Raw genomic sequence first — 70,057 nt, forward strand, 5'->3', positions numbered from 1 at the left:
TTCAAAAACTCGAGTAAACCTTTCGATTTCATTATGTGGGCAAGAACAGCCTGTGGTGGCTTCGCTGGTTCTTTCACCTGCCATCAGGAGGAAGAAAGGTGGGAAACAGCATTGTCTGTTGGGTCCCTTGTGCTGCGGGGCTGTGGGTGGCCAGGACCCCTAAAGGCAGTGGTAATAAAAAATGCGTCTTCCGCGTTTCCATGACACGTGCCCAAGACCCTCCACGGACTTTGCCTCTCAAACCGTTCTCCGTGGATCGTTTTGTGCACCTTCAGACTTCACCTTTTCCACACATCTCTGCACCTTCGTTCTGCATCCAAGGAGCTTTAGTATACAGAGTAAACGCCCTTACCTGATTAAATAATAAACCAGAGAAAGGCATTCCCAGAGCCAGGAGGAACTCTAGCCGCCCACCTAGTTGGGCTCTAACTTTCTCATTCGACAGCAGTGGAAGACACAAACCTAGAAAGTAAATTAAAAGAAAGACGCGCCCAACGTGGGGCTCGAACCCACGACCCTGAGATTAAGAGTCTCATGCTCTACCGACTGAGCTAGCCGGGCATCTGCAATAAAAGTCTCCGAGGGACTATAGGATGAAATGAAGCATAAAAAAATGGAAGTATATCAGCAAGACACCCATGAAAAACACACATGGTGTCAAAACAAGCCAAAGGAAAATCATTTGGGAAAAAAATGAAAAAGGATCCCAAGGAAAATTTATAGAAAATATTCCTTTATTAACTTTTGGTCGAGAATATGTATATTTTCAGAAAACAACTCTGAGACCATGTGAATTCCGGCAACAGAGAGGAACCGACAGGACTACTCCAACTATGAAGACGGGAGAGAAGCAGTCCAGAGATGGAAGATGATGACGACACTTTGCCATAATAGTAGTCAGCAGCTGTGTATACCTGCAGGTTGCCCAGGACCAAACCAGAGAGGGTTGGACCTGCATTGCCACCATTTGCCCACCATCCAGAACTGAAATATCATTGCTGACATGTACACACAAGGAACTGTTTGACATTGAAATTAGGTCTCAAAAGAACTGGTGGCCCAGAAAGAAACTCTCTACAGACTGATTCATATGCTTTTCAGCATAACGATTATTGCTTGTCTCATTTTTGATTCTTATAAGTATATTTCCAGTAGGACATGATCTCACTCATCTAGGGGAAATGGTGAACAACATAGACTGATGAACAAGAACAGACCCAGAGATAAGGAGCCATGGGTCAGACTGTTGGACTCAAAGGGAGGGTGGGGAAAACAGGGAGAGATAAACCAAAAGACTTATGTGCATACATATGACCCTAATCAGTGGTCGAAAACAATAGGGGGAGGGGTGGAGGCATGAGTGGGAAGGGTGGGGGATTGGAATGGGGGGTTGAAGACAAGTATGTGATGCCTTAATAAAGAAATTTAAAAAAAAAATGTTGGAAGTAAATTAAAAGAATGACGCGCCCAACGTGGGGCTCGAACCCACGACCCTGAGATTAAGAGTCTCATGCTCTACCGACTGAGCTAGCCGGGCACTCGCAGAGGACAGTGTAAATGTATGAAACTACTAAGATCCTTTTGTGAGAGACATTGAATATAAGATTCTGATTCTTGTTTGACTTGCTTTTGTTTTATAGGTAAGATAACATGAAATTCAAATAACGTAAGCTTCCAATGAAATTACTAGCATGCGTTACATGCAGTTTGTCCACATCTTCCCCCCATTCTCACTAACCAGTATTGGCAGATCATAAAATGTAATGATGGAAAATAGCAACAAAAGCCTCGGGCTCGTCCGGGATTTGAACCCGGGACCTCTCGCACCCTAAGCGAGAATCATACCCCTAGACCAACGAGCCGCACGTGTCCTGCGCCCTCCAGAATACATTAAATATATAGTGAATTTCTATTTTTTTGTTTTTAGTCTTTCACGTATACATGAATACAACTATAACCCATATTTTCTTTTGCTCCCCCTCTCCGTCCCTCGCTCCTCTTTTTCCCCCCTCCTATTTTGAAAACGCTGCTCTCAGAACTTCCGGGGCTTCCCGCAACCCAACTCTCTCAAGATCGTATAAAGCCTTATTTCTCAGAAGCCCTTGACCCGTCCTTTGTAACAAACCGTGGCGTTTTCAGGAACGAGCGCCTGTGCCGGTTGTCCGGGGCGAGGTCCCACAGGCCCATTTGACCAGCCCTTTAGGCTCCTTCAGCTGTCAGCGCGGGGCTGGCTTGGCTCCGCGCGCGTTCCCAAGCCCACGTGCAGCTGCTGATTCGGTCTCAGCATTTCCCACGGAAAATAGTGAAAACAGGTGGGAAGTTTCTCAGCAGGATGTGAAGCTGTGGGGTCGTAATAAGTCAAGGAAATGGGCTGCACGGGACAACAGGGAGATGCATAACGGAGGCGCTAAAAGTCTGTTTTGTTGAAAAATGAAGCCGATTTGACAGGCGTCACATAAGGAAACGACCGAGCAGAGTGACAAGTCGGTGGCCGAGGGCGAGGTGGATCCTGGAAAAGGGCTCAGGGCGGGGCCCTCTGATGATCCACCGGAGGGAAACCCTTCCCTGAGCGTGGGCGACACTGAGACCCGCCTGCGCACTCGGGCCTCTCGTGCCAGCCGCTCAAGACACAATCTGTGTCCGAGTATTTCGAGGAGAGTGCTTGGCCGGGAACACGGCGACACTCTTTTATTTCTGATGAATTTAATAACTGCTTAGGTGTCCTGCGGCTTTCCCGCTGATCCAGAGCAAAAGCGGGGGGCAGCAGGCGAGCTTGTGCTTAATTTTTTCTGGAAAAAAAGACCCCAGTGTCTGAAACATCGTCAGCTTAGCTGCTTAACCGTGGCAGTGGCAAGATAAAAAGCAACTGGCCCGTACGGGGATCGAACCCGCGACCTTGGCGTTATTAGCACCACGCTCTAACCAACTGAGCTAACCGGCCAACTGATGGTTTGTCTTTTGAAAAGTCAGCCTAAGGGACTTCAAGGTTTCACGTTGCTTGCTTTGCTGTGAATGCAGTGCGGCCCAGCGGCTGAACTCTCCTTGTTCGTGGCGCGACGCAGCAGCCAGGGGAAAACAACAGGTTCCCTTCCCTTTCTGTGTTCGCAGGACAGGATGATTTCTGTCCTAAAGGCCAGCCAGACACCAAAGGCGGCCGTTTAATGTAATGAGTCCTGGGCAATTGTCCAGGTTGCTCCTCTTCGGCCTCTCAAATGGGTTGTGTTTTCGTCTCTTTCAATTTCAGATGAAGATACCCGCAAAAGACTTTTTAGCAATTTAATTTCCTTTTCTACATAAACAGTTCTCGTAAGAGAACGCTGTAAGAAATTTATGAAGAGGAGGATACAGCATAGAATCATTGGACATTTAAATAAATGTGACTCCTGATGGTTAAATATAAAAGAAAGCTGGAGATGCCGGGGATCGAACCCGGGGCCTCATACATGCGAAGCATGCGCTCTACCACTGAGCTACATCCCCAACCCTGTTTGTGTGCCATTTATTGTTCTCCCCAACTTTTAAAATTTCATTTTTTCCCCCTCAGCAATTCTTAGATTTTTCTAAATGTTAAAGCTAAATGATTCTTCATTTATTCATAAAAGCCTTGAAATGGTTTATGAGACATTTATCAGAATTCCAAGTGGAGGAAACCTCGCAATCATAGACTTTCGTCAGCGTTTAACACACAGGGGTAGAGGGAAGTGCCTGAAATCTGACCAGGAAAAGGAGAGGGGGGCTCTCTCTAAACGCTTACTTCTTTTCTTTAACCTTTTCTCCAAAGACAGTTGAGGCCCAGCACGAAATCAAACCGTTTCTTTTGTTCCTTTTTAGGTGTCCAAAGTGCCATGAAAAAAGTGATTGAATCAACCGTTAAAGCACAACATCGGATCGGCTTCCCTTTGAAAGTTCTCTGCTGGGGTCCAAGGGTAGAATATTTTAGCTATTTCTCTGGGTAACCCACGAACTGGCAGTCCTTGATGCACTGAATTCAATCAGTCCAGTAAGAATCTATAAACACTATGTATACATCCATTTTATATATAAACATATATCATATATATGATAAAGATAGAATTTGGGGGACATTATTATTAATGTAAAAGGGTTGACTTCGGTCTTACAGAAAATCCTCGTTGTAGCTAAGTTTCTGTGCTTAATAATATTAAGAAGCATTTTCAGAACGGCTAGCTCTGAACAGGAATCACAGATAAAAATTCTAAAATGGCTTTCTCCTTCGAGTTTATCGTTGTATTAAATATAGTCAGATTGAGCCTCCTTCCTGTAAGGGCCCGGATAGCTCAGTCGGTAGAGCATCAGACTTTTAATCTGAGGGTCCAGGGTTCAAGTCCCTGTTCGGGCGTCCTTGTTTTTCTCATCTATTTAATACAATTTTATTCCAGTAAATAGTAGAAAAGTTTTCTCAAACCACAGGTTCATGTCTGTAAAAAATGAGAGGGAATCCTGAGTTCCACATTGGAATAATATGGTAGGGCCTGTTCGGAAAATAAGTGCTTTTTGCTTCTCACGTTGGCCTTTTACTTTTAGGTAAATATATCTGAATTTGTGGGCTGAATTATAATTTAACTTTGTCTCAGCTCAGTACTTCATGTGATTAACTCCATCATGTCACTTAAAAGAAATCTGAACAGGCGCAAAAAATAAGAATAAAATTACCAATATCTGCATTGTGTGTGTGTGTGTGGCGGGGGGGGGGGGGGGGGGGGGGGGGGAGGGGGGGGGGAAAGGGGGAGGAGAGACTTTCCATGTCCTAGCCACTGTATTGAGCATTTTTGCTGGGTTTTAGTTGGGGACTGGTGAACTTGGATGGAAAAAAAAAAAAAAATCTTAAAAATCTCTAACCTTTAACTGAAATTGAGCATATTCTTCACGTATGAATGTAAGCAACAAATTACAGTAGGAAGAGAGGTAGCTGTGGCTTTGTCGCCAAGAAAAATAGCAGATATTTTCCTGTTACAATACAGTTGTTACCAACATCTCCTACTTAAGTATCTAAGACTACAATTGTCTCGGACTTTCCCCCCCTCCCCCGTGGGAGTCTGTGCGGTCAGTTTCCTTCCCCTTCCCCGCATGGGAGTCTGTACTTGCTCTTCAATAAATCCCCACCTTCGCTGTACAAAAAGAAAAAAGGAAAAAAAAAACAAAACAGTTGTCAAGAGAGTCTTCCTGTTTAATATTCAATGCATTGAATTAATGAAGAAGCACAGATATGACTATGTTGCAAATCATTTCAACTGTGTGGTAACTATCAATATTTCGTGGTACACTTGGTTTTCTTTGTCGCCTATGTTTCGGGTTTTAAATAATCCGGAGAAGGGCTCAGGGCCTCCATCAGGCACTAAGGGGGAAGCAGCCCCGCGTGAGCCCCCCTCCTGGTGCTGGCCGTCCCCTTCCGCCGAACTTCCCTCCAGGGGCCCGGGACGGAGCCCAGGCCTGGTCTGCGAGGGGCCGGCCGGCAGCCCCGGAGGGAACCTCCGCTCCCGCCGCCGACCGCCGGGGAGTCACAATCCGGCTGGGCCAGCGGGCGGGGCAACCGAGAAGCGGCCCTCCGAACGGCCTAGAGGGGACCCGGAAGTGAGCCCGCGCGGTGCGGCCGTGTCCTCCGGAAGTTCCGGTAGTGCTTCCGGTCGTCACTCCTGTGACGGGGTCGGGGAGCCATTGGAGGGTCTTGGAGAGGAGGGGTGTTTCTCTGGCGTGGTCGCCGTGACCGCAGTGGAGAACGGGACGGATTCAGGGAAATGGGTCCCTCCGTGTCCTTCCCAGCTCTCCCAGGACAGTGCTTCCGTTTTTGAGAGTTATAAATGTGATTGTGAGAACTCTGGGCTCCAAATTCCCAAATGTGTATAAACTAGGACGTTAGTTTATGGCTTTTCAGATAGGAATGTAAGTGCCTAATGGGTGGGAAAAGTGGTTTAAAGGCGGGTGTACGTTTTCCTAATTTGCCCTTTCCCACTTCAGGACTCTGTCTAAAAAATTAGCGTCCTTGTACAGAAACAATGTTCCTTCTAGTTTTATGTTGAAGACATGCTACCGCTCTGAGTTCCATGGCCACTTCCCCCTGCGATGTATTGTCCTTTCATCACTACCCTTCTTTATTGCAAATTACAACTGCTTCGCTTGCACAATATTTTCATTACTTGCATTTGAAGTGAAATGGGGATAGTAATATTATTGAATTCATAGTCATGGAAATAAGACCCTAGGTACTTCCAGCAGAATATGGGTAACAATCCATAAAATTCTACAACTTCCACACACACAAATTGTACAACTCCCAAAATCCTCTCAAAGAGTCAATCAAATCTTCCATTGCTGCTTTGAACAGGAAAAGTTTTCAGAAGGGAGAGATATTTTATATGAGGCATGTAAGAGCTGTTCACAGGTCAACTCTGACATGGAGAAAAACTGTAAAAGCTGCAGGATTCTCCATGGCACGACCCACAACCTAGAAACAGAAGCACTGGCTCTTTTGAGCTAAACCATCTCGTCTCATCACCAGAAAGCCTGAGCATGGCTACCCAACATGGCCGACGTTAGGGTGCCAAGGCCACATCCTGAGCAGTGGATTCAGAAAGTCGGCTCTACTCAGTGGCATCAGTAAAGCAGACAGGATGCTGGGCTTCCCCACACTGTACGTCTTATGAGCCAAAGCGGCTGCTGCGTGAATGGAACCAAGAATGATCTTCAAACACCAGGACAGAAAATCCCATTTTCCCCATTTCTATCCAGCTGCTAAACACTCTATTCGTGGTCTTTGGCCTTCCCACAAAAGACAACAACAAAGTGTCTTCATGTTAACATGAAAAGAACAACCACCCTGCATTTTTTAATAAAAATTTTATTTTAAAAAATAGTATTTCAAATAGTAGAACATTAGAAGCACAGAGCTATGAGAAAAGTCCACTTCGCGCAGCATCCCCGGTGCCTCCCGCTCTCTGTGACTGGACTTTCGAAGGGCTGCTCCCCTCCTGGTCAGCATCTGCCTTCCCCGTCCTGCCTTTGGGTTTTCTACATGGACAATCATGGATTATTCTGTTTGTGCAAACAATCTCAGTCCCCCTCAAAGTCACACGGCCCCCTCCTCTCTCTGCTCTCACTTATGGCAAGAGAGGGCCTCGGGCTGGAGGAAAGGCCTGGAAGAAGGTTAGTGATGTCATGCTTAGGAAAGTGAGCATGAAGTACGGCTTCTATGTATATGAAAGCCTAAGCCACCATTACCACTAAGTGGAGCCACGGGTCACTGTGACGTGCGCTGACTACCAGGGGGCAGAAGCTCAGAGCAGACAAGCCCATGGGTGGTGGCCAGAGCCTCTCCAGCCCCTGCCTCAGTGCAGAGGATGTCCCCCTCAGACTTAGGCCCGCTCCTCCACATCCCCCAGGGCTCAGGCCGGGCTGAGGGGACCCCCCCCCGCCCCCCGCGGTGCATGAATGTGTGTACAGGCCTTAGTGTGATATAAAAGTACAAGTAAAGCATGTGCAGGGCGCAGGGAGCTACATGGGCAAGAGGACATGGTGTCAGCTACCCGCCCCCCCCTCCATTTCCCCCAAGGAAATGTGGGCAAGGCCGGAGCCTGGTTTCCATTGGGGTGCGGAGGTGCGGACCCCAGTGACACTGCCCTCCACCTGGCCCCGGGTCCCAGGGCACCGCGCGGTCACGGAGCCCTGCGAGCTATCATGGCAGCGGCGCCTGGACGTGTCCCCTCCGAGCGCCCCGTGCCCTCCCCGCGTGTCGGGGGGACGCGCAGACCACCCGCCCCCCCCCGCCCCCCGGGCTGCGTTTCTGCCCGAATCTCCTGTTAACCGGCCCCGGGACTCGGCTGCCTCGCCCTTTGGGCTCCCGGCTCCTCTGGCTTCGGGGGCCGCTTTGCATTCACGGAGTTTAGGAAACGGGGGGCTGGGGGGTGGGGGACCCCCGGGAAGGAGGGACAGGACCGGGCCTCCCGAGCGCTGAGCCGCGGGCGTCGAACACCAGTCGGCTGCCTCACTGCGGTCCCCGGATGCCATGGTACCTTGCCCCCCACCCGCCTGGCCCCGGGTCTGCAAACAGAAACACCTCCGTCCATCGGAGCCGCGGGCGGCCCCGCTTCCTCTGGCGAACGGGGGCCCCGGAGGGGCACGAGCTGGGCCCGAGGGGAGCGGAGGCGGCGCCGGCGGCCGGTGTAGCCGGAACCCGCACCCACGGAGGGCGCCCCCCTCCCCGCCGCCCCCGCACGTCACAGACGCCCCTCCAGCGGGGCCGAGGGCCGGGGCGAGCGCGGTGACCTCAGAACCCCGGTCTGAGCGCGACCCCGCGCGACCTCTCCCCCAGCCCGTCCCCAGGTCAGACGTCAAAGGCGCGGGTCCCGCCCGAAACGAGCGCGGCGACCCCTCAGGTCGCGGCAGCTGGTCGATCCCTAAACTTGGGGGCGGGTCTTCCCGCTTTTGACCGGGCGCAGCCCGGGGAACCAAGGGGTTCCACCGGTGACTCCTCGAACCCAGGGCCGAGGGACCGCCCGCCGGCCCTCCCCGCAGGGGCTGCGATGAGGCCGCAGCCCCCGCCGCCCTCGGTCGCGCGGAGCGTGGGACCCGGGGCGCCGGGCGGCTCCGCGCTCACCGAGTGTCCGGACAGAACCCTCGCAGGACCCGAGGCCGGGAGGCGGCAGGGAGGCCGCGAGCCGGGATGCGCTTCCGGGGCCCGGGCGGCGGCGGCCTCCGGACTCCGCACTCCCGTCAGCACCGCAGCCCGGGGCGAGCCAGACAGGAAAAGGAGGCACGTGTTTATGAGGTGGTAATCATTTTTTAAAAACTAAAACAGGCTTTTAATGATTAGTTACATGGTGAGAAAAAAGACTTGTTTCCGCCCGGTTTCGAACCGGGGACCTTTCGCGTGTGAGGCGAACGTGATAACCACTACACTACGGAAACGCGGTGACAGCAGCCTTCCAGGGGTTGCCATTCGTCCCACAAACTCTGCCCTTCGACTCCGCGCTAGCGGCGCTGTGTGCGCATGCGCAGGCGCCTGTTGTGTCCCTAGCTCTGCCTTGTGCGCATGCGCGGGCGCCTTGGCGTGCCTGTCATTTTTTTACTGGAAATGCCCGGATGGGGGAGCACAAAATTAGAGGGTCTCCAATATTAGCCAGGAACCTATCACGGTTGCTTCTCAAAATGAATTTGTGCATTTTAACTGCTTTCCCTTTGCCTAAAGTTCCTTCCAACCACCCATCTTTTTCCGGAGTGACTGGTGGGGCGGGCGCGGGGAGTGGGGGGTGGGAGAAGGGGGTGAGGCTTGGGGGAGACGCCATAGGAGTGGGCCGCGCGTTGTGGGGGCCGCCGACTGCGGGACCTTTCTCCTTCATCTCCCAGACTCCTCAGTAGTCGGCGGAGGAAGGAGTAAAATGAGATAGCGCCCACCGAGCCAGCCAGGAGTCGAACCTGGAATCTTCTGATCCGTAGTCAGACGCGTTATCCATTGCGCCACTGGCCCTCGCACAAAGTTAAGGGCGGCGGCTCATCTTCATCAAAACCAGCCCGCGGGGCACCCGTCGAAGCTGGGTGTGTGTGTGTGTGTGTGTGTGTGTGTGTGTGCGCGCTGGTCCCCGAGGGTCCGAACCCTCCCCTCTCAGGCCCTTCTGAGGGTAACCTCCCTCCCGGGAGGGGATTTATAACCTGATAGAGCACTGGAATTAACCTGAAAAATAACCATAGCGATAAAGTCAAAACTACTGAAACACAATTGTGATCTGTTGCAAATGGGAGAAAACGCAGAGTTTCAGTTATTACTTGTTATGTGATCAGAATTATATGCCCGCCACAGCCCGGCCAAAGCCCCACCAGCTGGGACCGCTGCTTATCAATACGTTAGCTTCAAGCACTGGAACGACATGACTGCTCCTCTTACAACAGTAAAGAAACGGGTGCTCATTTCATGGCCTTCCGATCGAACTGTGGGTTGAGTTCATCGCCTTTCAATCTCAACAAAAACAAGACATCTAGCAGAGTCCTGCTGCCCCCGTCACGGATGCAGGCGGAAGTAAGGCCTTAGAGTGTGACCGAGAAAGCCCTCCGATTGGTACCGTTTAGAAATACAGGTCTCAGCGTTGTCGCCATGACAACAGACACGAAGCAAGGCAGCCGCTCAGAATCGCAGGTCTCCGTTGGGGAGAGACTCCCACAGCTATGGCGACAGTTTGTAAACGGCTCAGTTTCACTACAGCTGTTCGTTCAGATTTCCGTTACCAGGCAGAGGATAAGCTGGGAACCGCTACACACACACACACAGGCCCCAGTGGGAAAGTACAAACTCCAGGGAAGGCTCTCAATTTGACATCTTATCAAAAGAGAGCCTTTGGACAAGTTTTAGGACAAGGAAGTGGCTCTTCCTGTGGCTTCAGAGAGGGAAGCCACAGGAAGAGCTCTTTCATTTCTTTCCAAATCCAGGTTTTCATGGGGAAGCCTGTGTTTTTAAGGTGCAGCTCTAGAACTGTATAAGTTAACTTTATAAGCTATTATACAAGCAGGCAGGTGGAACCCAAATCTACGGAAAGACTTTGGGTAAGGAATGACTGGAACTTGAACTGAAAACCGTGAGGTAGAGAACATAGAGCTTGCTTCCCCAACGGACCTGTTCTTGGGGCTAGATCTGTTCTGGTGTCCAAGTGTCCCAGGACCGGAGGAGGCGTGTCTCCGCGTGAAGGCGGCTGATCCCCTCCCCCTGATCCCCGCCCCTTAATCCTCTCCCCTTAGTCCCCTCCCCTGCTCCCTTCCCCTGCTCCCCTCCCCTGCTCCCCTCCCCTGGCCCTCTGTTCCCGCGCCCACGCCGGGAGGGCTCAGACTGAACCCTCGCAGGCCGAGGCTCATCTTTAGGGTCTTGGGAAGCATTTGGGTTGCTCCTGGCCCAGGCGGAGAGAGAAGTAAATAAATGCGCCCAATAAAATCAAAAGTCTTCCTCTTTCCTCATCGATTTGGACGCGAGCCGGCGTGCTGGCTCCGTGGCTTAGCTGGTTAAAGCGCCTGTCTAGTAAACAGGAGATCCTGGGTTCGAATCCCAGCGGGGCCTTTTTTTCCCCCCCTTTTCGGGTGTGGCTTTCGCCCTTTCAACAAGGGAATGGGTGATCAAAGTGAAATCTTAAGGGTACATTTTCTCTATGGGGGCTCACAAAAGTGTTTTACACGGGTCTGAGGATGGACTTTCTTATTATTTACAAAAATAGCACGAAGATGAATTTGTTGCTCTTTTGAAGAAAATGTCCATCCTTCCTGTTTTTATATTTTTGTTCCACAGATTATCTTTTCATGGAGTACAAAATGAACCAGGGAAAGCAGAAGGCAAAGTCACTGCATTTCAACTAAAAACTGTAATACCTCTGCTCACTCCTCTTTCACACGAACGCCCTTTCACACTCTGCAGGCAACGTTTTTAGAAAAGAATGACTGACACGTGTGCTGTGGAGAAGGCTGCAAACACCTCTGAAATCCCACCTGATATGTAACACGTGTAAGGGGCTGGGTGTCTTGTTGCATGTTCTGAGTTTATCTCGCTGCACGCTGAAGATGGGCAGGCTTTTCTGAAAGGATGTTACACTGCAATAAATCATTTTCAAAAGAAGCGGGGGGGGGGGGGGGGGGGGAGAAAGGATGAGTAGTTTCTGTGTCTAGTAGACCCCGAAAAGGGAGCACTTGACCCGAGGTTTCCACCACAGCCACTTCTGTAAACACACCTGAGAGGTTTCTGAAATCTCAGGATCGCTCATTCTGCCCCAAGTGACAAAGACAGACGCTGTCAAAGCATTTGGCAAGGTGGCATGTCTTCTCTGTTAGAAGATTCAGAAATTACCAACTCAATGTCCCCCAGGCACTGGCCCCTGTGCCAACTGGAGAGGGCTGCCCAGGGGCATCTGATAAGGTCTGCTTCTGGGTGCTTGGTGCCAGAGGCTAGGGCTGGGGAGAGGAAGGACACAGGTGTTCCCTCAGAGCCTGTCACCTGCTCAGTCCCAGCCCGGTGACCGTTTTCCTTGAAGGGAAAAAGGAAGTGGGGTGAGGGGTGAGGTTGTGGCGCTGATTAAAATCTGTAACCGGTTTTCTTTCTACTCTCAGCCAGGGGTTCCTGTGGCAGCCCCATCTGTTCTGGCTGAGGTTTCACATACACATTTCAGGGTACACACCAAACCAGCAAAGCAACTGCCTGAGGTTTCCAACTTGTTATTTTTTTTTAAGTTAGTTTTTTTCTTTCTTTGACTTTCTAAAAGCATAATTTGAACACGAATGAACACTTTTAAAGTAGGAATCAATCATGTTCTTTTCCCAGCCGTAGAGTGTGGGTGGGGGGCACGCGGTGGGCAGTGTGGGGTGAATAGTGTTTGAGGCAGGACAAGGACAGGACTTGAGACTCACACTATCCCTTTGGGTGGCAGAGCTGGCTGGTCAGAGCCTCTGGGACGTGGCTGTGCCTGGTCCTTGCCTGGGGCCTTCAACAGTGGTTTCCACCCAGGTTTCCACCCAGATCACCAGGTCTGTTTGTTTGCTTGTTTCCCGGTTCCAAGGCATTACCATGAAAAGTTTTCCAAACATTTCCTCCTCTTGGAAAAGCATTTTTAAAATTCACAGACATAGCTTCCTCACTTGCACCAGAATTACCTTTTTTAGTGGTGAACATGGAGTCAGCACCCACACAGGGGCTGAGGGTGGGCAGCCAGTGGGCACCGGGCCTTTGTGTGAGTCCCTGGGTTCTCCTGAGATAGCAGCTCCTGGGCTGCCTGCCAGGTGAGCCCATCCACTGCTGTCAGACTCCAATGGGTCCCAGGAAAATAGAACCACAATGTCAGTAAGCAACATGTCTTCTTTCCTCAGGGGTGTGTCTGTGCGTGTGTGAATTTATTGATTTCAGAGAGGAAGGGAGAGGGGGAGAAAGAGAAACATCAATGATGACACAGAATCATCCATCAACTGCCTCCTGCAGGCCCCACACGGGATTGATCTCATAACCCAGGCATGTGTCCTGAAGGGGAATGGAACCGTGACCTCCTGGTTCATAGGTTGCCGCTCAACCACTGAGCCATACTTGCTGGGCCTTTCCTCTGTTTTTGTCCTGGGTGCACTCGTTGCAATAAAGAAAGGAAGGTGCAGCAATCAGACAGACTTGTTTATTAGGTTAAGACCACGGGCGACGTTGATCCTGAACGCGAGAAAGTACAATCCGAGTAGGAGATCTGAGTGCGGACAAGTGTGCAGTCTGTTGACCAGAGGTGCCTCGGGCATAAGGAAAGTCGAAAACAGACAGGAGCAATCGGGCTCACTGTGCTGGGCAGGGACACCAATCAGGGGACCCAAGGAGGAGGGTGTGGGGAGAGAGCGCACAGGCCACGGTTTGGAAATAGGGAGCTGTTGATGCTCAGGGAAGAGGTGTTTGAGGGGGGTTACACAGGACATTGGGATGATGGCTGAGGGGGCACAAGGCTGAGATAGTGGCTGATGAAGTGATGATATCCCTGAGGGGATGATTTCTGGAACAGCCTCTGAACAGGAGCGAGTCCAGATCATGAGGAGGAGGAGAAGGAGAAACTGTGGGGCCCACAATGTGAGGGTGGAATGACCCCCAGGCAAGAGAGCAGCAGGCCGGTGCGGAGAGGAACGGGGTCTGAGACACTGCTGTGCACACAGCTGTCTAACATCCTCCTCTCTGTCCACCTCCTGTCCAACACCCTGGCTCTGCTCCTAGCATCTCTCCTCCACTTCTCCTTCCAATCGCTCAGACTCCACAGTGGCAGGGCCCATTTCCCCCCCACCATGTAGGACAAGCTTAGGTATTTGGGATACAGGCCCTGACTCTGTAGGGGCAAGCCAGGAGGTCATCCCTGGTCTAGGGTCACCTCACTTTCCTTCATCCCAGTGTCCCCTCCAGGTTCCTTGATGGGGTGTTAGCCTCAGGTCTTCAGTTCCTAGAATCCTTTGGGGTTTCTGCTTGCCTGTTCCTCCACACACCCCTCATCTGGACACCAGGATAGTTGTCATCACCCCATGACCATCTAACCTGACCCCATCTCGACCCCTGGGCTGTCTGTTGAGTTTATTTCAAGTCCTTCCCTTTAGGATGTGGCCTCCAAAGTAGGAGAACAGATATCGTTGAAGCGTCACTGACTATGGGTACAGAAACAGATTAGAAAGGTCCTACACCCCACGCTCTCCAGCAGCAGCCACACAAGCTGCCCAAGAAGCCACGGGAGCTGGGTGAGGCCTCAGGGGGCGGGGTAGCAGAGAGGGGTGAGAGCAAAGGGAAGCAGCTAAGCTGGGCTCAGCCTTAAGGTGCCCCCTGGTTGGCCTGGGTAGAGATGAGTTTGGAATGAAGTGTGTCTGTGTCCCCAGAGGCGGTGGCCTCCCCTAAGGGGGACAGTGGGATCTCCTTGGCAGGGTCCTTGGCCTCAGCCTCCACCGTGACTTCCTCCAGCCCACCCGTGACCGGGCAGATCGTCAGGGGCTTTTTGCCAGAGGACCAGAGGCAGAAGAAGGGCCGGAGGGGGCCAGAGAAAGAGGCCTTGGAGAAAGTGTAGATGTGGGACCCGTCCATCATGTTGTAGAAGGCCACGTCTCCTGAATCATAGTCTAGGAAGATCCCCACCCGACGGGGAGGTCCTGCCAGGGGGAGAGGGGTCCGGAGCGGGGTGAGGGCCCAGTATCCGTTTCCATACAGCTCCACTGCCCAGAACCCATTCTTGGGAGTCATGGGGTCAAATCCTTTCTTCATCACATCCTCTCTGCACACCCCGATGGCCCAGTCAGTCCTATCCCCCACCTCCACCTCCCAGTAATGCCTCCCGGAGGTGAAGGCCTCCCGCCCCAGCACACAAGGCCAGGAGTCAAAGCGCTCGGGTTTCTCAGGCAGTTTCTGACGTGCATCTTCCAGCCGCACAGACTTGGAATCCTCGTGCAGAAAGAGGTGGGGGTGGGCGGTGTCCGGGTCCAGAGTCACATCAACTAGACACGGAGAGGAAGCGAGTCTGAGCAGGTGTGAATGTGAGAGGCTGCAAGCCCTGCTCTCCCTTCTCCAAAGAGATAGGAACACACACACACACACACACACACACACACACACACACACACTGAGAATTCCAAGGAGAGCTGAGCTGTTTGGCCTGCTCAGCTGCCTCTATTCCCTTCTTTACTCGACAGCCACAGGTGATGTACAAGCTGATTGTCCCCAGGGCCTAACACCCAGTGTCAAATAGGCTTGTCTATCCATTTCCCACTCAGGCCACCGTGTGCCTCAAGGAAAAGTTGATGCCATCTGCCACCTTTCCACTCTCTCTATCCTCATCTCTAAAAGCTGTTGGTGCTTTGGTTTCCAACTATTGTAGGACTTTGAGTCCCTGGGGGTTGAAGCCTCGGAGCCCTTGAGAGGTTGAGAGTCACTGACCTGCATGCAGTGCAGCCTTCTTCCACTCTGCAATGAGACACAGAGAGAGAGACAGTCACTGAAAGGTTTTATAGGAGAGAGTGAGAGATAGAGATGAGAGAGAGAGAGAGAGAGAGAGAGAGAGAGAGAGAGAGAGAGGGAGAGAGAGAGAGAATCTTGAGGGTGGAAATAATGACAAGAAGACAACTTACTGAGCTCCTTCAGGAGTTTCTCTGGAAAACAAACAGAAATAACAAATGACCTTCTATAGTGGACATGATGGAGGGGATGGGGGACAAAACTGGTGTGAGAAACGAACAAAGGAGTAACTGTTACATCGTGACTACTCAATTACTGAAACATGATCAATAGTGAAGAACAGGAATTGTGTTGTTTTCTGAGAACTATGCAGGAAGTTCCTATTGACTTGGATCATATCTGTAGTCGTTACTGGGAAACCGAGGTAAAAGTGAGGATAGAGCCTCAGGGTGGGTAGTGAGCAAACTTCAGGTCTAATACCTGTTAGAACTGGTTCTGACCCAGCCTGCACCCAAACCTCTGTCCTTGCTCAGACTGAGTATCAGTGACTCCAGGAGCCCTATAACCCCCTCTGACTTTCAGAATTCCAGAGTCTGATATCTCCCACTGGCAGTTATCCTACAGGACTTGGATTCAACCTCACTCAGATGCACTCCCGACAAGCAGCCTGGGTTCTATGATTTACCTGTAGAGCTGAATTCACCCTTCCTCCGTCTGGACCTCTCCTTGTATAGTCTCCAGGTGAAAAACATGAACCCAATGGTGAGAACTCCTAGGACCACTGAGGTGACAGCCACAGCCACCACCCAGGGAATCAGCCTTGGGAAGAAAGGAGCTGAAACAAAGGACATTTGTTGAGAAACACTGAGCAAGTCTGGTTCCAAAGGGACTCAGAAGAGGACATGACCTGGACCTCTCCCTCCCATTCCTTTCGAGGTGAAAACAGTCCCTCCAATGCCATTCAGGCTTGTCAGGGGGGTGGAAAATATCTTAGGTTGGAAAAAGCAGAGGAAGAGACGAATTCATGTTGTTATGGAATTCCTCCTTAATGATCAATGGAGGACCTGAGCCAAGAGGACAGGGAAGTAACCCAGGAAGGGGAAGTATCACCTCTGGGTGCAACAGCACAGACTCGGTGACCCAGGGAGAAGGAAGTTCCTGCCTGGACCAGAGGCAGTGGGTGGGGGACAGTGAGAAGACTCGCTTTCCCGAGGACCCTGGGCAGAGCTCTCGCCTGGGATGAGGAGAAAGGGGCAAGGGCGGAAACACAACAGTCTTAGTTTTCCTGTTTGGTCAAGGAGAGAGTCTCGGGATCAGGAAGGCCTGCAGGGACAAAGCTTCTCTGTCCAAGGTGCATCTCCTAAGCAAATCTGGATTTTCTGCAAGGTCTTAGTACAGTTTATGCCTTCAGAATATTTTCAAAATATATTTCTATTGATTTCAGGGATGAAAAGAGAGAGAGAAAGAGAGAGAGAGAGAGAGAGAGAGAGAGAGAGAGAGAGAGAGAGAGAGGAGAGAGAGAGAAACATCAATGATGAGAGAGAATCATCAATCAGCTGCCTCCTGCACACTCCACACTGGGGATTGAGCCTGAAACCCGGCCTGTGTCCTGACTGATCATCCAACCGCAACCTCCTGGTTCATAGGTCGACGATGCTCACCCACTGAGCCATGTCGGCGGGGCTAGAACCTTTACTCTAAGTGAAGTTGGTGGGGCTCCCTGAGAGTGGGCGGGGGTGGGTGGATTTTAGGTGAAGAAAGTAGGCCGCTCTGCCAGGAGGTCACGCTTCACATAGGGACCCCGTGTTGGGTTCACTGACCTGGTATGGAGATGTCTGCTTCCTTCTCCTGGCCAAGGAGGACGTTCTGGATGCAGCAGGACACGTTCTTCACGGCGGGGTCCCTGATGGCCACGGAGGCCGCCACGGTGAACAGGCCTTCTCCGTCAGGATGCCTGGACTCTGACGTGGAGGAGAACGTCTCTCCCGTGGGTGTCCTCCACTGCACCTGGGGCTCCGGGTACCACCCCACCGAGGTGCACTCCAGCCGGGTCTCCCCGTTGTCTTGAACGTCCACATGGATGTGAGGGTCAGAGCCCAGCGCTGCAGAGAGAGAAGCTGGTCTTACTCCTTCAGGGGACACCCCCTGGGAGCCTTACAACCACATGGCTGCATAGATTGAGAAAGAAGAGCATACAGGGATGGGAGTGAGGGAGACTCCTCTCCATACTGCATTACATAAGGAGACAAGGTGTCAGTATAAAGCATTTCATAACCTCATCAGAAAGGGGTGCCAGCCCAGTGGGCATGGTTCATAGGTCAGCCAGACACCAGACAGACAGTCAACCTATGAACCAGGAGGTCAGAGTTCCATTCCAGGTCTGGGTACCTGCCCAGATTGCGAGCTGATCAATGATTCTCTCTCAGCATTGACCTTTCTCTCCCTCCTTCTCCCTCCCTTCTGAAATCGATAAAAATATATGTAAAGAGAGGCGCACGCCTCCCGGGAGTCAGGGAGAAGGGCACTCACCGGCCACCCGCAGGCGCATGCGGGCCTCTCCCTGGCCTGGGCCGTCCTCCCGCCGGAAGGAGCAGCGGTACTCGCCGTCGTCCGAGGCCTGGACCCCGCGGATCCGGAGTGCCACACGGCCCTGGGCCAGGCCGTCCAGCACCAGCGCCACTCGGCCCCGGTACCGGGCCAGCTGCTCGGCGTCCTGCGTGCTCTCGGCGCGGTGCACCAGCACGGCCAGGGCCTCCGGCTCCCGCAGCCACCGCATCTCCAGGGGCACGGCGCTCAGGTTCGCAGGCAGGTGGCAGGGCAGCTCCGCGTCCATGCCCACCAGCGCCAGGACGGGCTCCGCCGGCCCCACCACATCAAAGGGAGCTGCGGGGAACCAGACAGTTAGACACCAGACAGCCGGACACCGGGACAGCCAGACACCGGACAGCCAGACACCAGACAGCCAGACACTGGACAGCCAGACACCAGACAGTTAGACACCAGACAGTTAGACATCAGACAGTTAGACACCGGGGCAGTTAAACACTCCCCGCCCCAGGACAGCATCCCCATGCTCATTCCTGGAGCAGTCCACCCCACGGCACCCGCCTGGCCCAGGGGAGCCTCCAGGGAGAACCGATGGGGTCATTTCTGTCCACCCTGCAGCCAGGGACAGCGGGGAGACCCACCTGCGCCCGGCCCGGGATCTGCATGCAGCCCGTGCAGCTGCAGAAGCAGGAGGGTGAGCAGGCACCCCCCGAGGCAGGGGCTGGGGAAGGCAGCCATCGGCCTCATCTGCCGCAGTCTGTGGGAGCTTCGGCCTGGAAGACAAAGTGCAGTTCTTTCCCCCTTGGAGGGCACTAGGCCTTGCACAACCCCTTCTCCCCCCCAGCCAGTCATGGGCCTGCCCGCCCATCACCCTAAGTTCGACCAAGCCCGTTTATAAGAACCCAATGGGCCCCCCAACCCCAAGGAGACAGGAGACTGGCGCTAGGAGACATGGTGCCCATGAAGGGGCGAATCTTGGAACCATTGTTCTGCAAAACCCTCGTCTTTCAAAGACAGGGGTTTGGCATTTGCTTCCAGCAATGATGACAGAGATAACCCGACAGAGGGGTGCTGGGAATGAAGGGGGACAAGAGGAGAGGTGGGAGAAGGACAGGGAGGGTGCTGAGAGCTGAGGGTGGGTAGTGCAGAGGGGAGAGGACATGCCTCCTGGATCTTAGATCCTGGGCACTGACCTGGCTCCTTGGAGGAAAGGGCACCTGCCAGGCTCTGCCACCAAGTGAGGAGGCTGGGCATGCCCCGGGGCTGAGTTAAAGCCACAGAGGAGGAAGGGGCAGTGCCCTCAGGAGTGCCCTCCCCCTCCCATTCCCTACGTGTTTAGTTCAGAGAACAGGGTCTGCGCTGATGCTGATACGCTGGGCGGAGTGAACAGAAAGGGGGCAAGAAAACGCTGGGATGAGACGGGCAGCTTCTGTTCTTTTCTCTCTAAAATGGGAATCTATACTAATAAAAGGGTAATATGCTAATTAGACTGGGTAGACCAGATGTCTTCTGGACCTCCTTTAAAGCCATGGTGGTGGGACTGAGGCAGAGGCAGTTAAGGGTGATCAGGCTGGCAGGCAGAAGCAATTAGGGGGCGATCAGGCTAGCAGGTAGAGGTGGTTAGGGATGATCAGGCTGGCAGGGGAGAGCAGTTAGGGCTGATCATGCCAGCAGGGGACAGTGATTAGGAGTGATCAGGCCAGCAGGGTAGAGCAGTTAGGGGCATCAGGCAGGCAGGCAGAGGGGTTAGGGGCAATCAGGCAGGCAGGCAGGTGAATGGTTAGGAGCCAACAGTCCTGGATTGCGAGAGGGATGTCGGACTGCTGGCAGTAGGACATCCCCTGAGGGGTCCCAGATTTAAGAGGGTGCAGGCCAGGCTGAAGGAGCCCCCCTTCTTCCCCCCCCCCATGCATGAATTCCACACACACACATGCATCCACCCATGCCGTGCATGAATTTTGTGCACTGGGCCTGTAGTATTGTTAATAATAACCTCATCCAGAGAGGTATCAGAGGATTAAACGAGGTTAAGCATGTAGAGCACAAAGCATACAGTAGGGACTTAAAGGAGGGTGAATTTTATTTTTTTATTATTTACGTGGGCTGAGAATTCAAGGTAGACTGTCCATTCCTGTGTGTGGTTCCGTTTTCAGGGCCCCAGGGTCGCCTCCCTGGGAGCACCTCATGTGGCCTGCAATTCCTATTTGAGGGTGAACCTCTTGTATGGGAAAAAATAAAAATATGGGAAAACATTTTTATAAAAAAGCAGAAACCACCCATAATGTCACCAACTAATGACAACCTCCACTCACATGTTAGGTCTTTCCTCCCAGGGTTTACATGTGCATGTGCATCAAAAAACAGAACTGATGAGGTTTTTGCATAATTTGAATTATTATAACTTGATTAACAGTTATGTGATACCATATTATAGGTTCTAACAGTTCCCAAGATTGTGGGCAACTTGTTTTGTTTTGTTTTTTGCCTACTATACCCAGTACACATTACACAGAGGCTTTGTCCTTATCTTGGGTGACTTCCTGATATGCTTTCAGATAAATTCCAAGAAATGTAGTCGTTGGGTCCAAGGGCATGAACAGGCTGCCCAAGTTCCTTCCTGGAATGCTGAACCTCTCTCACTGTCAACTGATCCTCCTCCTCACCTAACCCTGCCTGCACCGCAGAAGTGGATCAAGCTTCAATCTTATTTATTTATTTATTATTTTTATTGCTTTCAGAGAGGGAGAGGGACACACAGAGAAAAACATCAATGATGAGAGAGAACCATGGATTGGCTGCCTCCTGCATGCCCCACACTGGGGATGAAGCCTGCAACCCTGGCATGTACCCTGATCAGGGAATTGAACTGTGACCTCCTGGTTCATAGGTTGACACTCAACCACTGAGCCATGCTGGCCAGGCTTACCATGCATTTATATAATAGTGAGGCTGGTCACTTTTCATATTATCTACTCAATATTTTGGAGAAGTGAGCTTTATAGGCCAATCACTCATTTGTTTCCTCAGATGTCAGCTCTGGATTATATTAGTGGCAAAAATTACCACAGTTTAGTCCTGGACTTCTAATTGGGACTATGATGAAGACCAAAAAATAATTGACCCACCGGACTGCTAGGAGAATGACTTTCCAAATGCAAATCTGATTATTTCACATTTTGCTTAAAAAATCCCTACATATGCCCAGCTGGTATGGCTCAGTGATTGACCATTGAACTATGAACCAGGAGGCTAGGGTTTGATTCCCTGGTCAGTGCACATGCTCAGGTGGTGGGCTCGATCCTCAGTGTGGGGCATGCAGGAAGCAGCTGGGATCAACGGCTCTCATAATTGAAGTTTCTGTCCTTCTCTCCATTTCCCTTCCTCTCTCTGAAATCAATAAAACATATGTATTTTTAAATGCCTACACATCTCCCTAGTGACCCCAGCACCAAGTTCAGGCACCTTAATACGCTTTCAGATAAATTCCAAGAAATGTAGTCATTGGGTCCAAGGGCATGAACAGGCTGCCTAAGTTCCTTTCTGGAATACTGAACCTCTCTCACCATCAATGGATTCTCCTCCTCACCTAACGCTGCCTGCACCGAAAATGCTGAAAATGGGCAAGAAAATGCTGTAGGATCGAATGTTCTCCTGCTTCCTTCCTCTCCTCTGTTTTCTCTAACTGCCTACACACCCACAGGAGGGGTTTGGGTGGAGATGTGGTTGTCTCAGCCAGCAACAGCCTGCCAGATCTTAAGATCATAGAGTTGTCTCTCTCTCCCAGTGGCCGACTTTCCATGAATTGTGCCCTGAAGAGCGGTCTGGCTCAGGGTTTTGGGCTTGTCTTCTTTGCATGTGCCTCACCAAGCTAAGACAAGGACTGGGTGAAGGCATCATGGAGGGCACTGTGTTCTGTGGCTTGTTACTGAGCATTGGATCTGGCGCTCTTCTCGGGGCACACACTGCTGGCACGCTGGTAATAATCAGATCGGACCCATGGATGGGTTGGCATGGTAGCAATGGCATCAATGCCCATTGACCAAGCCCGTGCTGAATGTATGTGCACTGTGCACCTCGGAGTCTGTGTAGGTGAAGTGCCGGCAGGGCAGTGAGGAGGCCTGGGTGGCATGGTGACGGGTTTCTGTGTGGAAGAGGGACACTCGGGGGTAGGAGAGGCAAAAAGACCCTGGGGCCAGGCTGAGTGGGAACGCTGCTGCAATGGAGAATTCCCAGAATAAAGTGAAAGGGAGATAGGACCTCAGAGAAGCCAGGCAAGTGAGGTTGGAATGAGCTTGCAGGGAGAAACCAAGGAGTCCGACGCATCTGAGCTTCCCCAAGAACCTACCCCTCTGCAGCCCCTCCCTGCCACCTGGTGGGGTGAGCCCTCCAGGCAGGGCTACATTCACGGGGTTCTAGAAAAATGGGGGGCTACAAAGCTTAGGGACTTTTAGGGGTGGGCCAGGAATTCATTCACCTTGCTTTCCTCTTGTGGGGCACCCAGGAGGCAGCCGATCAATGATTCTCCTCATTGGTGTTTCTACCTCCCTCTCCCTCTCTGAAATCCATAAAAATATATGAAAAAGAAAAACAAACAAACACCAAAAACACATGGAAGTCATGCTGAAATGAAACCAGCTAAGCACTGTGTGGTTTCATTTTCGGCGTGGGGAATTCACTTTGTTAGAATTTCCTTCTTCCTTTTCCGGGCATCAAGGGGCCCTTCTCCTTGAAAACCCCCTTCCCAGTGGATTTAATGGCTCCAGCGCATGAGTTGCAGGGAGCGGCTCCCACTTTCCCCGTTTGTTGCTCCTGGGAAGCCTCCCTTCCAACCCTGGTCTTTATTTGACCTGAGGCCGGGCTCACCCACTGAGGACAGCCTTTCCTGCCGGGGTATCTTTTGGAAACAATTAGTGGCAAGTATTTCATTGGGATCTGCCCAAGATTGCGCACCTTCTCAGGTGTGTAGATGTGGGGATCCAGTCTCCTAAAGCCAGACATCAGGTTTGCAAAACAGTGCACAATGCCACGCACATTACTAGCGTTTATTTTGCTCTGCAAACAAGTCATCTTGCACAAAAATGTGTTATTGTTGTTAGCCATAACCTGTTTATACTGTCAGATAAATACAGACGGAAAAACGTATCTTTGAAGCGTTTCAGTCCAGTATAATATATACTCGCAGTTGTAAGCAGAAGCGAGCAGAAGCCCTCTGGGGCCTCGATAACATTCCGTGAATAAAGACATCCTGGGACCACGGAGCCAGAGACCAGCGGCCTGGCCCCCGAACCCGGGCCTCGCGAGGAACCCGATCACTGCTCACTTGTGCAGCCGGGGCCTTAAGCCTCCGGCCACTCTCAGGGATAAGTGCCGCCGCCCGGGTTTTGGCCTGGACACCTGAGCCAGGCCCAGTCCCCGGGGAGCCTCGTCTTTCACACTCTGTCCTCCTTTTTCATCCTTTTAGCCCGGGCGCTTCGCTGTGTAGGCTGCAAACCCGGGCCGGCCGGGCTGGGCCTGCAGGTGCTGGGACCCTGGGCCCTCTGGAGGGGCTCAGCCACAGAGGGCCAGGGCCCCTGCAGCCCCCGGTCCCTCTCCCTCACCCCTGACCTCCAGGGTGGCTGTCAGAGCTCAGCTCCCGGAGCACCTGCTGGCCTCACCCCGGCCCGCGGTGCGGTGTCTGGTGACCACTCAGGCTCGATGCTCCCTTGTCACCTGACGCCAGGCCAGGACTGTCTCTCTCCTGGGCTGGAGCTGCGTGGGGCTGACCTGGCCCCTGCCCCGTGCTGGCCGGCAAGGGAGCAGCTGCTGCAGCCGCTGCCTCCCGGGGCGCCGGGCCTGGGCTGCGAGGGTGCGGGGGCCTCCGAGGGGGTTCTCTCTCCGGGGTGAGCAGAGCGGGCGCTGGCGGGAGGGGCGGCCGGGGCTCCCCTACTCCCCCGGGACCTCCTGGCTGCGCGGGGCCCCGGGCCGGTGGAGCACCAGGCCGCCCTCCGGCACCGGCAGGCCCCGCGCGCCCGTGAATGCGGGGCAGACTGCCAGGGCGCCGTCGTCCGAGGCCACCCGGACGAAGGGCCGCAGCGGCCCCGCGAAGGGCGCGCGCGGGCAGCTGTAGAGGTGCGAGCGGTCCCGCGCGTCGTAGAAGGTCACGTCGCCGGCCTCGTGGTCCAGGAACACGGCCACGCGGCGGAGGCGCTGGCGCACGGGCAGCACGCACTCCGGCGAGGCCAGCGCCCGGCAGCGGCCCTCGAAGCTCTCGAGCGCCCAGAAGCCGTGCTGCGGGGCCAGCGGCGCCACTCCGCGCCGCACCGCGCCCTCGGCGCACACGCCCACGGACCAGGCACGCACGTCCCCCACGTCCACCTCCCAGCAGTGCCGCCCGGGGCCCAGGCGCGGCGCGCCCAGCACGCACGGCCGGCAGTCGAACCGGGCGGGGGAGTCCGGCAGGCGCTGCCGCCCGGGGCCCCGCCGCACGCTGCGCCGGTCCGCCGACAGGAACAGCTCGGGGTGCGCCGTGTCCGGGTCCAGCACCACGTCGGCTGCGGAGGAAGCGCCGGTTAGGCGCGGGGTCCCCGCGAGGCCCCAGAAGCGGGGGGGCCCGGCCCTCGCTGGGGTGGGATCCCCATGAAGGATCCCATCCCGGCCCCATCCAGGCCCCATCCCGGCCCCATCCCGGCCTCATCCAGGCCCCATCCCGGCCCCATCCCAGCCCCATCCCAGGCTCCATCCAGGCCCATCCCGGGCCCCATCCCAGGCCCCGGGGTGGGAACCTCCAACCTGTTCCCACCTGCACGGATGGACAGCTGGGCTTCAGCGCAAGAGCTGCCAGAGCGGGTCCCCCTCCCCACATCCTGGGGTTCCCGCCCCCCTTTTCTCCTCAAGACCTATGACCTCCAGACTCTCTAGCAGGAAACGTTCCTATTGGCTTCCTCCGGCAGAGACCCCGGCCCGCCCCCTGGGAGCCTTAGGGCCGCCTTCTCCCCGACACCCGCCGGCGCTTAGACCTCCTGACAGACACGGGCTCCCTCAAAGGGCAACAGGAGGACAAGGCCCCTAAGCCACTGCCCCGGGAGGCTGCCCGGCCAGGGGAGGGGTTCCCAGCGAGCTGTGCCTCACGCCTGGGCCCAGGGGCCTCTCTGGCCCAGGAGGAGCGCCCCCCACCCTTCGTGTCTGAGCCCGCCGCCTCCATTGTGCTACAATGCCTCCCTCCCTCCCCGTCTTGGTGGCCCAATGGTGACACTTCTGAGATTCACCTAAAAAGGGAAGGTCCAGCCCTGGCGGGGGTTGGGCTCAGTGGGCAGAGCTCGGCCTTCGGACTGAAGGGTCCCAGGTTTATCCTGGTCAAGGGTGGGTACTTGGCTCAGGCTGGACCCCAGGCCCTGGTTGGGGCGTGCATGGGGAGGCCCCCAGTGATGTGTCTCCCCCACATCTATGTGCCTCTCCCTCTCTCCCTTTCACACTCCCTACTGGTCAGTAGGAAAATATCCTCAGGTGAGGATTAACCATCAACCAGTCAGTCAATAAGGAAAGGGCCAAGCACCTGGAATCTACTAAAACCTGGCCTCTTTGATGCCTCTGAGCAGAAGATGCTGAATCACACAGGAGCTCACCAGGGAGGCAGATGGATGCTTGCCCTGGCCTGCTCCCCGTGGGCTGCGTACAGCACCGGGGCTCCTGGGCAGGAAGGCATGTCCTGAGGCAGCTCCTGGCAGCCCCCTGCCTGCCTCACCCACAGCTCCCCAGGCAGCCTGCACCTCCCCCGGTTATAACTGTTTCAGCCAGGAGTGTCCTCGCTCACGTTAATCAAGGGCCTGAAGAGTCACGACCGCGGAAACATCACCTCTGGGGAGGTCCGCTCTGCGTGCCTGGCCTCCGCGGTCAGGGTGAGTGACACCAAAGAGTGGGGGCGGGAGAGTGGCTCCCCTCCCGCTCCTGCTGGAGGCAGGAGAGCCATTTCCTCGGATGTTAGTGTTCACCCCGAGGACCGGGTCCAAGCCTCGGAGACACACGAGTCCCTCCCAGAACTGGTTTTTGAAGCAGCTGCAGGCACGCTGACCGAGACGGAGGAACAGGTGGTTTCCTCAGTGCACAGTCAGGCGGGCTCAGGGGTTCAGCGTCCGCCCTTGAACCAGAAGGTCCCAGTTCGATTCCCGGTCAGGGCACATGCCCGGGTTGTGGGCTCGATCCCCAGTGGGGGAGTGGGTGTGCAGGAGGCAGCCAGTCCAAGATTCTCTCTCACTGTTGATGTTTCTATCTCTCTCTCCCTCTCCCTTCCTCTCTGTGAAATGAATAAAAACATTTTTTTTTTAAACAATAAGGGTGGGAAGAAAGCAAAGAGTTGACCCCAGCCCCGGAGTTCCCTGTGGGAAGAGCTGGGATGCCTCCCTGGGTGGGGGTGGGATGCTGCGAGTGAGCTGACCCCAGCCCAGGCCCCCACGCCCTGTGGCCCCTGGTTCCCCTCAGCGTACACGTCCCTTTGGCTGGCTGGTCGGGGAGGCTCAGGAGGTGAGGGATGGCCGGTGCTCACCCGCGTGCAGGAGGCCTCTTCTCCATCCTGCAAGGGGACAGACAGTGAGCTTTCCCGGTGATGGGCGACCGTGGCCAGCAGGAAGCTTGCGGCGCACAGGGCCACGTGGGAAATGCTGGACTTACGCAATTCTTCTTGAAGTTGCTCTGAAAAAACAAACAGAAGCACAGGAACGTCCTCAACACGAGCAGCTCTGTGCCGTGAGCCGTGGATAAACAAAGGCCTGGCTCTTTCTACGAACCCCCCATCCCCCTTTCCCCACCCCCGCCCCACCTCTCAGAAGTGCCAGGTCCCAGAAAGGAGGTAGGACCAGGTGGCTGGACTGTCTTGGCTCAGTGAGGTTTGCTTTCTTTCAGCAACAGGATGCTCTCTGCAGCCAGGTGGGTGGATGCAACATCTGAGGAAAGCGAAAGGGAGCTGTGTGTGTGTGTGTGTGTGTGTGTGTGTGACAGGAGACACACTCCCGAGCCCTGACACAGAACTGTTTGTTCTCTGTCCCCCAGGTGACCTGCCCTTTTATTGCTCCACTTAAAAAAAAAAAAAGTATTTTATTGATTTACAGACAGGAAGAGAGAGGGATAGAGAGTTAGAAACATCGATCAGCTGCCTCTTACACTCCCCCCGCCCCGCCCCCAATGATGTGCCTGAAACCAAGGTACATGCCCTTGACCGGAATTGAACCTGGGACCCTTCAGTCCGCAGGCTGACACTCTATCCACTGAGCCAAACCGGTTTCGGCTACTCCTTCATTTTTGTTAGATATTCTTCCTCTCTTTTCCCACACGCTCTTTTCCCCGGTCCTTACGTGCCATTTCTTTCTCTTTATTTTTAAGATCTTTTTCCAGGGCTAGAGCTTCTTTTCTCCTGCGGACTTTCCTGGTGAGACAGATGCTGCCGAGGATGATGATGAGGAGGAGCAGAGCAGGCAGGGCCACAGCCAGGGCCTCCATCCAGGGGAAGGGAGATGCGCTGGGGATCAAAGGTTCTGGAAGGGGGCCCAGAGAGGTCCCAGTGAGTGCGGCCAGGGCTGTTCCAGGGAGAGAACCACCACAGGGATGAACGTCAGATTTACCCTCAGAGAAGAGACTCCCACGCCTGGGTCTGTAGAGTATCCGGTGTCCCCCTTGTGATGTGGGGAGAGGCCTCAGCTCAGCTGCTGCCCAGCTCTTCAGGGCCCACACCCTCCCTCTGCAGCCCCCTCCCCAACCCCCTCCCCCACCCCCTACCCTCAGCCCCCCTACTCCCCACCCTTTCCCCCTTACCCCCCACCCTCCAACCCCTACTCCCCACTGCAGCCCCCTACCCTCAGCCCCCCCTACCCGCACCCCCTCTATCCCCCACCCCACCCCCTACCCCCTACTGCAGCCCCCTCCCCACTCCCCACCCAGCCCCCCCTACCCTCAGCCCCCCCTACTCCCCACCCCCTTTTTCCCCACCACCTACCCCCTACCCCCCACTGCAGCCCCCTCCCCTCTCCCCACCCCCCATTTCTTACCCCCAGCTCCCCCTACCCCCCACCCCCATCTCCCACCCCCTACCCTCAGTCCCCTATCCCCCACCCCCTCTTCCTCCCACCCCCCACCCCCTACCCCCTACTGCAGCCCCCTCCCCACTCCCCACCCAGCCCCCCCTACCCTCAGCCCCCCCTACTCCCCACCCCCTTTTTCCCCACCACCTACCCCCTACCCCCCACTGCAGCCCCCTCCCCTCTCCCCACCCCCCATTTCTTATCCCCAGCTCCCCCTACCCCCCACCCCCCATCTCCCACCCCCTACCCTCAGTCCCCCACCCCCTACCCCCTCTTCCTCCCACCCCCCACCCCCTACCCTCCACTGCAGCCCACTCCCCACCCCCACCCCCTACCCCCTACCCCCAACCCCTCCACCCCCCCACCCCCACCTCGCTGGGGCTCCGCTCTGTCTGCTGAGGACGCTGCCCACTGCCCTCCGGGCGGGGCCCCCAGAGGGCAGGGAGCTAACCTGGAATGAAGATCACAGAGTCCTTCTCCTGGCCCAGCAGCGTGTTGTTGACGGAGCAGGACATGTTCCTCACGGAGCTGTCCATGACGATCACGGCCAGGGTGACCCTGAAGAGGCCGTCAGCATCCTGGGCGTAAGCCTCCTCCAGGGCGGGTGTGACCTCGCCGTACGGGTCCCTCCACACGGCGTGCGGCTCGGGGTACCAGCCTTCCGACGTGCATTCCAGCCGGATGCCCCCCTCCTCGTGGTCCTGCATCTCGATGAGGGGCGTGGAGCCCAGGCCTGGGGCAAATAAAGACTCTACAGTCTGATTCTGAAGCGTGTTCTCGGTAAAGACGCTCAGATCGCTAAGGAGCATCAGCATCATCTGTGTGGCTTAGGAAGCTCGGAACAGGGCGTCTCAGAGGGAGGGCAGGAGAGGGCGGTGGGTGGGAGGTGATCAACCAAGGACCTTGTATGCATATGTGCATGGCCCGTGGACACAGAGAGTAGGTGGTGGGGCCTGGGGTGGGGAGGGGGGGCCTGGAGGGGGTCAATGAGGGAAAGGGGATATATGCAACATTTTCAACAATAAAGGTTTTTAAAAGCGTTAGGGATTAAACATTCTCTCTGCTCAAGGATCCCCTGTGTTCTCTGTGCTGCTCAGGACTCCATGCCCCCAGCTCAGCAGGGCAAAGCCACTGGTTGGGCCCTGGGGAAGGACGGGGCCGTCCTCCGAGGTTGGAGGGCAAAGTCCTACCGGTGGCTCAGTGACTGAGCATCGACCTATGGACCAGGAAGGAGGCCATGGTTTGATTCCCAGTCAGGGCACAGGCCCGGGTTGTATATGGGGGGCCGTGCAGGAGGCAGCCAATCCATGATTCTCCCTCATCATTGATGCTTCTTTCTCTCCCTCTCCCTTCCTCTCTGACATCAATAAAAATATATTTTAAAATATATTGTGCTCGCTTCGGCAGCACATATACTAAAAATATATTTTAAAATATATATATTAAGAACAAAACAAAACAAAGCAAAACAAACAAAAAAAAACCTGATGGGCTGCCAGGGGTCCAAGGTCCAGCTCTTAGGAGCGACAGGACGCACCTGCCACCACCAGGCGCACGGCGGCCTGGTCGTAGGACCGGCCTCGCTGGAAGTAGCAGCGGTAGGCGCCGTCGTCGTGGGCTGTGACGTTGTGAATGACGAGGGCCACCCTCCCCTGGCCGATGTCCTCGCTCACAAAGGTGGTCCGTCCGCGGTACTGCGCCATCTGCTCCTCGGGCCGCTCACGCCCGTCCACGTACACCAGCACGGCCGGGGAGAGCCGGCCCCGGCACCACCGCACCTCCATGTCCTCGGCGCTCTTCTCTGGGGACAGGCGGCAGCTGAGCACAGCGCGCTCCCCCACCAGGGCCAGGATGGGCTCCTCGGGCCCCACGACCGTGAACTGGGCTGCCGACAGAGGCCCAGGCTCAGGCGGAGCCCCGGCCCCTGGACCTACAGCCTGGTAGGGAGAGCAGCTGAATCAATCGGGAAAGGAATCCTATTATTTTAAGTCATAGGACACACGTACTTATGTGCATAGGGGGTAAGGTTCTCACATGTGAACAGCGGTTAAGTTTTTCCTAAGTTTCCCTTCCAAGCCCTGTGCCATGTGATTGGGGAGGTGACTCAGCTGTGAGTCCAGCGAGCAGAACCCATACTCAAGGTCACCAGGAGCCAAAATGCCATCTGATCAGCACCATCTCATCGTCTGGGGACTAAGGACAATAACGGGCGGCTGAGGCCCCAGGCCTGCACACAGTGCCCCAGCCCCTCCCCCTTTACACTCCTGTCCCTGCACCTGCTGGAAGACAGCACTTGATGCTTGTAAGCGCCCTGTCTGCTTGGTGGGCTGGCCTTCTCAGTGAACGCCTTATAGACCTCAACCTGCCTTCGTGATTGGACACAGCAACAGGGGGCCCAGCCAGCCTGGGGTGTCCCGGTAACAAAAGGAAGTGGCTCTTCTCGGGGACAGCTATTCCTGGGCTGAGGGGTCTGGGGCCATCACTGTGGCTGGTCGGAGCTAGAGACGCCTAGTGGTACCTACTGAGGCGGCTAACGCTTGGTGAACACACGGAGCACCTGCAGACCTCGTGCTTAGGGGTGTCTAGGCCCCCAGTCCAGCCTGGCCTAGGGGAGGTTGGGACTGGAACTGTCCAATAGGGTAGCCACCAGCCAGTCCCAACTGAAACATGCTGTCAGTGTGAAATGCACATAGCCCTGGCCAGTGTGGCTCAGTGGATAGAGCGTCCACCAGCCCTATAGGGTCCCAGGTTCAATTCCAACCAAGGGCAGGTCCCTTGGTTGCAGGCTCCTTCCCGGTCCTGATTGGGGCACGTGCAAGAAGCAACCAATCAATGAGTTTCTCTCACAGGGATGACGTTTCTGTCTTTTCCTCCCTCTTCTTCTCTCCCTAAAAATCAATGGAAAAATACCCTCCTGTGAGGATTAACAACAACGAACATTGGAATGAGGCCCGGCTGGCGCAGCCAGTTGTGGGGAAGCACGGGACTTGGTTGGAAGGTCCATAAGGAGGGTTCTCCGAAAGGCCGGGGCCTCTGAGGGGACCTTGCCGAAGGCGGCAGCGCTCCCGTGACTTTTCCAAAAACGCCCGAGCCCGAGGTGTTTTGCCGGAACCTCTCTGTTTAGTCTTTAAAGATCTGACCTTGTAGGAGCAGGTGCTTTCTCAGGGATACTCACCGGCTGATCGAGCCGATAGGTGAATTTTAGTTCAAGCTGTTGTGACAATAAAAACCAAGAGGTGGGTGAGCAGGGCTGCTTGTTGGCGACAGCCAAGTAGTGCCTTAGCCTCTCTCCATAGAAACATGTGTTAGAGCCTCTGTCCATCTGTCTCTCAGGGTGTCCAGGCCTGGCAGCCAATCAACGATTCTCTCTCATCATTGATGTCTCTCTCGCTCTCTCTCTCCTTTCCTCTCTGATAAAGTTTGAATTATATTTTGGCTACTTGGGGGTTATGTGCCTTTCAACTGGGGATGCTGGTGTGTACGAAGGTGTGAGTACACACAGAGGGAAGTGTGGCAGCGCCCCACCTGAGACAGCCCCACCTGAGACAGCCCCACCTGAGATGGGCCCCACCTGAAACAGCCCCACCTGAGACAGCCCCACCTGAGACAGCTCCACCTGAGACAGCCCCACCTGAGACCAGCGTCCACCTGAGACCAGTGTCCACCTGAGACAGCCCCACCTGAGACAGCCCCACCTGAGACAGCCCCACCTGAGACAGCGTTTACCTGAGACAGCCCCACCTGAGACCGCCCCACCTGAGACCAGTGCCCACCTGAGACCAGTGCCCACCTGAGACAGCCCCACCTGAGACAGCGTTTACCTGAGACAGCCCCACCTGAGACAGCCCCACCTGAGACAGCGTTTACCTGAGACAGCCCCACCTGAGACAGCCCCACCTGAGACGGCCCCACCTGAGACCAGTGCCCACCTGAGACAGCCCCACCTGAGACAGCCCCACCTGAGACAGCGTTTACCTGAGACAGCCCCACCTGAGACAGCCCCACCTGAGACAGCGTTTACCTGAGACAGCCCCACCTGAGACAGCCCCACCTGAGACAGCCCCACCTGAGACGGCCCCACCTGAGACCAGTGCCCACCTGAGACAGACCCACCTGAGACAGCCCCACCTGAGACAGCGTTTACCTGAGACAGCCCCACCTGAGACAGCCCCACCTGAGACAGCGTTTACCTGAGACAGCCCCACCTGAGACAGCCCCACCTGAGACGGCCCCACCTGAGACCAGTGCCCACCTGAGACAGTCCCACCTGAGACAGCCCCACCTGAGACAGCCCCACCTGAGACAGCGTTTACCTGAGACAGCGTTTACCTGAGACAGCCCCACCTGAGACAGCCCCACCTGAGACAGCGTTTACCTGAGACAGCCCCCACCTGAGACCAGCGTCCACCTGAGACAGACCCACCTGAGACAGCCCCACCTGAGACAGCGTCCACCTGAGACATCACCCACCTGAGACATCACCCACCTGAAGCGGCCCCACTGAGATGGCCCCCACCTGAGACAGCCCCACCTGAGACGGCCCCTACCTGAGACCAGCGCAGACAGACTTTGGAGGCCAAGGAGTGGGAAGAAGAGCAGGGGGTCCGGCAGGGAGACACGCAGGGAAGCCGCAGGCTCCATTGCGCCCAGGACCAGTCACTGGGGAGGCCGGGGTGCAGGCCGGGGCACAGACCTGGGGAGCGGGCAGAGGCCTGGCACCGCAGTCCTCATCAGCAAACACCCTTTGACTCGTGTTGGTGCCATCAGAGCCCCCACCTGTGTCCTGGGCACCCCTTCCTCTCCGGTTCAGTGTTCAGGGTCTTCCCCACAGACAGACTCCGAACGTTCCATGGCCTGAGCCAGTGAACCTCTGTCCCCCGCTGGCTCACTCTCAGCCGGAGCTCAGTTTTCACAGGGTCACCTGATAGCTTTTGGTCTCCTTCTCCCCCCTCCTTCCCTCTCCTCCCCTCCTCCTTCACCTCCTCCTCTCCCCTCCTCCCTCTCCCTGTCCCCCTCCTTCCCCCTCTTCCTCCTCCTCCTCCCTTCCCCCTCCACCCTCCCTTCTCCTCCTCGACCTCTCCCCTCCTCCCTCTCCCTGTACCCTTTCTCCTCCTCCTCCTCCCCCTCCTCTCCCTCTCCTTCCCTCTCCTCCCCCTCCCCCTTATCCCACCCCCTCCGCTGTGTGCCCCGAGGTGAGGCCGCCCGAAGACCGCCCCCCCCCAAAGCCCCTCTCAGGGACCCGCCCCGCACCGGGCTCCCTCTCGCCCCGCGGAGCCCTCAGGCACCTGTAGAACTGAGGGACTGACTGTTCCCTCTGTCACCTGCCCACGGGCTCAGACAGGACCAGGAGCAAACCGTCCCACGGTGGGGAGGAAAACTCCCCCTCTTCCCCCAACAGGGGCGGGGAGGGGGGCTGAGGGACTGGGGGGCTGGGGGGCTGGGGGGCTGGGAGGCTGGAGGATGGAGGCTGGGGGGCTGGGGGCCTGGGGGGCTGGGTGACCTCCTGGTTCAGGGGCTGCTGCTCAGCCGGAGCCGGCCTTTCCTTTGGAGAAAAATGGAGTTTGTGCCTCAGTCTTGCCAGGCCCTGTGGACTGTGGCGTTACTGCTGTGAAGATAGAGGCCCAGGTACACGTGTGTGTGGTTGTGGTTGGAAGTGGACAGGGGCTGAGGTGAATGTAAGCACCCCTTCCCCAAGCCCAGGAATCTCTGCAGAGTAGCTAGCTGGGCTGGTGGGGGGCTGGGGGCTGGTGGGCGGCTGGCAGGTGGGGGACTCAGGGAAGGTTGCGGGGAGAGAACAGAGCCAGCAGCTGCCATGGAGGCCTGTGCCTCTGAAACCACGGAGTGAGACAGGAGGCTGGGAGGAGGAAGCCCTCTCCCTGCGAGGTGGCACCCGTGCCCGCAGGCCATGGCAGGCCAGGTGATGTCTGGTGGGCCCAGCATCCCTCCATCCACCCAATGTCCCTTCCTGGGCCCCACAGACCTCAATCAGTCATTGTGTGCATTTCTCCTACAATAACCTTCCAATGGAACATTTCATAGGGTTCCCCACCTGTGCCTCAATGCGTTCTCTGGAGACCGCTAATTTCCTTCCAAGTTCGACACTGCAGTCAGCACACGAGCAACAGCCATACCAGCAATTATTCCAGGACTGAACTCTGTTCCCCTGGCCATTGCCTTCACCTGACTTGTCCCTCACATCTGCCTCCTGGGACAACTCCGTATGCTCCTGGCCTGGAGGGTTCCCAGCTTCTTCTGACCCCCAGCAAGGAATGGCACCCTCCGTCCCTCCACTGCAGGGAACTCAATTCTGCCAACAACCAGAATTAGCAAAAATCAGACTGCTCCCTAGACCCTCCAGAAAGGAGCCAGGCCTGCAGGCACCTGCATGTCAGCCAGGCCATCGCCACACTGGGCTTCTCACCTACAGAAATGTGAAGAAAGGAATCTGTGCTGCATTGGGTCATGAAGTTTGTGGTTTTATTACAGCAGCATACACAGCTAATACAATAAGGATTTTGTGAAAATGTGGTGGGCAAACTGTGGGGTGAACATTTAGAAGAAGCTCATTTGCAGAGAGAAGATTATTCAACAATTTATTTAACAAATGCAACCTGACAACCATCTGCCGGGTGGAGGGGACATGGTGGTGACCAATCACAGTGATGGTGATGGAGTGGCTCTTCCCCAGGACCCAACAGTTAAAGAACCTCCAGGAACATCAACACACGCTCAGCATGGAGTGTCCCTTTCCTGGAGATGGGGCTACAGTGTGAGAAAATGTCCACTGCAGTGCACCTGGCTCCCTCCCCCAATTCATGCCTCACACGTGAGCTTCAGGGATGAAGCTGGGGGGTTGGTTGGGCTTCAGGTCACAGGTCACAAGCTGGTGAGGAGTATGACCTCTGGTCCCTTCTCAGCCCCCTGTGATGTGGTCACTGTGAATTCCTTCTGTGGACGACGTCATCATGGCCAGCCAGCCAATGAAGCAGTGGGCCATGGCTCTGACAGTCCCCCTTGAAGGAACCAGGTGGGGTGTGGCCTTCATAGTCACCTACAGTGACCTCCGCCCTGGGGCCCAGAGAAGGGAACCTCAGGCTGCCCATCACCCTGCCCAACAGGAACAACTGGCTGCAAAGGAACAGACTGGAGGTGGAGGGAGGGTCTGAGGTCAAACAGCTCCCAGCAGCACTGCTTCCTGCATGAATTACATGTCACTTCCCTGGGCCCTGCCTCCCTTTCCACATGTTCAATGAGGCCACCTCACAGGGTGCTGTGAGGATTGGTGAGTGAAAGTCACCTGAAGCCTTTGGCCCAGCACCCACCACATTGTAAGGTATCTGTGAGTGTGAGCTATGGTGGCAGGAAGGGCACTGTGTCACTTTTGGAGAGTTAACTTCCTGCACCCAGGTCTCCTTATCTGTCATGTGGAAAAGTTGAAAGAATATTAGTGAAGTGCTTCATTCTGAGTTTTTAGTAAGTATGTTCCTGCTGTGAGGTTTTTCTGTTAAGTAGGCCCTCTGCTCGGGGCTGGGCAGCGGGAAGCAAAGACCTTTGTTCTGCCTGAGGGTCCTCATTGCCATCAGCTGAGCCTGAGGCCATACGGGTCTCCAGGGAAGGGCCAGGCAGTGGGTTAGACACAAGGGAACTCTCCACTCCCTTTAGTGCTGGGCAAATGGTCAAGGCAGTGGGCTCCACTGACCAAATCCTGAAGAAAGGCCAGAGAGGCCCACGGAAGAAAGCCTGTGGGAAGGTGTAGATGTGGAATCCATCAATAGCATCATAGAACGAGACCTCTCCGTTCTCATAGTCCAGGAAAACCCCCACTCTTTCAGGATTGTTGGCAATTCTGAGTTTGCTTGGTGGATCTGTTTCAGCCTGGAAGTCATGCCCATTCAACAGTGATATTATCCAGAATCCATTCTGGGGTGTTATTTTATCATCTCTTTTTCTCTCTACATTATCCCCACACACCCCTAAATTCCACTGTCTCCTGCCCCCCACCTCCACCTCCCAGAAGTGTCTGCCTGACTTGAAGCTTTCACGGCCCAGCACACAGGACAAATTCTGAAATCTTCTGGGGTTGTCTGGAAGTTTCTGCCTTGTTTCTGCCCAGTTGAGGCTCCTCTGGTTCTCAGAAATAAGGAGGTCGGGGTGCGCAGTGTCTGGATCCAGAATCAAGTTGGCTGCAGAGAGTTCAATGGTGAGGGGTCAGCCATGGTTTCTGGACCCGAGAGCCTCAGGCTATAAGGCGTGGGTCTGGCTGGTGAGACGCCAGCCCAGAGCCTGGGGTCCCAGCTGCCCTGAGTGTGACCCTCAGCAAAGCAAGAGAAACCACAGGGCCTGGTGTTCAGTGAGGAGAGGAGGGTAAGGAGGGCTGGGGTCTGCCTAACCCGCCATCTCAAGTGGCCCCCTTCCTTCTATCTTCCTCCTGTTTCCTCCCCAGGAGGACTGAGCCCACCTGTGCTGCACAGGCACATGGATTCCAATCCCAGTCCTTGTTCTACCCTCCTGAGCTGGACGACTTCCTTTTATGCATGGTGTCTTTTCACACACACACTCACACACACACTCTATGTAATGTCACAAGTCTCATTGTAATATCTGTAAAATGGGAATAAAAGGACTAATCTTTAGAGTACAATAACACAGAATGTTATTAAAGAGGGTTTAGGGAAGGGCCTACTTGCAGCCTGAGGCTCTTAGGTCAGGAAGGGCCTATCTGCTGTATTTAGCCCAAGGCCAAGCATGGAGGAAGCATGTGGTGTGATCATAGCAACCAGGTCTCTGCTGTGCTGGGGCCATGCTGGGCTCTATGTGACCTTCACTCCCCACCTGCCCCTCCCCTTTGCCCAGAAATCCGTCCTCCTTGGGCAGCATCACTGGACTTGCTGCCTCTGGTCACCTGTTGGCTTTGGCCAAGGGCAGGTCCTGGCTGAGGACTGGAGGCAGGGAAAGAGAGGCACAGCTCTGACTTCCCCACTTCCTGTGATGGAGATGCTCCAGCAGAGCACACCTCCTCTCAGGCAGCCTCTCCCTGAGCCCCAGCCTCCTCAGGGCTCCAGTGACTGCTCCCCATCCCTCTGCCTTGGGCCTGGGGGTGGAGACAGCTCCCACTGTTGTGAGCCTAGGGCCCTGGTCATCCTTGTGGCTTCCCTTAATGCCACCCTGGCCTCTTGAAGTAGGCCCTACCCTAAACCCTCTGTAATCACTGGTTAGATGTGGCTGAATCAAACAAATTTCATCTCTGTGTCTCTGATTTATTTCATCTTTTCATGCTGTGACCTTTGACCAACCACACTGTCCTTAGCAGGCACACCAAAGCCTTCAGGGTGATGATGATGTGTGTTCCATAAAATGCAGCCATAAACAGTTTTGTTAGTAACACTAGAATGACATGACCACGGAGGTCAACACCAAACATGATGGTATCAATTATAAAGAACCACCCACCACAAGACCACAGGAGGGATGGCTGGTGCTGCCACACTCCTTGTCCCTTTGTCCGGTTATCATTTGTACCGGAGTTTTACTGTAAAACAACATACTGTAACAGGTCTGTGAATAGTACATGTAGTCTGTCTGCTCCACCCCATACAACTGTGAGTAAATGACTCTATAACACAGTCTGTTATAATATAAGGAGTCACCTACATCAGTTTTAGTTGTTAAGAACCTTCTCCTGATTGTGGTGATACTGTCAGACACACACCCATTATGAAAAGGCCAAGGTTTCACTCTTGGAGTTTTGACCAACACACACTCATTAACTTGTCTAGTCTTACCTCCACCCTAATATAGTAGAAATGACCACCATCATCTCAAAGAGACTCAGAGACATGGCACACCTTGAGGAGGCTCAGGGCAGGAGGAGCATCACCTTCTCCATCTCCCTCCAGCCCCTGCCCCCAGCTCCACCCCTCATGCCTCCTCCTTCCCACACAGACCAGGATTAGCAGCTGTCCCTGGCTCTCTTTGCAGCAGATGGGCACACTGTAGGGACCTCATGCCACCTACCACGATGTCCCCCAGTGAAGAGCTGGAAAAGAAAAAGGGATCCAGGCCCCTCTGTTGTTCCAGGGAACACACAGTCATCCACTCACCAGATTGGTAAAGAGCCATCTTCCACTCTGAAAGGAAGGAGACACAGGCAAGGAAAGGTCATCATTTCTCTTTTCCCACCACCATTCTCCTCACCAAGATTCTTCCCACTCCTTCCCACCAATATCTAGTTTCCTTCCCCTACAGCTCCAAGGATGGGGCATAAAAGCTCTCAGAATGTGGGCTTCCCTCCATCACAGTGGGGCTGTGGGTGACAGGGCCAGGCTTTGCCCAGGTGTGGGTGTGTGGCAGCAGGTAAGAGGACACTATATCTGGAAGGTCCTCTGGGTGTGCAGAAAGGCAGGGTGGTCCTCCACAGAACATGAGCTCTGAGCAAGCTCTGATGACCCCTCAGCAGCACAGAAAGTGCTGAAGGGCTTTGTACACAGGCGCCAGGACCAGAAAGCACGTGTCACTCACCTGCGTAGGCCTGAGCCCTGCCACCTGCAAAGGAAGACAAGCAGTCACCTCACCTGTCATGTCTGAGTCCTCTCCTCTCTCTCCTGCTGACCCCACCTCCCTCCCTCTGTTTGTTCAATTCCCTGCTCCCCTCCTCTTTAAGGTCACCTGCACCCAATGACTCACAGGCACTGATGGGGCTGTCCCAGCTGCACCTGCAGGTCTGTCCTGTACGTGTCTGAATAGCAATCACCTTTAACCATCATTTCCCTTCCTGAAGTTTCAGTTACCCTCCGTCAACCACAGTTGGAAAACATTATAAGAAAAATTCTAGAAATAAGCAATTCATACATTTTAAATTGCATATCATTCCTAGTAGCATGATGTCATCCTACGCCACCCATCTCTGACATGCCCACCTGAGAACCATCCCTGTGCCCAGCATGTCCACCCTGTGTTCCTCCCATGAGACACTTAGTCACTGAGGAGCCGGCTCTATGGTCAGATCTGCCTCAGCTTCACAGGGCTTGTGTGAAAGTCCCCTTCTGTTCCTTAGTAATGACCATCAACTGCAGTGATGCTGGCCTTTGGGGTGTGGCAATGAGAAGACTTCCTTTAAGGAAAAGGAGAATCCTACTATACACAGGGTGCAGTGCTATCTGTGGGCCAGGAACCCCTGCCATATGAAGTGACTGTCTTACCCCTGTACCTGGCTAGGCTTGCTGTATGCCTATGTGTATGTATATGTGTGCTAGAAACCATCCACTTCAATATGCTTAATTTCCTGTCACTTTCCAAAAAGATTTGGGCAACTTATTGAGAGAACTTCAGACACTGCTTTTCAGCATTTATGATAAATCTGGGACAACTGATAGCAGCTCTTCCTCTTTATTTTATTTTTAAAAATATATTTTATTGATTTTTTACAGAGAAAAAAAGAGAGGGACAGAGAGTTAGAAACATCGATGCATTGATCAGCTGCCTCCTGCACACCTCCTACCGGAGAGGTGCCCATAACCAAGGCAAATGCCCTTGATCAGCTGCCTCCTGCACACCCACTACCGGGGAGGTGCCCACAACCAAGGTACATGTCCTTGATCAGAATCGAACCCGGGACCTTTGAGTCTGCAGGCTGACGCTCTATTCACTGAGCCAAACCGATTTCGGCATCCCCTCCTCTTAAAGAGAATGTTCTCTCTCCTTCTGGTTTCCTCTCAGCAGCCTATAGATCCCGTAGAGAAGCCAGGGAGGGAGGACCTGCCATCTTGAGTCCTTCACCCCCTCTCCTTTCTGGGATTCCCTGGACATCTGGGTGCGGGGAACCTAGTGGAGAGAGCCTGACCCTTTTCTCCGGGGAGGAAACCCTGCCTGACCTCCGGAGCATCAGCGTCCTCCTTCCTTCCCCTGGGCGGTCAGGGGTGAGGAAGGGGCTGGACAGGTCCCAGCAGAGAGTCTCAGATGTAGTCCAGGTACTTACGTGACAGGTACTGCTTAACCCTCCATCCTGCAGGGGAAACAGGAGGGATCAGTGAGGTGGATAACCAGGGACACCAGAACCCGCGTGGGGGGATGAGGACTTACTGAGCTCCTCCTGCATCCTCTCTGGAAACAAGCAGAAAGAGAAGGTGCTGTCATGGGGATAAGAGGGGAACCTGCGCGTGGGTGGGTGGCCTTGGGCGAGGAGGTCCCACCCACCTGCAGCCAGTCCTCACCTTTGGCGCTTCGCTCTTCCTGCTCCTTCCCCTGTGCTACTTCTTTCTCAGCTCGCTCATGCTCCTTCGCCACCAGTGCTGCTTCTTTCTCATCTCGCTCCCTCTCCTTCTCTTGGATCAAGGTCTGGATTCTCTTCTGCTGTTTCCACCTTGAGATCACCACCCCCGCCAGGAGCCCCAGCAGAGCCAGAAGGGTCACCCCCATGGCCACCAGCCAGGGTTGTGCACTGGAGAAGAAGGGGCCTGTGGAGGGAAACTCAGCTGCTCAGCAAAGTGCGGGTTCTCTTGGTAGGGGCAGGGACATTTATCTTCCCAACTTTACCCATCACATAGACCAGTGTCCTAATGCTTGGCTTTCACATGGGAATAGTTAGAGTATAATGTACACACAGTCACTGGCATCTCCTCTCCACCCCTCCCCCATTTATCAGCATCTCATCACTGGCTTAACCTGCTGACTTAGAAGGTGATCTTTGGGTCTGGAGGTCATGGGGTCACATTCTGGGTCTTCTGCCTGAGCAGCTCTGTGACCTTGAACCAATGACTTAGCCCAGTGGTTGGCAAACTCATTAGTCAACAGATCCAAATATCAACAGTGCAATGATTGAAATTTCTTTTGAGAGCCAAATTTTTTTTTAATCTTAAACTATTATATAAGATAGTACATTGTTATTAACTCATTAGTGTACCCTAATTAGTCACACTCAAAGGGCTAAAGAGCCGCATGTGGCTCACGAGCTGAAGTTTGCCAACCACTTTACTTAGACTATCTGTTCTCAGTGTCCTAAATGGAACATCATTCAATTAATGCTCTAAAGTCCCTGACACAGTGTCAGGGCCATGTGAGAGTTTATTCATTTTAAAAACATAGATATCTTTGATAGAAAAAACATAGACATCTTTGAGATCTAAGATGTCAATGATGGGAAGGTAGGCTGCAAGATAGTGTGTGAGTGAGAGATCGAAAGGAGAGTGCTTAGATGTGGGGGGAGTGTCTGTATGTGTGAGTGAGCGACAGCTATATTCCACATGACTGTGGGACTGGTGGACCAGGCTCTCCTGGTTGGGCAGTCTCTATTGTTGCTGAAATCGCTCCAGAGCAGTAGGCTCTGAAGCAGAGACCACACCATATTGAAGAGGAGACCAGCTGTGACCAGAAGCCCAGCCTTACCTTCAACCAGGCAGACCTCAGATACCTCCTGGGACCCTACAACCACAACACCCAGGGACCAGCTGCCTCAGCTGGGAGCCACAAACACCGAGACTCCAGCCTCCCTGGCTAAGGGCTCCTATAAAGATTTTCCAGGGGAGACAAGGTGGAGGAAAATACTCAGAGGGGTCCTGCACCTTCTCACAGAACAGATGGAAGAAACAGCTGCATCGAATAACACCAGCCCAGAATTGGAGAATTAAACAAAGCTGATAAGGCAATCCATGGACAGAAAGGTCAGAGATTACCTAGAGAGATAAATAAGCTCTGCCTCTTCAGATTCATTTGAAAGTTTTTGTTTTCATTTTTTGGATTAGTTGTGTGGCGGGATTTTTGTTTTGTTTTGTTTTTTGTTTGTTTGTTTTAGTTTTCTCTCCATATAGACATATTCCTCCCCCCCCCCCTTCTTTTTCTGCTCTTCCTTTTCTCACATTTTTTTTTCTTTTCTCAATATAATTTTTGCACTCTTTCTCTCCCCTAATTCTCTTTTCTCTGGTGGTTCCCTTTATTTTGGGTTATTGTTATCATGAATCCATTTGTGTTTGGTGCCCTGTGTTTGCATCTTGTTGTGTTGTATTTTATGCCTTTAAGTTAGGGGTGTCGAACTCAATCAGAGAAGGGGCCAAAATCTAAAATCCAGCCTAAATCGCGGGCCGAATGGTTTACTGAACAGTCATAAACTGACAATGTCATAAACTGACAGCGGAGTGCAGTGATGACAGCGCGGTGCAGGCCACATTGCAAGGCCTGGCGGGCTGGATTTGGCCCGCGGGCCTTGTGTTTGACACATGTGCTTTAAGTCAATGCAGGAGAGAGCAAACTACATAACCAGATTCCCTGAGAGGTGCCAACATACAAAAGGAAAGGACGAATTACCAGAAAATGAAGTAAATGAAATGGAGGCAAACAATTTGTCAGAGAAATAATTCGGAGCAATGGTCATAAGGACACTGAAAAGAATGGAATACAAATTCAACAATATGTGTAAGAATCAAGAGGAAATGAAGAAGAACCAAGAAGAAATGAAGAAGGAATCACTGCAATAAACAACACAATAGAGAGCATCAACAATAGACTAGAAGAAGTGGAGGATAGCATCAGTGAGCTAAAAGACAAGATAGGAAAAAATACTCAAGCAGAGAAGCAACTGGAAAAATAACTTAAAAAACAGGAGGAGAGCGTAAGGGAACTTTGGGACAGCATGAACATCTGCAAAAGAGGGAGGTCAGAAAAAGAGGAAACTGAGCAAGGAAAAGAAAATCTGTTTGAAGAAATGACAGAAAATTTCCCTGATAAAGGGAAGAAAAAATCTCACACAAGTTAAAGAAGCTCACAGAGTACCAAACAAAATGAACCCAAAAAGACTGACACCAATGCACAATTTAATTAAATTGGCAAATACCAAGGACAAAGTAAGAATCTTAAAGGATGCTGAGAGACACAGTAAGTTAACTACAAGGGATCTCCCAACAGACTATCAACTGATTTCTCAACAGAAACATATTAGGCCAGAAGGGAATGGAATAAATGTACAAAGTCATGCAAAGTAAGGTCTGAATCCAAGAATACTGTACCCAGCAAGGCTATCAATCAAAGTTGAGAGAGAAATCAGGAGCTTCACAGACAAAAAAGAACTCAGGGAGTTTATTACCACCAAATCTACAATGCAAGAAATTCTAAAGGGTCTTCCATCAAAAGAAGAAATTGGAAGGAAAGAAGGAATGCAGGCGTGAAGAATAAAATGGTGACATACAAGTACCTATCAATAATAACTGTAAACGTAAATGGATTGAATGCCCAATCAAAAGACATAGTGTAGCTGAATGGATAAGAAAACATGACCCATATACCTGCTGTCTACAGGAGACTTATCTCAGAGCAAAGGACTCAAACAGGCTAAAGGAATGGAACAAGCTTTTTCAGATGAATCAAAATGAAAATGAAAAAAAAAAAGTTGGGCTAGCAATACTTATATCTGACAAGTTAGACCTCAATGTGAAGGTCATAACAACAGATAAGGAAGGCCACTTCATAATACTAAAGGGAGCAATTCAACAAGAAGATATAACTCTGAGAAACACATATGCATGCAATACAGAAGCATCCAAATACATAAAACAACTTCTGGAAGATATCAAGGGAGGGATTTAAATCAATGCAGTCATTGTAGGGGATGTTAATATCCTATTAACACCAATGAACAAATTCTCTAAACAAAAAATAAGCAAAGAAACATCAATCTTAAATGACTCATAGATCAGATGGAATTGACATCTTCAGAACAGTTCATCCCAAAGCCACAGAATATCCATTCTTCTCAAGTGCATACAGGTGATTTTCAAAGATAGACCACATATTGGGGCACAGGCAAAAGCTCTTCAAATTCAGGAAGATAGAAATCATATCAAGCATCTTCTCAGATTGCAATGGCTTAAAATTAGAAACAATTACAGTAAAAATATTTTTTTAAAAAAACATGGAGGCTAAATAGCATGCTATTAAACAATGATTGGGTTACCAAAGAGATTGAAGAAGACATAAAAAGAATCGTAGCAACAAACAACAATGAAAACACAACAATCCAAAATCTATCGGACACAATGAAAGCAGTCTTGAGAGGGGTGTTCATATCTCTACAGGCCTACCTCAAAAAAGAAGAAACAATGATAACAAATTATCTAACCCTACAACTGAAAGAGTTAGAAAGAGAACAACAAGAAAAGCCCAACATAAGCAGAAGGAAGGAAACAATAAAGATGAGAGCAGAGATAAATGACATAGAGTCAAATAATAAAACAATACAAAAGATCAACGAAACCAACAGTTGGTTCTTTGATAGGAGAAACAAGATTAACGAGGCTCTAGCCAGGCTCACCAAGAAGCAAAGAGAGAGGACCCCCCCCCCAAAAAAAAAAACAACAAAAAACAAAATCAGAAACGAAAGAGGTGAAGTAACAACTGATCCCACAGAAATACAAATGATTATGAAAAAATACAATGAACCACTGTATTCTAACAAAATAAACAAAAAGATGAAATGGACATATTTTTAGAAAAATACAAGCTCCCAAAACTCAATCAGGAAGAATAAAAAAACTGAATGGGACTACATCAAAAAACCACCAAAGAAATTGAAGCACTGATCAGAAATCTTCCAGCAAAAAAAAGTCCTGGTCCTGATGGCTTTACAGGGGAGTTCTACCAAGCATGTAAAGAAGAATTAAAACCTGTCCTCCTCAATTATTCCAAAAAATGCAAGAGAAAGGCACACTTCAATGCTTTTTCTATGAAGCCAGCATTACCCTAATTCCAAAACCAGATAAAGACACCACACACACACACACACACACACACACACACACACACAATAAAGAGAACTACAGGCCAATATCCTTGATGAATATAGATGCTAAAATCCTCAACAAAAGTCTAGCAAATCGCATCCAGCATTACATTACAAAGATCATATACCATGACCAAGTGGGGTTTATTCCGGGGATGCAAGGATAGCACAATACCCACAAATCAATAAATGTGATACATCACATAAACAAATTGAGAGACAAAAATCACATAATCAAATCAATCGATGCAGGAAAAGCTTTTGACAAAACCCAACACCCTTCCTTGATAAAAACTCTCAGCAAAGTGTGAATAGAGGGATCATACATCAAAATAATAAAAACCTTATATGACAAACCTACAGCTAACCTTATACTCAATGGGCAAAAACTAAACTCATTTTCCCTAAGAACAGCAACAAGACAGGAATGCCCACTTTCACCACTCCTATTCAATGTGGTACTGGAAGTGCTAGCCATAGTGATCAGACAAGAAGAAATAAAAGGCAACCAAATAGGAAAATAAAAAATAAAATTGTCCTTATTCGCAGATGACATGATCCTGTACATAGAAAACCTTAAAGACTCCTTCAAAAAACTACTACACCTAATAAGTTAACTCAGCAATGTAGCAGGATACAAAATTAACACCCAGAAATCTATGGCCTTTTTATATACCAACAATGAACTCACAGAAAGAGAAATGAAAAAAACAATCCCATTTACCATAGCACCAAAAAGAAATTAAGATACCTAGAAATAAACTTACCCAAGGATGTAAAAGACCTGTACTTGGAAAACTACAGGACATTGAAAATAGAGATAGCGGAAGATATAAACAAATGGAAGAACTTACCATGTTCATGGATTGGTAGAATCAACATAATTAAAATGTCCATACCACCCAAAGCAATCTACAGATTCAATGCAATCTCCATTCAAAGATCTAAAACAAACTCTCCAAAAATTCATCTGGAATAAAAAGAGACCCCGAATAGACTCAGCAATCCTGAGAAAGAAGAACAAAGTTGGAGGGATCACAATAACAAACATCAAGCTATATTACCAAGCCACAGTTCTTAAAACTGTCTGGTCTTGGCACAAGAACAGACATATAGACCAATGGAACAGAACAGAGAACATAGACATCTACACAAGCCAATATGCTCAATTAATATTTGACAAAGGAAGCAAGAGCATACAGTGGAGTCAAGAAAGTCTCTTTAATAAGTGGTGCTGGGAAATTTGGTCAAATACATGCAAAAAATGATACTAGATCATCAATTTACACCATACACAAAAATAAATTCAAAATAGCTAAAGGGCTTGAATGTAAGACAGAAAACAATAAAAATCCTACACGACTCCATAGGCAGAAAAGTAGCAGAAATATGTCATAGCAATATCTTTACCGACACAGATCCTAGGGCAATGGAGACTAAGGAGAAAATAAACAAATGGGACTACATCAAAATTAAAAGCTGCTGCACAACAAAAGAAACCATCAACAAAATCAAGAGAAAGCCCATTGCATGGGAGCACATATTTACCAATGTTATTTCAGATAATGGTTTAATCTCCAAAGTTTACAGAGAACTCATACAACTTAACAAAAGAGAAACAATGCAATCAAAAAATGAGTAAAGGACCTAAGTAGACACTTTTCAAAAGAGGACATACAGAAGGCCGAGAGACAAATAAAAACATGCTCAAAGTCACTAATCATCTGAGAGATGAAAAAATAACAATGAGGTACCATCTCACACCTGTCAGAAGGGTTATCATCAAAATCCACAAACGACAAGTGCAGATGAGAATGTGAGGAAAAAGGAACCCTCATGCACTGCTAGTGGGAATGCAGACTGGTATAGCCTCTATAGAAAACATTATGGAGTTTCCTCAAAAAGTTAAAAATGGAACTCTCATTTGACCCAATAATCCTACTTGTAGGACTATAGTTCAAGAAACCAGAAACACCAAACAGAAAGGACATATGCACTCTTATATTCATAGAGCACAATTGACAGTAGCTAAGATTTGGAAACAGCCTAAGTGCCCATCAACAGATGAATGGATTAAAAAAAGGCGGTACATCTACACAATGGAATACTATGCCACTATAAAAAAGAAGGAACTTTTACCATTTACAACAGCATGGAAGGGCCTAGAGAGCATTATGGTAAGCGAAACAAGCCAGTCAGAGAAAAATAAATATCACATGAACTCACGCATATGTGGAATATAATGATCAACATAAACTGATGAAGAAAAATAGATCCAGAGTCAAATGGCAGGGGATGTGGGGAGTTAGAGAGCAAGCAAAGAACTTGTATGCATGCATATTAGCATGACCAATGGGCACAGACACTGGGGAGGTGGGGGCTTGCCTGGGTGAGAAGGGCTGAGTGGTGATGGTGGTGGTGGGTGTTAATTGGGGGAAAAGGAGATATATGAAAACTTTAGACAATAAAAAATTTGCATAACATTGAAAAAATAATAAGGCCTGGACTAGAACCTCTTAAATATATATATTTAAATAAGATGCTTTATATATATGAAAAAATATATATTAAGCATCTTATTTTTCTTTCTTATACCACAGGCAGCGTGTACACAAGCTGATCTGCAGCTCATTTCTCAGTTCATCGTGGGTCAGGAGATCATGTCTGTGTTACTTCCCACAGGGCATCTCCACTGCACAGGAGTCCCCATGGGTGGCATTTACACTGTCTCTGACTTTTGTTGTTATAACCGATGCTCTAAAAATAACTTCATGCCCTGGCCGGTTTGGTTCAGTGGGTAGAGCATTGGCCTGTGGGCTAAAGGGTACCAGGTTTGATCCCGGCCAAAGGCACAGGCCTGGGTTGTGGGTTTGGTCCCTTGTGTGGAGCGTGCAGGTGGCACCCCATGATTCCCTCACATCATTGATGTTCCTCTCTTCCTCTCCCTCTCCCTTCCTCTCTTAAGTCAATAAAAATATATATTTTTAAAAGAAATATCTTTGCCCATCAGTTATTTCAAACAATCCTGAACTGCTCTGTCAGATAAATTTCTAGAACTGGGATTTGGGTCAATAAATAAGTATTGTAATTTGGATTAAGATTATTCTACCACCCTCACCACCAATATAAGCTGCATCCATTTATACAAAAATATACCAACTGACAGAAAAACATGAATGAGTTACTGTCTCCCCATAGTCCTGCCATTAGTGTTACCAACAATATGGTTTTCTTTGCTGCCAATCTCACAGGTGGGAACGTCTCCTGTCCAGGGAGATGGGACATCCTTTCCCAGGTATTTCCTTCTGGGAACCATTCATTTTATACTGCGCTGTTCTATGTTTGAGGAGATTATGGACATGTCTGCACATATTTCCCCACTTTGTCATGTGTTTGTTTAGTTACCAATTGTCCCATCTGCAACACCTGTCCCAGTGGGTGGCAGCTGGGATGCTCAGAAAATGTCTGTAACATGAACAGCTTCATGGGGCAAAGGGCACCCAGGTGCCTGAGCACAGACCCAGGTCAGCAGCAGACAGTCAGGACTCCTTCTCCCAGTGGCCACAGCTGAGCTCAGGGTGGGGCCGGGCACTCACCTGCAATGGAGACCCTGGCTGTCTTCTCCTGGCTGAGCAGGGGGTTTCTGACGACACAGGAGACCCCCTGCCCAGAGCCACCTTTCAGGATCACAGACGACGTGACTGCATACAGACCCTCTCCATCTGCAGCCCCAGGCGCTGCCATGGCGGGCAAGCTCTCTCCCCCGTCGCCTCTCCACTCTACGTGGGGCTGTGGATACCAGCCTGCAGATGTGCACTCCACACGGATCCCTCCATCCTCATAGCCCTTCATGTCAACGTGAAGATCAGAGCCCAGAGCTGGAGAGGGAAGAGGGAGCCTGAGTCATGAGGAGGCCTCTGTGTTGGGGAAGGTCCCATCAGGAATGGGGCACACTCCACTAGATCATGCAGGCAGGGTTCATAAGGAGCTATTTGCCACGTGTGCTGTGTGGGGGAGACTGTTTTGTGAGGTGACCGCTGCCTGACCCTCATGGACCCTTGAGCTGGATCCAGCTGAATCTGGGCCAGAACAGACATTGCTTCTCGTGGATCCGCTCAGAGACACCTGGACCCTCCCCTGACCATTGCTGATTCTGGAACCCCCTTCACCACCCTAAGCATGTAAGTCATGTTCCCTTGTCTGGGCAAGTCATGCCTCCATCCCCTATCTATCCTGTCTGTCCTGTGTGAGCTTGAGGCTTTGCCAGGTGGAGGGAAGATATACACATTCTGTTGCTGCCGCCCACAGTGTTCCTAGTATGAAAGTCACCGTGGTGAACTCTTGATTCCATTAATCTAGAATTTACAGCCTCTTTTTCGGGTCTTTGGACTCAGGGGAATTTTATTTTGTGGTTGTGGAAGGGGAATGACTACAGAGGAGAGAGCTGACCCAGGGCCAGGAACAGTGAGCTGTTACCACCAGTCCCTAAACTCTTAACCCAGGGGAGGGGGGAGGAGCCTTTTGAAGACTTGCAAGAACCAGTCCTGTAGGGAGGGATTTCTTCAGAGGAGCTGTGGTGTCAGGAAGGGACTGAAGCTGGCTGAGGAGGCCCCGCAGGGAGGATGCCAGGACCTTCCACACATTCCTCACCTTCTATTCCTTCCCTCCCTCTCTCCTTCCCTTCCTTCCTTCCTTCCTTCCTCTCTTCCTTCCGACCTCCCTTCCTCCCTTCCTTCCTTCCTTCCTTCCTTCCTTCCTTCCTTCCTTCCTTCCTTCCTTCCTTCCTTCCTTCTTTTCTTTCTTCCTTCCTTCTTTCCTTCCGTCCTTCCTTCCTGAGTAAGGCAGGGCTGTGCCCCGAGAAAGAGAAATGATGTTGGACATGAACACTGTCATGGAACAGCAGCATCAGACAAAGATGCTTTGTCCTGTGATGAGTCAGGACCAAACAAGACCACTTAGTCATCAGGTCTGAACACAGAATAACACATGGACCGTGTCCAGTCCACAACAACCAGCAATCATCCCCTGTCCTGGCCGTGAGTGTCCAGTTACACCCACACCTTCCTGACAGCATCTGATCCAGAGCAAAGCCCTCCTTCTATAAAACCTCCCTTAGTTCCCTATCAGCCCAAACGTTACACCAAGTCTCCCTGACACCCCCTCATGGGGACCCCCATGTTTCCACATCTGTGTGTTCTCCTCACCGAAACTAGTTCTAAACTCAACTTGTTCAACTGCAGGTGTGATCCTGGAGCCTTAGTGGAGGACATGGCAGCACAGGTGATGGCCCTGCAGCTCAGCCTCCCGACCCACAGCAGCAAGAAGAAGTCTGTAAGGTGGGGTTGGGCCTGTGTTTCCAGGCCCCACAGAAGAAGGAGCTCAGAACAACCTCAGGCTCACCTGCAACCTTCAGCTCCACCTGGGCTTTTTCAAAGAAATTGGCATCTTGGAAGTAACACTGGTAGGTTCCACTGTCAGAGGCTCTGACTTTGTGAATCCGCAGAGCAGCCTTCCCCTCAGCAATGTCCTCTCTTAAAATCGACGTTCTCCCTCGATACTCTACAATTTTTGTTTCTTGCTTGCCATTTGCATATGCACGCACCACCTGCCTGAGGCTGGATTGCACCCACATCAGCTCCATGGTCTCAGCGCTCATCATTGGGGACAGGTGACAGGGCAGCTCAGCGACTTCACCCACCAAGGCCAGGATGGGCTCAGGGGGTCCAACCACAGCAAACTGAGCTGGGGAGCAGAAAGGGGTGCTGCATCAGAGGGAGCTGGAGGCCGGGAGGTAAGGGGTGTCCCAGGCTGGGAAGGTGAGGTAAGAAACACCTAGACAGGCACTCAGTCCTGACAGATGTACCATCTGGATGGGCCTCCCAGGTGTGGGGAGGAGTCCAAGGTTCTGACTGCGCATTAGAGGTAACTGCTCCAGGCACATAAATGCAGATGCTCCTACCTGAGGAGGGCGTGAGCAGCTGGACCAAGGCGAGGCAGACGGGCAGGTGGAGCAGATGGAAGGCCAGAGTCCTCACCATTGTGGGCTGTTGTGCAGACAGAGAGACACCAGAAGGAGTGGGTAGAAATGATGACCTGGAAGAAGATGGAGAATCCACATGAGACCTCTGCCTCCTCAGGGCTGACCCCCAGTGCAAACATCATCACTGGTGACCCTGAAGCCTTGTCTGAAATGTCTACTTGGGAGTCTCTTCATCTTTGACTCCAACATGGAAAGCCACCCTAAAGTATGAACCTTAAATATATGTTCCTTGGCCCTGGCCACCTGGTAGTCTTGGGCTCTGCATCCAATGGGCTCAGAAGCTTCTACTTGCCCACACTTCCTGGGACAGCCTGTCCGCACCGCGAGTATCTCACTCTGATTAATGGAGGATGCCCCTCTCTGAGCCCTGATTCCACTAAGCCCTCAGTCTATGCTCCACACCACAGCCCACATGTTCCTGCTCCCTCACTTTACCTCTCCTCAGCCTCCAGGGGCTCCCACTGCACTCAAATGCAGCTGGAGTCCTCTGCTACCTGTACTTTCTGAATTACCTGAACATTTGCAATTTTAAGCTCTCAGAGACGGGAATATATTTCCACTGATTTTGTTGACCTTCAACCAAAGATCTGAACAGACTGTATTGGCTTGCACTTTGTCCCTGGACGGAGAACTCTCAACCCCTGCTTTTTATTCCTTTATTGTCCCCCCCGCCCCTCTCTCCTTCCTTACTAAACCCCTGCCCGTGTCCCATTGTCTTTGCAGCTGAGTTTCCCATCTTCTGAAGCTGCAGGCTCTAGAATAAGCCTACATTCCTCCCACCAGCCCCATGATCTCCATGTGGTCTTTCCAGTGGCAGGCAGTTGAACCTGGTTTCAGTATCTGCCTGTCTTTCACAATCTCTTAGAACACACTCCCAGAGAGGAGCAGGAGAGCCCGTCAGAGGCCTCAATGACCACAGGAAGTTCTTAGGAACATGTAGGTGTCAAGCTCATTCATTCTGGTTATCTCCCTCCCACAGATTTCTGAGTTCAGGCCTTACCTTGCCCAGCCAACAGGGTCTCACCGTGTCTGCACCTGAAGGCTCCCAAAGCTCATCAGCCTCTCTCCTAAAGAGTCCTGGGCCCTGGCTTTCACTCTCTCCCCCACTTACAGTTGGCACTTTCAGCTGAAAACCACAGAGCAGAGGCACTCCTTAGGTCTTCACTGCAGGCGAGTCTCTGATCTGGTGGAAAGAGAGGGAGAAAGAAAGCTTGCTCAGGAGGAGGAAAAGTGCAAAGTCCCTCTTTGAAAGCACTTGTTATAAAATATAATGATAATAACCTTAACTTTGCTCTGGGTGTGTGAACGGTGGGGTACTTTAAGTGTCTCTACCTGTTGCTGATTAAAATAGATTTCTTGGGGTGCCACGGGAACAAACATTTCCTGAGGCCCTACATGAGGACAAGATCCTGCAGAAAGCTTTATTTCTGTGCAATTAAACCCTTGAGTTTCCAAGGACCCATCTTGCTCAGTTCTGCCCCCAAAACATCCATGTTTTCCTCAACAGAACCAGGATGCAAGCCATTTCCAAAGTTCCTGCTCCATATTGGCACAGTCCTTCCCATTCAAGTATCTGGCTGGTGATTTTGTTCTCCCAGCTAAAGTCTGTGGTGTGTGGGTCTGCATGGCCATGCTCCCTTCAGCTTTGAGGATCACACAGCAGCCTAGCAGGGGTCACTAGCAAGGAAAAAACAGGAGAGTAAGCAAGAGCAACCAGAGAGAGAGAATTTTGGTGATTATATATTCCCAAACGATAATGGGCTTGCATTGGGATGCACTCTTCTAGCCAATGATCTCTGTTCCCAGGTTAGACTGACATCTGCCCGTCTTCACTGCACATGTGCCCATCTTCCTTTTTGGAGCCCTTTCCAGTGATTTCCAGGTAACAGACTGGTCCCTGGGGAGTGTCGAGTGGCAGCTTCCTAGTGAGGCTGCCCAGATGAACTTGTTTATTATGTCTGGCCTCCCCTTTGCTCCTTTCCTGTTATTAATATGAATGAGTAGCTTGTTATGAGGGCAACATGTGTATGTGTATTCCACAGGGTTCTATTGCAATCATGCCTCAAATCGGCAATCAAGCCTCAAAACAAACACCGAACATCTCAGGAGATCATATCTATATTTATCCCCTCGTTCGTGGGTCTGCAGGGGTGCAGCTGGTCTGGGTGGGCTCGCCTTTGCCTGGTTAACTGCATTGGACTCAAGGTTCCAGCCAGGTTGGGTTCCTGTCAGTTCCATGGGTCTCTTCATTCTGGGACCAGGAGCTACAAGACACGATCTTCATCTTCTCTCCTTCACCCCTCCCCTGCCTTCTCCTTCACCTCCATCCCAGTATCTCTCTCCCCACCCTTTTTTTGGTTACTGCCCCCTTCTTATCTCCATCTCCCCCTCCAGGGGTCCTCAAACTTTTTAAAGTGGGGGCCAGATCACGGTCCCTCAGAGAGCTGGAGGGCCGGACTATATGAACTACTAATTCCTACTGTAACACCTCGGCTGCGCTCACTGCCCAAAAAACCTGGCGGGCCGGATCAGACTCCTCTGAGGGCCTCATGTGGCCCTCGGGCCATAGTTTGAAGACCCCTGAACCTCTCAGTAGATAATTTTTAGACCTCTCTGCCCCTAGTGGCCACAGCGCATCACTGCACCCCGTGCTCCTGGAAAAGGAGCCCACCTCTCCCTCCACCAGGTCTTCCAGCCAAGTTACCACATCTTTAATCTAAAAACTTCTTTGTTTTTTACTTTAAAACTATAATCCACAGTAATAAATATATTTTATAATGTACCTGGGGACACACACATTTATATATACTCTATGCTCTCATAGTTCCATTCGTGTGTATTTAAGTTTGGTCTCTGCGTAATAGATTGATTTCATAAACCTTCAATGGCCCAGGACCTGCAAGTGGAGAAGAACTGCTCCATGACAGTTATCTTATGGCTTAAACATTAGGTCCCAAGTCCTGTGGGCACTGCTTTTGTTGTCCAAAGACAGGACTTGGACCCTCAAACATTTACCTTCTTGTTAGAGTGTTTGACATGGTTGTTAAATAATTTGAAAGTACCTCTCTTCACGTTAACATTTAAGAATCTTTCACCAGGCAGGAGGAAGTTTTCTGATGCAAAAGGTTAAATACACGGGCTAAGATTTCTTCACCGTCTGGAACCATCACTGTATGGATCACTCCACACCTCACACCATGGCTGCCACTGTACAGCTGCACGTAGGTTCCCTGGGTTTGTCTGCCAGCACAAACTGCCACCAATGGAGCAGCTTCAAAAACAGGTAATTGTTTCTCAGTTCTGGAGGCAAAAAGCCTGGGCTTCGGATCCCCACAGGGTGGTCCAACTTGTGCCCTAGCATCAGGGGTTCCTGGCAGTCTTTGAATTTCCTGGTGGATGGAGCATAGCCCTGTGTCCACCTTCGTTCCCACGTGGTTCCCCCTTAGAAGTGAGTCTTTCTCCTGTCTCCCGTGAAGAAGAAGCTGGGTCAGCCCTGAGATGTTGCTAAATGCAGCAGATGAAGGGAATCCCACTGGGTGGTCGGAGAGAAGGGCCTCTCTAGATTTAACTTGGCTGTGATTCCATCGCCCTGGAAAGCCTCATCTCTGAGCTATTTCACTTCCTATTTTAACTACACAAGTGTGAGGGAGAGAGAGAAGACTGACATTGATGAGGGTGGTAGGTGGGAGAGAATGGGCTGGAGGCTCTGAAGGCCTCAGCTCTCCAAACACCACCGTGGGGGGTCCTGTCAGATTGTGTTATTGACTTAAACAATAAAGATTTATCAGTTAACAGCAAAGTCCTGAGTTTAGAAGTCAGTGGCACTCTGCAGCACTCCTTCTAGTGGTCTTTCTGTTCTAGAGACACAGGGAAAATAAAACTTATTGGGCCACATGTCCTAATTCTATGAAATTCAATGTCAGCCCATTCATGAGGGTTTACTAGAAGCAGCCAACCCTTCTATCTAAGATTCTGCTACAACAGGGGCTGTGCAAAATATTAACACTCAGCCTTGACAGAGAAAACATTTCTAGATCCCTGGGCCAAGTCTAGTCCTGACTAATTTCTAGGTAGAATACAAGTAAATTGCTTCAGCATGCCAAATGCACTGTTAATAGCCTTTTGAGATTATCTGGCCTTTTTATTTCCTTTTGCTCTTTTTAGAGGAATTGGGCGTGGGTGTGTGTGTGTGATTGGGGTTGGGGTCGGGGCATGCATGTGTTGAGGGGAATGTAAGTACCGTCTTCCCAAAGCCAAAGAATTTCATTCAAGTTGCTAGACTTGTGGGGGGGCAGGGAAGATATTGGGGGACACCAGGAGTGGCCATGGGGAAAAGAACAGAGGCAGACAGTTGTTATGGATACTTGTGACTCATTCACCAACACACTCACCCGATGCTCCCTTCCTGGGCCCCACAGACCCCAATTGGGCCACCATGTACATTGCTTCTTGAATAACCTTCCCAGGAATCATTTCTTAACATTCCCCACCTGTGCCTAAATGTTTCTCTGGAGGCCTCCACTGAAGCCTAGTAGCATTCATCTCAGGTAAAAAATGCTGCTTAAAGTTTAGCCCTGCTATTTTGGCTTCTGTACACACCTGCTTGCATAAAACAATAGGGTAGTAACCTTAGTTCCAGACTGAGATCTGGAAACTCACATAAATCACCCCAGAATGTTGCTGGCCCACCTCACAAAGGTTATTCTCCTGTGCCTGAGGACCAGAACCAGAAATTGCTTTCCTTGACTCAGTGGCTCCAGGAATGTTTAAAATTGACTCAGTGGCTCCCAGAACTTAAATTAAAATTAATCTTTGTAGATAACTAACTTGTTCAATTTAACTTCTGTAAACCAGAAGCAGCCAACCCCTCACACGTAAACCAGGTTCCTCATTCCAAACCTAAAACTGTACTTGATATCTTTGTGATATTTGCCTATTAAGCCTGATGTTCCCGCCATTCGGGGCTGCGAGATTTGGAGCCGCATCTCCCTCACAGTCACTGGCTTTTCTGATTAAATGCCTCATTGATTTGGTTCTGCGTCCTGTGTATTACTCAGGGGATACATTACAACAGGCGACCTTCTGACTAAGTTCAACACTGCAGTCAGCACACGAGCATCAGTCCCACTAGCAGTTATTCCACTATAGGGACTCTGTCCCTCACATCTGCCTCCTGAGACAACAACTCTGGATGCTCCCGGCCTGGAGGGTTCCCAGCGTCTTCTGACCCCCAGCAAGAAATGACACTCTCAGTCCCACCACTGCAGGGAACTCAATTCTGCCAACAACCAGAATGAGTAAGAATCAGATTGCTCCCAAACCCTCCAGAAAGGAGCCCAGCCTGCAGACAACTGGGTGTCAGCCCGGCCATGGCCATGCTGGGCTTCTCACCTACAGAAATGTGAAGAAAGGAACTTGTGCTGCATTAGGTCATGAAGTTTGTGGTTTTATTACAGCAGCATACACAGCTAATACAATAAAGATTTTGTGAAAATGTGGTGGATAAACTGTGGGGCGAATATCTAGAAGAAGCTCATTTACAGAGTGAAAATTATTCACCAATTTATTTAACAAATGCAACCTGACAACCATCTGCCGGGTGGAGGGGACACGGTGGTGACCAATCACAGTGATGGTGATGGAGTGGCTCTTCCCCAGGACCCAAGAGTTAAAGAACCTCCAGGAACATCAACACACGCTCAGCATGGAGTGTCCCTTTCCTGGAGATGGGGCTACAGTGTGAGAAAATGTCCACTGCAGTGCACCTGGCTCCCTCCCCCAATTCATGCCTCACACGTGAGCTTCAGGGATGAAGCTGGGGGTTGGTTGGGCTTCATGTTCACAGGTCATAAGCTGCTGAGGAGTGTGGCCTCTGGTCCCTTCTCAGCCCTGTGTGGTGTGGTCACTGTGAATTACTTCTGTGGACGACGTCATCATGGCCAGTCAGCCAATGGAGCAGTGGGCCATGGCTCTGACAGTCCACCTTGAAGGAACTAGATGGGTGTGGCCTTCACAGTCACCTACAGTGACCTCTACCCTGGGGCCCTGGGAAGGGACCCTCAGGCTGCCCATGACCCTGCCCAACAGGAACAACTGGTTGCAAAGGAACAGACTGGAGGTCAGAGGTCAAACAGCTCCCAGCAGCACTGCTTCCTGCATGAATTACATGTCACTTCCCTGGGCCCTGCCTCCTTTTCCACACGTTCAATGAGGCCACCTCACAGGGTGCTGTGAGGATTGGTGAGTGAAAGTCACCTGAAGCCCTTAGCCCAGCACCCACCACATTCTAAGTTATCTGTGAGTGTGAGCTATGGCAGCAGGAAGGACACTGAGTCACTTTGGAAAGTAAACTTCCTGCATCCTGGTCTCCTTAACTGTCTTGTGGAAAATTTGAAAGATAACCAGTAAAGTGCTTCATTCAGTGAGTTTTTAGCAAGGATGTTCCTGCTGTGAGGTTTTGCTGTGAAGCAGGCCCTCAGCTCAGGGCTGGGCATGAGGAATCAAAGACCTTTCTTCTGCCTGAGGGTCATCCTTGCCATCAGCTGAGCCTGAGGCTTCTGGGGCCTCCAGGGAAGGGCGAGGCAGTGAGTCAGACACGGGGGAACTCCGCACTCCTTTTACTGCTGGGCAAATGGTCAAGGCAGTGGGCTCCTCTGACCAAATCCTGAAGAAAGGCAAGACAGGCTCAGAGAAGGAAGCCTGTGGGAAGGTGTAGATATGCAATCCATTGTCGGCATCATAGAACGAGACCTCCCCGTTCTCATAGTCCAGGAAAACCCCCACTCTTTTGGGAGGGTTGGCAATTGGGAATTGGCTCAGGGAATCTGTTTGAGCCTGGAAGTCATGCCCACCCAACAGTGATATTGTCCAGAAACCATTCTTGGGAGTTATTTTAACATAATGTTTTCTCTCCACATCCTCCCTACACACCCCTAAATTCCACTCTTTCCTTCCCCCCACCTCCACCTCCCAGAATTGTCTGCCTGATGTGAAGCTCTCACGGCCCAGCACACAGGACCAACTCTGAAATCTCCTGGGCTTGTCTGGCAGGCTCTGCCATGTACTTGTGTACTGCAAGCTTCGCTGGTCTTCAGAAATGAGGAGGGAGGGGTGCGCAGTGTCTGGATCCAGAGTTACGTCCGCTGCAGAGAGTTCCAATGGTGAGGGGTCAGCCATAGTTTCCAGACCTGAGAGCCTCAGGCTCCAAGGTTTGGGTCTGGCTGGTCAGACCCGAGCCCGGAGCCTGGGGACCCAGCTGCCCTGAGTGTGACCCTCAGCAAAACCAAGAGAAACCACAGGGCCTGGTGTTCAGTGAGGAGGGGAGGGTGAGGAGGGCTGAGGTCTGCCTAACCTGACCTCTCAAGTGGCCCCTTCTTTCTATTTTCCTCCTGTTTCCTCCCCAGAACAACTGAGCCCACCTATGCTGCACAGCCACATGGATTTCAATTCCAGCCCCTGCTCTACCCTCCTGAGCTGGATGACTTCCTTTTCTGCATGGTCTCTTTTCACACACACACACACACACACACACACACACACACACTCACTCACACACACACACACACACACTATGTAATGTCACAAGTCTCAATGTGATGTCAGTAAATGGGAATAAAAGTACTAATCTTTAAGGTAGAATAACACAGAATGTGAGGTACACTTAGCCCAAGGCCAGGCGTCCAGGAAGCATGTGGTGTGATCATAGCAACCAGGTCTCTTCTGTGCTGGGGCCATGCTGGGCTCTATGTGACCTTCACTCCCCACCTCCCCTCCCCTTTGCCCAGGAATCCGTCCTCCTTGGGCAGCATCACTGGGCTCACTGCCTCTGGTCACCTGTTGGCTTTGGCCAAGGGCAGGTAAAGGCTGAGGACTGGAGGGAGGAAAAGAGAGGCACAGCCCCGACTTCCACACTTCCTGTGATGGAGATGCTCCAACAGAGCACACCTCATCCTAGGCAGCCTCTCCCTGAGCCCCAGCCTCCTCAGCGTCCAGTGACTGCTCTCCATCCCTCTGCCTTGGGCCTGGGGGTGGAGACAGCTCCCACTGTTGTGAGCCTGGGGCACTGCTCATCCTTGTGGTTTCCCTTAACACCACCCAGTCCTCGGGAAGTAAGTCCTTCCCTAAACCCTCTGTAATCACTGGGTAGATGTAGCTGAATCAACCCAACTCCATCTCTTTATCTAGGATTTCTTTCATCTTTTCATGCTGTGACCTTTTTCCAACCACACTGTCCTTAGCAGGCACACCAAAGCTTTCAGAGTGATGGCGATATGTGTTCCATAAAATGTAGCCATAAACAGTTTTGTTAGTAACACCAGAATGACATGACCACAGAGGTCAACACCAAACGTGATGGTATCCCTTATAAAGAAGCACCCACCACAAGACCACAGGAGGGATGGCTGGTGCTGCCACACTCCTTGTCCATTTGTCCTGTCAATCATTAGTACCCGAGTTTTACTGTAAAACAACATATTGTAACAGGTCCGTTAGTGGTGAAAGTCTGTGCAGACTGACATGTAGTCTGTTCGGTCCACCTCCACATGCTCATGAGTAAATGACTATAACACAGTCTGTTATAATATAAGGAGTCACCTACATCAGTTTTAGTTTTTAAGAACCTTCTCCTGATTGTGGTCATATTGTCAGATACACACCCATTATGAACAGGTCATTGCTTCCGTCTTAGACTTTTGACCAACACACACTCATCACCTCATCTAGAATTACCTCCACCGTCACATAGTAGGAATGGCCACCATCATCTCAAAAGGTCTCAGAGACATGGCACACCTTGAGGAGGTTCAGGGCAGGAGGGGCAGCAGCTGGGTCAGGACCTTCTACATCTCCCTCCAGCCCTCATGCCTCCTCCTTCCCATACAGACCTGGGGAAGCCCAGGGTTAGCAGCTGTCCCTGGTTCTCTTTGCAGCAGATGGGCAAACTGTAGGGACCTCATACCACCTGCCGCAATATCCCCAATGAAGAGCTGGAGAAGAAAAAGGGATCCAGGCCCCTGTGTTGTTGGCCCAGGGAACACAGTTATTCACTCACCAGGTTGGTAAAGGCCCATCTTCCACTCTGAAAGGAAGGAGACACAGGCAAGGAAAGGTCATCATTTCTGTTCTCCCCCCACAACATTCTCCTCACTGAGCCTCTTCCCTCTCCTTCCCATCAATATCTAGTTTCCTTCCCCACATCTCTGAGGATGGGGTATAAAAGCTCTCAGAATGTGGGCTTCCCTCCATCACGGTGGGGCTGTGGGTGACGGGGTCAGGCCTTGCCCTGGTGTGGGTGTGTGTCAGCAGGTGAGGGGACGCTGTAGCTAGAAGGTCCTCTGGGTGTGCAGAAAGACAGGGTGGTCCTCCACAGAACATGAGCTCTGAGCAGGCTCTAATGAAACCTCAGCATCACAGAAAGGGTTGAAGGGCTTTGTACACAGGTGCCAGGACCAGAGAGCACGAGTCACTCACCTGCATAGGCCTGAGCACTGTCACCTGCAAAGGAAGACAGGCAGTCACCTCACCTGTCATGTCTGAGTCCTCTCCTCTCTCTTCCTGCTGACCCCACCTCCTCCTCTGCCTGTTCAGTGCCCTGCTCCCCCTCCTCTTTAAGGTCACCTGCACCCTATGACCCGCAGGCACCGATGGGGCTGTCCCAGCTGCACCTGCAGGTCTGTCCTGTACGTATCCGAACAGCAGTCACCTTTAACCATCATTTCCCTTCCTGAAGTTTCAGTTACCCTCTGTCAACCACGGGGGGAAATATTAAACATAAAATTCAAGAAATAAGCAATTCATATGTTTTAAATTGCACATCATTCCAAGCAGCGTGATGATATCCTGTGTAATCCATCTCTGACATGCTCACCTGAGAACCATCCCTGTGCGCAGCATGTCCACCCTGTGTTCCTCCCAGGAGCCACTTAGTCACTGAGGAGCCGACTCTATGGTCAGATCTGCCTCAGCTTCTCAAGGTTTGTGTGAAAGTCCCTCTCTGTTCCTTAGTAATGACCCATCAACTGCAGTGATTCTGGCCATTGGGGTGTGGCAATGAGAAGCTTTCCTTTAAGGGAGAAGGAGAAGCCTACTATACACGGGGTACGGTGCTGTCTGTGGGATAGGGACCCACTGGGATCATGGATCCCATGCCCCTGGCATCTGAGGTGACTATCTTCCTCCTGTACCTGGCTTGCCTTGCCGTGTGCATATGTGTATGCATGTGTGCTGAAATCCATCCTCCTCAATCTGCATGATTTCCTGCCTATTTCCAAAAAGAATTGGGTGACTTAGTGAGAGGATTTCAGACACTGCTTTTCAGCAGTTATGATAAATCTGGGACAACTGACAGCAGCCCCTCCTCTTGAAGAGAATGTTCTCTCTGCTTCCGGTTTCCTCTCAGCAGCCTATAGGTCCTGTAGAGCAGCCAGGGAAAGAGGACCTGCCATCCTGAGTCCATCTCCCCTCTCCTTTCTGGACATCCAGGTGCAGGGGGCCTGGTGGAGAGAGCCTGACCCCTTTCTCCAAGGAGGAGACCTTGCCCATCAATGTCCTCATTCCTTCCCCTAGGGCGGTCAGGGGTGAGGAAGGGGCTGGACAGGTCCCAGCAGAGTCTCAGATGGAGTCCGGGTACTCACGTGACAGGTACTGCTTCTGCCTCCACCCTGTAAGGGAAACAGGAGGGTTCAGTGAGGCAGGTAACCAGGGACCCCAGAACCCATGTGGGTTTGGAACTTACTGAGCTCATCCTGCAGCTTCTCTGAAAATAAGCAGAAAGAGAAAGTGCTGTTAAGGGATTGAAGGGTGGACCCGCATGGTGGGTGGGCGGCCTGGGTGAGGAGGTCCCACCCACCTGCAGCCAGGCCTCACCCTTAGCTCTTCGCTCTTGCTGCTTCTCAGTCAGTGCTGCTTCTTTCTCAGCTTGCTCATGCTCCTTCGCCACCAGCGCTGCTCCTTTCTCAGCTTGTTCTCTCTCCATCTCCTGGCTCAAGTCCCAGATTCTCTTCTGCTGTCGCCACCATGAGAACATCACCCCAGCCAGGAGCCCCAGCAGAGCCAGAAGGGTCACCCCCATGGCCACCTGCCAGGGCTTCGCGCTGGAGAAGAAGGAGCCTGCGGAGAAAAAGCTCAGCTGCTCGCCTGAAGGGTCTCTTGGGAGGGGCAGGGACACTTCTCTTCCCAAACTGCCCGGAACTCTTTCCATCACACCTACTAGTGTCCTAATGCATGGTTCTCACATGGGAATAGAGTATAATGTGCACACAGTCATTGGAATCTTCTCTCCATCCCCTCCCCTATTTATCAGCGTCTCATTAGAGGCTTAACCTGCTGACTCAGAGGGTGTCCTTTGGGGCTGGAGGGCTAGGTCACATTCTGGACCTTCTGCCTGAGCAGCTCTGTGACCTTGAACCAATGACTTAGCCCAACTGTTCTCAGTGTCATAATCCGCAGAGCATTAAAGTTATGCTCTAAAGTCCCCGACACGACGCCAGTGCCATGCGTGAGTTTATTCATTTTAAAAACATAAACACCTTTGAAATTAAAGATGGTGGCAATCAGGTAGCAGGCTGCAAGATAATGTGTGAGTGAGAGAGCATATGGAGAGTGTATTGGTGTGGGGGAGTGTCTGTATGTGTGACTGAGGGACAATTCATATTCCAGAGGACTGTCAGGGACAGGAGGACCAGGCTCCCCTGGCCAGGCAGCCTCTACTGCTGCTGAAATCTCTCCCAGAGTGGCCAGCTCTGTGGCAGAGTCCACACCATCTTGTAGGGGAGAGCAGCTATGATCGGAAGCCCAGCCTTACCTTCAACCAGGGAGACCTTATATACCTCCCGGGACCCTACAACCACAAGGGACCAGCTGCCTCAGCTGAAAGCCCACAAACACCAATGCTCCACAAGCACCTAAAATGTTTGTCCAGGGGAGACAAGGTGGTGGCTGAATACACGAATGGGTCCTGCACCTTCTTGCAGAGCAGATGGGAGGAACAGCTGCATCAAATAACACCCGCCCGGATTTGGAGAATTAAACACAGCTGGTGAGGCAGTCCATGGACATAAAGGTCAGAGATCACCTGAGAGAAATAATCTCTGCCTCTTCAGATTCATCTGGGAGTTTGTTGTTTGGGTGTTTATTTAAATTTTTTGGATTAGTTGTTGTTTTTTTGGAGTTTTCTCCCCATATACGTACTAGTGGCCCGGTGCACGTAATTCATGCACATTAAAAGGGAATTAATTAGAGGAAATATTTTAATATTGCTATTTGCCCTTTCTCTGTAATAGAGTTGTCTGGCCAGCCCCACCCCAATGGGGCAACACTAAGACCCAGCTGGCCCCAACCCTGTCACACCCTGCCAGGCATGGGAAGAAGCCTGGGTGGGGGCACAGTCTCAGGTCCTCCATCCCCGATGATGGGGCAGTGGGTGCCCCCTCAGGTCCCTGGCCCTGGCCCACACCATGCAGCCTCACCCAGACCCATCATGCCTTGAGACCCTAGACCCCCCACATTTTGAGACCCATCAATGCACCTCCTGGTGACCAGTCGTTTGCTTGTTACAGATGAAAATAAAGTCATGCACTTAAGCATGCACATTCATTTTCAATGCCTGATTTGTCTATGCTCTCTAAATTGCAAAACAAATCAAACCTTCAGCCAGAAGGCATCATAATGCCAAGTTCTTTATATAATGATACATACCATTCTCTCTACTCAGTATGCTCCTTTTGAATGGAATAAATGTAAGCTTTTTTCCTATGAAAAGCTCTGCTGCTTCCTCTATTCCCAGCTCATTACCTAATGCCATAAAGTGGTTTAAATGGCATGTACTGACTTGAAGCACAGAAGGAAAAATAACAAATAAAAGCAACACAAAAAACAACATTCAGCACTGTGGACAGCAGAATCTTCTCCCTTCCCCTCTATTTTTCTGCTTTTCTCACAAACCTATTTGTGCTCTGCCTCACAATTAACACAGAAGACAAAATCAGATGCTATAATCTGCATTTTATAGTGCCATTTGAGTACAAAGAGGTGTTTTTCAATCTTTACTTTTATTTTTTATATCAATTCAGCTCAAACTTGCTCCCAATTTTCCAGGAGCCAGGCCAACATGGATGGGCGGACTCACCTTTGCTAGGTGCTGCAGGCTTCAGGACTGGGGCAGGGAATACACCAGATGCTTCTGGAAATTAATAAGGTCTCCTCTCTACATAGCAGGAGACTTTTCATTATAAAATGCAGAACAGCAGCCATTTTCCATTACCCCCATCCCTAGCCCTCCTTGCCTGGAAGCATAGGAAGGAGCTGGGAGGATATTTACTCTCTGCTCTTTGATTGTTCTTACTTAACTAAGACCAGTGCTTTTTTGAGCGCAATGTCAGCCAGCTCAGGACTAGCTGCACCTGGATGGCAAGCAACAGAGTTGACCAGGGGCTTTGACCAAGCCCGAGCACAGGGGTCACAGCAACATGGGCAGATGAGCTGCTCCCAAAGAGTCTAGGCCCCTCCCAACTTCCATCCCAGCTCCCTGCCTGCCCCTTTCACCCACAGGCACCAACTGTGTGGTGTGTCCCAAGGCTTGGTGTGTTGACACCAGGGTGGCAGGTTCAAGATGCTCCACCTCCTCCTGGCACTTTGAGCCATAAGCGCCAGCGGGAACCTTTCCACTCAGCCGTGATCTTTGGTCACTGATGTTTTCTGGACTCTATAGGCCAGGGACAGCCAGGACCTGTGCCTCTGACCAATGCTATGCCTGCAGTCTGACTGGGATACCCCCAGTGCCAGGAAAGAGTGGGGGGGGGGTGGCTGGTCTGAGTGAAGGGCCATAGTGGGGTGGCAGTTTGGCTAGCTGCCCACCCTCAATTGGGGTGGAATGAGGCTGATCAGGGATGGGGCCAGAGAGGGGCTGGGCAGGGCAGCCATCTTGTGATGGTGTTACGGTGTGAGGGTAAATTTGCATATTATCTCTTTATTATATAGGCTATTTTCCCCTTCTTTTTTCTTATATTTCTTTTCTCTCTTACATTTTTTGCCTTTTATTAATATCATTTTTGCACTCTTTTCTCTCCCTTAATTCTCTTTTCACTGGTGGTCACCTTTAGTTGGGATTATTGGTATTGTGAATCCATTTGTTTTTGGTGCCCTGTGTCTTGTCATGTTGTATTTTGTGCCTTTAAGTCAACACAGGAGAGAGAGCCAAAACCGGTTTGGCTCAGTGGTAGAGTGTTGGTCTGCAGACTGAAAGGTCCCAGGTTCAATTGTGGTCAGGGGCATGTATGTTGGTTGCGGGCACATCCTGGTAGGGGGTGTGCAAGAGGCAGCTGGTCGGTGTTTCTGTCTCATTGACATTTCTAGCTCTCTATCTCTCTCCCTTCCTCTCTGTAAAAAATCAATAAAATATATTTTTTTTAAAAAAACCCCAAAACACAAAAACTACAGGAGAGAGATAACTACATTAACCAGACATCCTGAGGAGTGAGCATGAAGAGACAAAGAAAGAGCTTCAATTGAAAAGAAAAGGAGGGATCACTGGAAAAGGAAGTAAATGAAGTGGAGGTAAGCAATTTGTCAGAGAGAAAATTCAGAGCAATGGTCATAAGAATGCTGAAAAGGATGGAAGACAAATTCAATAATATGTGTAAAAATCAAGAGGAAATGAAGAATAACCAAGAAGAAATAAAGAATGACATTGCTACAGTAAAAAACACAGTAGGAAACATCAACAGTAGACTAGAAGAAGCATAGGACAGCATCAATGAGCTAGAAGACAAAGTAGGAAAAATGACCCAAGCAGAGCAGCAACTGGAAAAACAAACTTAAAAAACAGGAGAGCCAAAGAGAACTTTGGGACAACACAAAATGAAACAACATCCGCACCAGAAGGGTGTCAGAGGAGAGGAAACTAAATAAGGAATAGAAAATCTGATTGAAGAAATAATGACAGGAAACATCCCTGCTATCAGGAAGAAAAAACTCACACAAGTCCAAAAAGCCCACAGAGTCCCAAACAAGATGAACCCCAAAAGACCGACACCAAGACACATGACAATTAAATTGGCAAACACCAATGACAAAATAAGAATCTTAAAGGCTGCCAGAGAAAGGTAGAAAGTTACCTACAAGGGATCTCCCATCAGACTATCAATTGATTACTCAACAGAAACACATAAGCCCTGGACAACTTTACAGGGGAGTTCTACCAATCATTCAAAGAACTAAAACCTATCCTCCTCAAATTATTTCAAAAAAAATTCAAGAGGAAGGCACACTTACAAGGTCTTTCTATGAAGCCAGCACTGCCCTAATTCCAAAAACAAATAAACACACACACACACACACACACACACACACAGAGAGAGAGAGAGAGAGAGAGAGAGAGAGAGAGAGAGAGAGAACTATAGGCCAATATCCATGATCAACATAAATGCTAAAATCCTCAACAAAATTCTAGTAAATCGGATCCAGCATTACATTAGAAAGGTCATATTTATCGATTTATTCTGGGGATGCAAGGATAGTACAATATCCACAAATCAATAAATGTGATACATAACATAAACAAATTGAGAGACAAAAATCACATAATTAAAACAATTGATGTAGAAAAAGCATTTCACAAAGCCCAATACCCTTTCTTGGTAAAAAAAAAAAAAAAAAAAAAAAAAAAAGTTCAGCAAAGTGGGAATAGAGAGATCAACCTCAACATAATAAAGACCTTATATGACAAACCTATAGCCAACCTCATACTCAATGGGCAAAAACTAAACTCATTTCCATAAGAACAGGAACAAGACAGAAATGCCCACTTTCACCACTCCTGTTTGTTATAGTACTAGAAGTGCTAGCCATAGCAATGAGACAAGAAGAAATATATGGCACCCAAATTGGAAAAGAAAACATAAAACTGTCCTTATTCTCAGTTGACATGATACTGTACATAGAAAACCCCCATGCCTGAGTTGTGGGTTTGGTCCACAGTGTGGGCCGTGCAGGTAGCAGCCCATGATTCCCATTGATGTTCCTCTCTTTCTCTCCCCTCCCTTCCTCTCTTAAGTCAATAAAATTATTTTTTTAAACATATTTTATTGATTTTTTTTACAGAGAGGAAGGGCGATAGAGAGAAACATCGATCAGCTGCCTCCTGCACATCCCCTACTGGGGATGTGCCCACAACCAAGGTACATGACCTTGACCAGAATCAAACCTGGGACCTTTCAGTCTGCAGGCTGATTTCCTACCCGCTGAGCCAAACCAGTTTCCGCAATAAAAATTATTATTATTTTTTAAATGAAAAACGTTGTTCATCAGTTATTTCACACAACCTCGAGCTGATCTGACAGATAAATTACTGCATTTGGGATTTGGGGACAATAGATAAGTATTTTTGATTAAAATTGTTCTACTTCCCCCAAACATAAGCTGTGTCAATTTATACGAAAATATACCAAATTATAGCAACACACATCTAAGAGTGACTGTCTCTCCACAACCCTGCCATCAGTGTTACCAACAACATGGTTCTGTTTGCTGCCAATCTCACAGGTGGGAACGTCTCCTGTCCAGGGAGATGGGACATCCTTTCCTAGGTATTTTTTTCTGGGAACCATTCATTTCTCTACTGAGCTGTTCTATGTTTGAGGAGATTATCCCTTTCTCCAGGATGTGTCTGCACATATTTCCCCCACTTTGTCATGTGTTTGCTGATAGTTATCAATTGTCCCATCTGCAACACCTGTCGCAGTGGGTGGCAGCTAGGATGCTCCGAAAATGTCTGACATAAACAGCTTCATGGAGCAAAGGGCACCCAGGTGCCTGCTCTGAGCCTTATGTTCACTGCACAGACCCAGGTCAGCAGCAGACAGTCAGGCCTCCTTCTCTCAGTGGCCACAGCTGAGCTCATGGTGGGGCCGGGCACTCACCTGCAATGGAGACCCTGGCTGTCTTCTCCTGGCTGAGAAGGGGGTTTCTGACGACACAGGAGACCCCATTCCCAGAGCCGCCTTCCAGGATCACAGACGACGTGACTGCATACAGACCCTCTCCATTTGCAGCACCAGGCTCTGCCATGGCGGGCAAGCTCTCTCCCCCGTCATCTCTCCATTCTACGTGGGGCTGCGGATACCAGCCTGCAGACGTGCACTCCACACGGATCCCTCCATCCTCATAGCCCTTCATTTCAACGTGAAGATCAGAGCCCAGGGCTGGGGAGGGAAGAGGGAGCCTGAGTCATGGGGAGGCCTCTGTATTGGGGAGGATCCCGTCAGGATGGGGCACACCCCAATAGATCATGCAGGCAGGGTTCATAAGGAGCTGTTTGAAACATGTGCTGTGCAGGGGAGACTTTTCTATGAGGTGGCCACTGCCTGACCCTGGTGAACCCTCAAGCTGGATCCTGCTGGATCTGGGCCAGAACAGAGACTGCTTTCCACTGATCCCCTCAGAGACACTTGAACTCCTCCCCCTGCCTGGTGCTGATTCCTTGAACTGGCCCTGACCCACCCCATTGTAAGTCTTTCCCCATTACTGGGCAGGTCCTGCCCCCATCCTCTATCCTGTGTCCTGTGTGAGCTTGAGGCTTTGCCAGGTGAAGGGGAGGATATGCAAGTTCTATTGCTGCTGCCCACTCTGGTCCTGTATGAAAGTCACCGTGGTGAACTCTTGATACCATTAATCTAGAGTTTACAGCCTCTTTTTCGGGTCTTTGTACTCAGGGGAATTTTATTTTGTGGTTGTGGAAGGGGAACAACTACAGGGGAGAGAGCTGACCCAGGGCCAGGAACAGTGAGCTGTTACCACCAGTCCCTAAGCTCTTAACCCAGGGAGGGGGAAGGAGCCTTTTGAAAACTTGTAAGAACCCAGTCCTGTAGGAATGGGTTTCTTTAGGGGAGCTGTGGTCTCAGGAAGAAACTGAAGCCGGCTGAGGAGGCCCTGCAGGGAGAGAGCAAGGACCTTCCACACATTCCTCACCTTCTATTCCTTCCCTCCTTTCCTTTCCTTTCCTTTCCTTTCCTTTCCTTTCCTTTCCTTTCCTTTCCTTTCCTTTCCTTTCCTTACCTTACCTTTCCTTTCTTATCCTTTCCTTACCTTTCCTTTCTTATCCTTTTCCTTCCTTCTTTCCTTCCTTCCTTCCTTCCTTCCTTCCTTCCTTCCTTCCTTCCTTCCTTCCTTCCTTCTTCCCTTCCTTCCTTCTTCCCTTCCTTCCTTCCTTCCTGGGCAAGGCAGGGTTGTGCCCTGAGAAAGAGAAGTGATGTTGGACATAAACCAATTCATGGAACAGCAGCATCAGGAACAAACCAGGATGCTTTGTCCCTGTGATGGGTCAGGAGCAAACAAGACCACTGAGTCATCAGATCTGAACACAGAATAACACATGGACAGTGTCCAGTCCACAGCAACCAGCAACCATCTCCTGTCTGGCTGTGAGTGACCAGTTACACCCCACACCCTCCTGACTGGATCTGATCCAGAGCAAAGTCCTCCTTACATAAACCACCCTCTGGTCCCCTATCAGCCCAAACGTTATACCAAGTCTCCCTGACACCCCCTCATGGGTACCCCCATGTTTCCACACCTGTGTGTTCTCACTGCAACTAATCCTAAACTCAACTTGTTCAACTGCAGGTGTGATCCTGGGGCCTTGGTTGGAGGACATGGCAGCACAGGTGATGTCCCTGCAGCTCAGCCTCCCTGGACCCACAGCAGCAAGCACCTGGGGGGCCCAGGTCCACTGCCTGAAACACAACTGAATCCACTCAACTGTGTGTTTCCCACTGAGAGGAGGTTTCCTCAGCCTTCCTGCCCAACCCCACATCCCTGCTGAGATCCTGGTGGCTACAGGAGGGACGTCTTCACTTGGTTCAGGAGGGGCCCTTGCTGCAGAAGAACCCGTGTCTGTCTAGGGCCCAGAGAAGCAGAGGTGGAGGAGGGAGGCAGCTGCTGGTGTGCAGGCAGAAGTCTGTGAGGTGGGCTGGCCCTGTGTCCCCAGGCCTCACAGAAGAAAAAGCTCAGAACAACCTCAGGCTCACCTGCAATCTTCAGCTCCACCTCGGCATTTTCAAAGAAATCACCATCTTGGAAATAACACTGGTAGATTCCACTGTCAGAGGCTCTGACTTTGTGAATCCGCAGAGCAGCCTTCCCCTCAGCAATGTCCTCTCTTAAAATCAAAGTTCTCCCTTGATACTCTGCTATCTCTGATTCTTCCTTGCCGTCTGCATATGCACGCACGGCCTGCCTGAGTCCAG

At 51.4% G+C, this 70,057-nt stretch overlaps 4 protein-coding genes across 4 annotated transcripts in view; all 4 read right to left on the reverse strand.

Annotated features, from left to right (window-relative positions):
* Positions 1-14,290: 14,290 nt before the first annotated feature.
* Positions 14,291-18,706, reverse strand: BTN1A1 (butyrophilin subfamily 1 member A1; the record flags this gene model as incomplete). The annotated part of the gene is made up of 7 exons (XM_084866622.1): positions 14,291-14,964; positions 15,404-15,430; positions 15,595-15,615; positions 16,107-16,256; positions 17,242-17,523; positions 17,951-18,304; positions 18,610-18,706. The coding sequence occupies 7 exons, from the start codon at positions 18,704-18,706 to the stop codon at positions 14,291-14,293; spliced, it is 1,605 nt and encodes a 534-aa protein (XP_084722748.1).
* A 5,184-nt stretch (positions 18,707-23,890) lies between these two features.
* On the reverse strand, positions 23,891-32,655 carry LOC311613018 (butyrophilin subfamily 2 member A2-like; the record flags this gene model as incomplete). The annotated part of the gene is made up of 7 exons (XM_084866503.1): positions 23,891-24,498; positions 26,487-26,513; positions 26,612-26,632; positions 27,292-27,471; positions 28,466-28,747; positions 29,552-29,899; positions 32,562-32,655. The coding sequence occupies 7 exons, from the start codon at positions 32,653-32,655 to the stop codon at positions 23,891-23,893; spliced, it is 1,560 nt and encodes a 519-aa protein (XP_084722629.1).
* A 1,836-nt stretch (positions 32,656-34,491) lies between these two features.
* Positions 34,492-50,868, reverse strand: LOC311612597 (butyrophilin subfamily 3 member A1-like). The gene is made up of 8 exons (XM_084865650.1): positions 50,736-50,868; positions 50,177-50,518; positions 48,373-48,654; positions 40,203-40,466; positions 39,989-40,015; positions 38,533-38,556; positions 38,115-38,141; positions 34,492-36,197 (listed from the first exon to the last, which is right to left on the reverse strand). Exons 1-8 carry the CDS (start codon positions 50,812-50,814, stop codon positions 35,485-35,487), a joined length of 1,758 nt encoding a protein of 585 aa, XP_084721776.1. The 5' UTR covers positions 50,815-50,868; the 3' UTR covers positions 34,492-35,484.
* A 6,291-nt stretch (positions 50,869-57,159) lies between these two features.
* The window catches only part of LOC311612575 (butyrophilin subfamily 3 member A3-like), a 13,362-nt gene continuing 464 nt past the window's right edge, over positions 57,160-70,057 (reverse strand). The window contains exons 2-8 of the mRNA XM_084865625.1: positions 69,839-70,057; positions 67,733-68,014; positions 61,662-61,925; positions 61,451-61,477; positions 60,288-60,311; positions 59,869-59,895; positions 57,160-57,958 (exon numbers count right to left, since the gene is read on the reverse strand). The exon at positions 69,839-70,057 is cut by the window's right edge and continues 123 nt beyond it. Of these exons, the coding sequence (XP_084721751.1) occupies positions 57,297-57,958; positions 59,869-59,895; positions 60,288-60,311; positions 61,451-61,477; positions 61,662-61,925; positions 67,733-68,014; positions 69,839-70,057 (1,505 nt within the window). The 3' untranslated portion in view covers positions 57,160-57,296. The remainder of the gene's footprint in view (positions 57,959-59,868; positions 59,896-60,287; positions 60,312-61,450; positions 61,478-61,661; positions 61,926-67,732; positions 68,015-69,838) is intronic.

This window comes from Pipistrellus hanaki (genome assembly GCF_964339955.1).
Source record: "Pipistrellus hanaki genome assembly, chromosome: 18".
Lineage (NCBI taxonomy): Eukaryota > Metazoa > Chordata > Mammalia > Chiroptera > Vespertilionidae > Pipistrellus > Pipistrellus hanaki.

What these genes read in the sequence shown, in the direction of transcription:
- LOC311612597 (XM_084865650.1), bottom strand. Translation starts at nt 50,814, where the DNA reads ATGGTGAGGACTCTGGCCTTCCATCTGCTCCACCTGCCCGTCTGCCTC. An exon ending in GCTGCTCACGCCCTCCTCAG is followed by an intron (nt 50,519 to 50,735) that starts GTAGGAGCATCT and finishes TCTGCTCCCCAG; the next exon opens with CTCAGTTTGCTGTGGTTGGA. An exon ending in TGAGGACTGGCTGCAGGTGG is followed by an intron (nt 40,016 to 40,202) that starts GTGGGACCTCCT and finishes TTTCCCCTGCAG; the next exon opens with GATGGAGGGTTAAGCAGTAC.